This window comes from Malus domestica, chromosome 08 (genome assembly GCF_042453785.1).
Source record: "Malus domestica chromosome 08, GDT2T_hap1".
NCBI lineage: Eukaryota > Viridiplantae > Streptophyta > Magnoliopsida > Rosales > Rosaceae > Malus > Malus domestica.
The window spans coordinates 6,191,306-6,261,749 of record NC_091668.1 but is presented as its reverse complement, the minus strand read 5'-3'; the positions used below and the strand labels follow the sequence as shown (position 1 = coordinate 6,261,749).

Below are 70,444 nucleotides of genomic sequence, written 5' to 3'. Positions count from 1 at the left end.
TAATTCTGTAAAGAAAGCGTTGCGATAACTAATCCTTAGGCAAAAACCACCAAGAAGTTGACCATGGAAATCCCTGAAAACTCCTCAACAAGCAATAGGACTAAGACTACCATCTGTATTAAGTTTAATCCTAAGAAACCAAGGATGATACCAAAACACATGAAAAATAATTGGCACCTTGCGAGGGGTAGGTCGGATACCCAGAGAAGAAATGATAGAAGTGTCAAAACCCTGAGAGTAAAACTAGGAATAAAATTCCCACCATGAACAATCCCAGAATTGATAGGCATGCAAAGATGATGAAAATATATTAGGCAACCCTAAAAAATAAACTTATATCGAGTTTTGCAAACAGTCGAAGAAAGACTTGCAAAAATCCAAAGAATGTGCAATTGTTCGAAATGGGCTTATGCACGTAGGCATACCAAAAACCAGCCAGAGAATATGAAAAAGCAAAGAGGTACCAAATTGACATGCTAACAACCTCCAAAGTTGCCTAGATATTCGACAGCTGAAAAAAAGATGCGCAATAGATTCTTCAGAATTATGACATAAACAACAAATGGACACCAAAGAAATACCACGCTGTTGAAGTACACCCTTGGTAGAAAGTTTATCATGTAAAGGTCACCAAGCCAAAATAGATAGTCGAGGCGGAAGAAAACATCGCCAAATAACCTTAGCACAAGCACAATCGCCATATTTTTGTTGAATAAGGTGATAGCTTGAAGAAAAGAAAATTTCCCAATAGACGTAAGCTTTTAGATGCATTAAGTTCGTTGCCTCCAAGATTAGATAACGAAGTGCATTTAAGGAATGGAAAATACTTGATCTTTACATGTAAGTCGCTTCAGTATGTGTTTCAACCTAAAAATAAAGTGTAATTTGTAAATAAGGAGAAATGATTCGTTAATTATTAAAGCATTGACCAGTGTTTTTAAAAGGAACCGATGCATTAGAAAAGTGCATAAATTAAGAATAAGTGACCTGTGAAGTGTTTGCTTTGCAATAATCACATAGTTTTAGGTTAAACAAGGGGAAGAGATTCGGTTTGGATCTCTCCCATCAAAGGTCAAGGATCAAGTGATCCAGACAGTTGAAATTTGATCCAACAGATACAAACAGGAAGCCATCTAAAAATTATAATAATTGTAATTGTTATATCAAATTTTAACAACCCGAATCACTTAATCCTGGGCCTTTGATGGAAGAGATCAGGACCATATCTCTTCCCTTAAACAAGGGTGAAGGAAACAAAGCTAATCATAGAAAGAGTTGTGGTCCACTCAAGAGCAAAGTGATGCTGCATCCCATTTATAAACAGATGAGATTAGATGAGATGAGATTAGATGAGTTGACCATTCCAAGGCCAAAGGAGCAATAAATGATTCAACTTTATTATTCTTCTCCAGCTTGCCAGCCTAGCTCACTACAAATTTTAGGTGGGTTAATTTGGAGGGACAAGGATCCTCTTTGGATTTTTTGTGGGGTTCAATTAATCGTAATCATTTATTGTATATCGTGCAATTATAAATTATTTTAAATTTTAAATTGAATATAAATAGTATCAAACGAAAACTGGCAGCATGATGTACGATGAACAGATATGATTGATTAATTCTTCAAATCCTCCAAAGAAGATCCGGAAAGGATCCTATTTCAATTTGAGAGAATCTGGATGCATCCAGTGCGCAATTTTATTGGTCATTTTCGTTTAAGATTGGTAAAAGCTACAAGGAGAGAGAGAAAAACATAATAACAAGGGCCATGGTAATGCGGTTTCATTGATGCACGAGAGATTCTCTGGTAAATTTGGCAATGCAATTTCAAAGCCAACAATAATTTAATAACAAAAAAAACAGTTTCTTGATGAAATGGAACCTGAGGGTAAGCTCCATTTTCAACCAAATGAGGCAGCCCACCACATTTTGATAGCTACCCACTAAGCATGTGATTTTCATTAAATAATATTGGTGCAATGATTGAATTTGTTTTGGCAGATGAGATTTCCCTTGATTATGATTTTATTTGAAGGTCCATCCTCAAATTTAGCACTCCATATCTTGGAAAGGAACTTTGATCTTTTAAATTCCGAAGAAATGCTAACGAAATTCTTCCAAAATAAGATTTTTTATGAACTGTCTGTTGCATCACATTTTAACGTTAATTCATGTGCCAACATTATAAAATATTGTGTTAAAGATATAAGGTGATAAAAAATCCATAAAGAGTCTCACTTTTGAAAATCTCATTAACATTTCTTTTTAATTTTTATTGGAAAAAATAAAGGGAGTTTTAGAGAAAAGCCCGCAGTACTATTCATTTTAACGAAAAACCATATTTTTACACCAAAAAGTCAATCATGATACTGTTCACTTCACCCTTTATTTTGTCTTTATCGTTAAAACTCAAAATTTTCAAGCCATTTTCATTAGTTTTTCTAAAAATAAAACAAAACGATTCTTTTATTCTATTTTTTTATCCCAGCATGTTATATAATGATTTAAAGCTTTTATTTTCTAGGTCACTATTTAAAGATTAACTTTGTAAAAAATTCCACCATATCCAAAATCGTTTAATTATCTAACAACTAGATAATAAATATATGAACTAAAATAAAAATAAATAAATAGATGAACTATATTATTCAATCAAACATAAATTTTAACAACGTTAATCAAACGGTTTAACATTTTTTTATTTAATTATACTTTCACAGGATTGATTTCTAAAGGTAAACTACAAAGTAGACACTTTCATTCATCGAGCAACATTATAAAATAAAAATAAAAAGAGTCGAGAACTCGAAAAGATCCAAATAAGAAGGCCGATAACATTCCCTTGTTAACACCAATGTCAAGATATGAGACCGGCGGAAATGTTGGATTCCCTGTCCTAAATTTCTGATTGTACTCTCAAGGTGGCATAAAGCCTCATTAAATTCCAACTACAGAAATTCTTGGGTAGGGACGATTGGTGGCGTGGCTGTCCGACCAACACAAAGCACTCCACCCACCCGCCCCCCTCCTTCAAGTCCCACCCCCTTGTTTCGGGTTCCCGTAACAGGCTATTCGAACCGCACAACTTCACCGGAAACACCAACCGAACAACTTCGCCGGAAAAACCAAACTTTGCCGACGTGGTCTTACCAACCGCCACGGAAAAACAGCTTTTGTTATTTTTCTTTTTCTCATTGTCAAAGACAAAGAGGTTAGAAGATCTCCTTTGAGCTCGATGGAATTGGAGAGCAAACTTGAACTATTCCCTGTCCCATATACAACACAAAGAGAAAATATTGACATCTAATCTCAACATTTACATGAATGGACCTCGCCAGAACAGTAAAACTCAGAAATCCGAACTCGGCCGGAAAGCAGGAATCTAAAAGAATTGTAAGATACAAACTTCATTAAACTGGTTAACAAGAACAAAATTTTGACGAGTACAATTACACAACACGCTTTAGACCTCCGTAACCAAAGAGAAAAAAATCCACGATGGCAACGTGTAAAAGAGATCGATTGCCACATTCGATCTTTCTCACTCTCTCGAAGGCTAAACCCTCCATGACATTATGTCCCGTAAACATGTTTGTGTACGGGTGCAGAATCCAAAGATTTAACCACTTCCATCCACGGTTTGTCTATCATCAACAGAGAACTATTCGAAAGATGACCTAAAAATAAAGCTGGACTCGGGAACCAAATAAAATCAAAATTCTTCATAGCCGTAAGTTTACTCTCGGTTTCACTGTCTGTCAATTTACGTTTTAGAATCTTCTTAATGGAATTACTACTTTGCAAATTCAACGATGTCGGATTCTGACCGTTTGGCTTGCCACTACTTTCATCATCTGGATCAATGGGCTTCCCGAAATCAATCCAGCACATTGCCCTAAAGTATAAGAAAACCCGGAAATTAGTTATATAACATAAACACGGATATCCCCCAAAATCTACTTTAAGCTGCACTATTCCTACATGAAACTTCAGAATTGAATTGTGGGAATGAAAACTTCCGTTTGTTGTAATACCCTGGCAATGTAAAATCTAATGACAAGGGATTCTCATTTTTAACTTTTGTTTCACATTAGCGACTTCCAATGTTTTGAGTTCTATAACATATGCACAAATCACGCCTCATCCAGACACAAGGAAAAAGGAGCGCACCTGGCACTGTAAACGATAACAGAAGATGAACTTGTGGAGGGTGGGAAAGAGAGCCCGATAACTTCGCCTGGAAATTCCTGGAATTTCTTCGGCAGACAATATGTATGCTGCCTCGACCAGTTTCCCAGTTCTCTCTCCTCAACATCCAACGCATATACATGATTTGAAGAGGTTGTGATTACAAGCACATTGTTGTTTCGTGGGGAAAAACCACCAGCTGTCACAGAGGCACCATTTAGTCTTGAAATGAACCAGTGCTGCCTGTTTTAACAATATAAACAAAGAGTTAGGATAGAAAATTGGTCCGGGTTCTAGTAAAATATCAAAACAAAAATTATTATCAATCACAGGTACCGGCCAGAAAAAGATACATCTAGTATAGTTTCATACCTTTGTATCTCGAGATTAAATACATAAATATCTCCAAAGCAGTTGATGGCAGCCAGCCACTGCCCATCAGAACTGGTGAACAGTTTTGTTATGGGAGGCTCACTAGGTGGTAATTCTTCATCCTGCAAATCGCGACAAGGGGTGAACCTGTGCACTAGTTCTTCTCTGCTCACATCCACAACCTACAGCATAAGAGGTAAGTCAAGAAATGGAAGCCATATAACATTAACGAATACACAGGTTTTGCCACTATCTAATCAATGTTTTTTACAGGTTAAACTGTCCAATCATGTCTCAAAGAGTCAGAATGATCAAGCTCTTTAGCATTGCTTTTAGCCTCACCTAAGAGCTAAACGGCCTGATATATTTGCTTCAAAGGCACAAGCGTTAAGACTCCCTAAAAACAGAGTAACTTTTTTAGCATCGAAAGTAAGATTATCAAGAACTAATGTCAAAAAAGTAACCTATCCGTTTGAGTGAGAAAGTATGATTATCCACAAAGTTATTGCCAAATCAAGGGCTGAAGAAATGCATGTGGAACCTTCTAAAATAACATAAGTCAAACCCCAAAAAGTTTTTTTCTTTGTAACAAATTAACAATAGATAAAATAGAGCAACAAGAAGGAGACTGCTTACGTATATTCTTCTGTCATGCCCTGCTATCATTAAGCGAGAAGAATCAGAACTAAAAACCATGGAATGGGCAAATGGTAGTTTCTGTGGAAGTTGTCTTTTATTAACAGTCAGTGCACTTTTGCCAACTTTATTCTTCTTCAATTCATATAGGCTAGGTTTCACATGGTCAGAATAAGCAAAAAGCACCCCCGTATTAGAAATTGTGCTGCAAATGATCTTCCGAGATGCCTTACTCTTGACTCGAACCAAAAGATCTGTTGAGGCTTGGCCCCATTTGGAGACAGGAGCAATCTTAGAAAAGGTGCCACTTTGTGTACGTACAAGTAGGATATCCACCCAACTAGAAGCTTGTACAAGAAGCAATGATTCTTTGGATGTTCTATTAGGCACCAGTTGAATTGGTAGTCTTTGAGGCGCAGGGCAGATATCATGGGGTTTAAACTGTGTGAACTCCTTAACAGGATAAGCGATTAGCTTTGTGTCATCACCAGCAGAGATAAGCATGGGAACACCCAAATGTGCCCATTTACGATAACTGAACTCATTAATGTTATTAGGCGTTATCTTATGACGTTCTTTACGGTGTATTTTTATACCTTCATCTGGCAAGGGATCTGCAAATTAGAGAATGACTCAATTTAAGAATTGGAAAATAGTTAAGACGTAACAAGGGGCGTAAATAAACATATATCCATTTGAACACAAACAAGCATAAACTAATGAATCTTTTTATGTGTGAAAATGGAAATATTAAATAACAGCAAAAACATATCCATTTGAACACAAACAAGCATAAACTAATGAATCTTTTTATGTGTGAAAATGGAAATATTAAATAACAGCAAAAACAAGGAAAAACATTAAATCAATCATAATATATGGGCAAACCTTCTCTGCTGATCGGTACAGCCACAGTCAAAGCCCTAACATCATGTGTATGAGCTTTTACAAGACCAACATAGATCCATTTCTTCGTCGCCTCAGAAGAAGACTTGTCATCACTAGATCCCACTGTCGCACTAGAGAGCTTATAAAGAATAACCTGCCAAAAGAAGATATTGGACCATTTGAGATTATAGTAGCCGATCAGCAAGTTCGACAAGTGCATGCTCCTTGATAAAAATAGCAAATTCAAAACCATAGAAAAAAAAGTGAATTTCAACGATAAAGAATATTAGCAGGAATATATACCTATCATTTCATAAGTAAATTTGATGTCCCTAATTTCCCTCCATTTTTATTCAATTAGTTCAAGATGCTAGAGAAAATAATAAACTGTTCTTGTTACTACTCATTGGTTAATAACTACCGCCAAGAATTTCACTTCAATACAGTAAGTGATGAATGGACAATATCCAATTACGGCATAAAACATTCTAATGGAACTGTATGCAGCATAAGATACAGGGTCCACAATGCATAGCAAAAGAACGAGAAATGAATGCATTATAAAAATAATGCACTGGCTGGTTATGTCCTGGATTATCGTTTATTGTTATGCTAAACTATTAGTCTGTTGCTACAACTGAAGTGAGTTATAATTTCCTCATATTCTGGAGACAGATATCAAATTCTTATTTCCTACAACAATTAACAGAATAACAATCCAGAACTACCAACGCTTTTTCTCTCCGAGATGTATCATGTACCTGACCATCAGAACCAGCAGAAAACACCCTATTATGGCTGGGAGCTGCTGCCAGAGCATTTACATCACCTTTGTGGTACGAATGTGCCTGCAATAGAGTTCCATGCTGACTGTCCCAAAACTGAACACTGCCAGTACTGTCTGCACTTACAAGGTTCCCACACCTGGTGTAAAGAAAGAACTCAATTTTCAAAAAGGTAGTTCAGCAGCTAATAAACACCAATAGATGCGACAAACTGAAAAATCAACTTGGAGCTGCAGAAAATAATAAATGTGTGCCTCATTTTTACCTCAGAGAAAGTAATGACCAAACGCAAAGTTCAGGTCCACTACCCAAACCTCCAAGCCCAACCGTAATCCTATAAATTTCATGGCCCAATTTAGCATCCCAACATCTTATCATCCTGCCCAACGAAAAAAAAAATCATCAAATGCATAGAAATGACACTAGTATAACTCGTAATAATTCATAGAAGTTCACAACAAGTACAGTTGCTGTAAATGTTCAATCATACCCATCACTACTCCCCGAATATATAAATTTAGCATCAGGACTCCATGTCACACTCAAGACACGTCCTGAAATATAGAACATCACAAAAACATCAAAATTGATACTTATGAAAGAGAAAAATAAGGAAGCAAAACAAAACTCCAAGAGCTAGAATAACAAAGAGGGTAGATATCTCACCACTGACCCTAGGCAATGATTTAGTGTATACAAACTCATCTGTGTTGGTAATGGTGTATATCCGCACACAGCCATCATCACAAGCTAATGCCACACGCTGGTTCTCAACTACTGATTGCTCATTAATCTCAGCTGAATCGGAATCATCTTCGCTATCACTGGTTTCTGGATCATCCCCCTCGGTACTATTAGCTTTAAGAAACCCATTTCCAATAGGGTGGTCCCTAGGTTCTGTTTCATTAGTACACGGTGCAACAGCCATTTGCCAGATTGAGACCCCAATAGAATCCAACATGGTCTACGAATGAAAAACAAAATGTAATTAAAGCATCTGATAATTCATCACAATAAATGCTTGGAGAACTAAAAATTAAGAAGAATTACGAAAGTATGAGTAATTACACACGCTCATCGATCGTTTGCATAAAATTTGGCTTACAAGTTAAACAATGGAGATGCTCAATTTAGCTTCATTAGAAACAGAAAAGCATACCTTCTGCTTCAAATGGAAAAGATCCCACTGCGAAACCGAACCGTTAATGCTCGACGAGAACAACCGTCCACAAGGCAACCCTTTCGAGCCGGCACGACACCAAATAAGCGACGAGACTCTCGATTCAGGATCACCATGAATCGTCTTAAGCACAAAAACAAAACAAAACATTGATATTTCAACCTTTAAATTAAAGTAAGCTATCAATTACTGATGATTATCAATTCCAATAGCTATACATAAACATATATGTGTATATAGAAAGAGAGTTCGTGGTTGTGAGTATTGTGACCGTACCAGCTGACAGTGCCAGCCGACGGAGCCGGGGGAGACGAGCCAAATCTCGAGGGAGCCGTCCTGGCGAGCAGCGGCGACTTGGGAGTCGTCGACGCTGGTGGCTAGGGCAACCAAGGGAGAGGGCTTCCAATCGACGGAACTCGCCCTGTAAGCTTCAGACATGTTCGTCTGAGGCTCTGAGTCCCGGAAAGCGCCCCTGCAAACGATTACGGTTAGGGTTTGGTGTTTCCGCAAGTGACTCCGAGAGTGAAGGGAGAGTGATGGAGTTGCGAGAGCATCAGAGAGAGAGAAAGAAGACGAAGAAGCCGGAATGAAGTTAGGTTTTTGTTCGAGGGTTTAAGCGCGGCGCAGGTTGGATGATAGGTCTTGTTGTTGGGTCGTGTGAACCGGGTCGGGCCGGGTTTAATTGTGGAGTGTGTGTATTTATAGGTCAAATTGGAGGCATATCTAAAAGGCCCATTGAGGATCGGTCCACGGTGTTAAAAACGTGGATTTTGGAGATTTGAAAGCACCGGCCCGCCGCTTTACATATGCCAACTTATGGACCGCACATCTAAGCCTCATAATAGGCTAATAATAGTGAAATTCAAATTCGTCATTAACGAGAATCGAACCTAAGAACGTGTTGTTTTTCTAATGTCCTCATTTTGAGGACTTGTGGTCCTTTTTTCATATGAGCCTTAGGTCAATCTTACGGTAGATTAAGTTATCAACTAAAATAATTCTTTGTATATGAAAATAAAATGCTAATTGATAAAACAAAAAAACAAAAAAAATATAAGAAGAAGAGAGAAGAAAGTTTCAGTCATGTCAAATCCTTTCCATCTGCAAAATTTAGTCTCTTCATCGAATATTTAACCAAGCAAATCCAATTGCATAAAATCTTATTAACTTTGCATATCAAATTCCTTCCAATCGTTTATCAATAATATTCAAACCCAATTAGTTATAAAACACCAAAAAATTGAGATGATGTGGTTTTAAAAAATGGGATCCCTTTCTTTTTGAATGTGTGAACCCTTTCCTCTTATAAAATGGGTGAAAAAAATTGAATCATGTCCTTAACCCAAAAAAAAATGCAGCTAAAAAATCAACAAAAATAATTAGGTAAAATACACTTTACCACCTCAGGTTTGGGGTTGATTTCAATTTCTTACAACATCTTTAAAACATTTTACTTTCATATCTCAAGTACTATTTTATTTCAATATAATACGTCTGTTACATTTTTCATCTATTGATCCATTAAAAGCTAACATGGTTGCCATATTTATGCCATGTAGCTGCCAAATTTATGTCACATGACAAATTTTTTTTATTACCCTATTAAAAAAAAAAACAACCACCCATCTTCTTCCCCGAGCCCTTTCCTTTCCTTGCAACCCAAACACCCCATCCCACCCCACCCCCATCTCTCCTGCCAACCCCCCTCCCTCGCAACCCCCCTCCCTCGCAACCCCCTACCCCACCCAAAACCCACTCGTCTCCTACCTCATCACCCCACCCCATTTCTTCCTTTTCTCAGTCCGCAACCCCAACCCACAACACAAATGCAATTCAAAACCTTCAACAATCAAAACCCACAAGACAAATGCAATTCAAATTTTTTAACAATCAAAACCTGTTCGTCGCAGGAATCTCCTGGCGGACGAGCACACAGCTCCCCTGGGAGAATGGCGTCGGTTGAGGGTATCTGTCGTACTTCTGCTTTCTTCTCGGACTCGCTCAGGCAAGCCTTTGTCGGGCAGATCTTGGTCGGGCAAGACACACTTCGGGCAAGGCTCGTCGGGCAGTTCTGAAAGAGAAGGACAGAGTTAATTTGAAAGGGTGCCTTTGTGGGGCCTTAGGTATAGGCCTTGAGGCTCACAATCAAGATTAACTTTGTCGTGCTCAGGCGTGCCACTGCCATCTTTAGTATGGCAGATGTTGAATGGGTGTTAAGCTTTGATTGAATATGTATACGCCCGAGAAACCAAGTTAGATATAACAGGTGCCTTTGTGGGGCCTTAGGTATAGGCCTTGAGGCTTCCTGTCAACCTAAACCAGCGCTTGGATGTATTATATTTGGTCTTTTATGGTTGCCAGAGTCTTATCACTATTATACCTTTGATTATCTGAATCCAAGAGGTAGGACGAACCCAAATGAGTGCCTTTGTAGGGCCTTAGGTATAGGCCTTGAGGCTTCTCATCAGAGTTAATCCTTATACTCGGACCAACTAGACCGCAACATGAAATGAAGCTAAATAGATGCCTTCGTGGGGCCTTAGGTGTAGGCCTTGAGGCTTTCTATCAGAATTCACTCCGTGCTTAAGCCTTTTCTACGAATCAAGATATAATAGCAACAAAACGGAGAAATAGATTGATTACTTGCGCCCCAAGTAACTTCGGACTTCTCGCTTATCAAGGATTGTCGTGGATGGGTTGAGTCCACATAGAGTTCTTTTTTATGCCTTGAGGCCAAGGACTTTACTGATCTTTAAATTACATGCCTGCGGGCTTAAGACTTAGATCTGATTTGAACTCTGACGCGATTCAGATCGGATTCAAGTGCTGAAGACTCATTTTCATTATGACTTTGCTAGAAATAACTTGTATATAACTGGGAATATATAACATGTTATTGTGCTTTTAAAAGAAAGAAAAGACAAAGACAGAGCAAAGATAGTCGGGTAAGTTTGAACCTTATCGGCCAAGGCTGAACTTCTTACAAAATCTATCTTTGTGGCTCTGTCAGAGGTCTGAAAGCTTTTAGAGGGGTTGACGGGGGAGAAGAGGATACAAAATGAATCGATACCACCATGAACAAGGTAGCAGAGCTATTACAGGGGTTTGGGAAGGTTTATCCCGAATGGGATGAAAGCTTGTGCTGACTACAGCTTCGTTGAAGGCAAATCTGGCTTGAGCAGAGTTTTGGCTTTTGTTTGTTTGTTTGAGTGTCTGTTTGTTTGAGTGTCCTTAATTCTGTCTTCTCTTCCTCCTTTTATAGACGACTTCAGCTTGGGTTCTTGTAGCAATAGCGGTGCCCGAATGCGGTTTGGTGATGACTCACTAGCTTTTTTACATGAATGCCACCAATAAAGTACTTTATTGGGCTATGTAGTGACTGAATAGCCTACCCCCTGTGGTCTTTGAGCAGGTAAGCAGGTGGCCTTTGTAACTTGTGCCCAGCCGAAAGCCTCTTTCCTGCCTCCTAAGTTTTCCTCTGGGCCTTGGGTTTGGGCCGACTTTCTCTCTGGCCCAAAGTTCAGATTTTATCCCAAACAGTGCCCCCTTCAATTGATGTTAAGGTTGGGATCCCAAGCGCCAACATTAAATGAATAACAACATGCGTGCCTTTTGAGCTTCTTGCGACCTTTAAACTGCCTTCTGGTTCTCTATAAATTCTGGCTTTGGAAACCCTTTTCAAATCATCACCTCTTCTTCATTTTGGTCTTCACCCTTCATCCACCTTGAATCCTTCCGTCTCCCCACTGAGAAATGGGTTCCTCAGGTTTTGAGTGGAGTTTCCTGAAACTCCCCTTTCGTGAGAAAAAAGAAAGTTTTCACCTGATGATTGCTACCTCCAACACCTTTGGTCGATCACCCCTCTACCTCCAACACCCTTGGTCAGGCGGTCTCCTCTTGATGACTGATCTTCCCACAACTTGTGGTGATAAGTCGGGCTTCATCATCATACATGGTGAAGATCTTGTGGGAGGGTCCTCTACCAAGCTCATGTTGGCCGCCCAACCCGATCACCTTCTGAGTAGCCATCTCATCTTTGTTCCCGCTTGATGTGCTCCACATATTCCCTCATGTACTTCGGCCATTACTCTCATGGATTCCTCTAGGCCTAAGCATTTTAATAGCAACCCATCTGGGGTCTTTCTCAACAGATTTTTTGTCCACAAGACATACTTGGTTGCTTGCTGCCTGTTCTTCTTACTTGTGGGTGAAGAAGGATCTTTCAGATACTGAGTAATAGGTGTCCTCCAATCTTCCACCTCGGTCTCTAGAACCATTACATCCAGACTGAACCTCCGATCTAAGATAGAGGGAAGGTTTCTTGTTTGGATCTCAACATCAACACCATACTTCCTTTCTTGCATTGGCACTCCTGAAGCTAGTTGCGCCATTTCATTGGCTGCCAAGTTAGATCCCCTAGGAATGTGATTGACTGATATCTCAGACTCCCACAAACTCAGCAGTTGTGTTGCTGCCATATAGTACCCTGCCATAGTGATATGTCTGTATTTGAACTCGCCATTTAGTTGATTTATCACTAACTCTGAATCACCAAAGATCTCTACTTCAGTTGCCCCCAAGTCCATCAGGATTTCCAGGCCGATAATCAATGCCTCATACTCCGCCCGATTATTGGTATTTTCTTGATAATCAAGTAGGAATGAATAGTAATGATAAACCTCTTGAGGGTTTATAATCACAATTCCAGCTCCTGCTGCCTTCTGAGTGTAGGATCCATCGAAATATAGCTTCCAAGGTGTAATCCAAAGACCTGCTACTCTCCTTATCTCTTGTTGGATCCAATCTTCTTTGCCCGAAACATCACTTCTTGGTGGGATCCATACATTAGCAACTTCTAAACTTCCCGGGATATTGATTTCCTCGCTTTGAGACTCCTGATGTTCGGTCAGGAAGTCAGCAATTGCCTGGCCTTTGACTGCCCTCTGGGGTATGTACTGAAAACTGAATTCTGATAATGCTAGAATCCACTTCCCAATCCTCCCTGCTAGCATAGGTCTTGACAACATATACTTTATCACATCTGTTTTGGCGATAATGTGCACATGACAAGGTAGCATGTAATGCCTTAGCTTGCTGGCAGTAAAATATAGAGCCAAACACAGTTTTTCCACCGAAGAATATCTTGTTTCTACCTCGGTCAGAATTCTGCTGAGGTAATACACAGCCTGCTCTTTTCCTCCTTCATTATTCTGGGCTAGTAGACTCCCAATTGATCTTTCCGATGCAGAAATATATAGTTTCAATGGCTTTCCCCTTTGAGGTGGCACCAGCACTGGTGGGGAAGTTAAGTAAGCCTTGATGCTATCAAATGCCTGCTGGTGGGTTGGCCCCCACTCAAAATTCTCCCTATCCTTCAATCTCAGTAGCGGAGTTAGTGGCTGGATTTTGCCCGCCAAATTGGCAATGAATCTCCTTAAGAAGTTGATTTTACCTAGCAATCTCTGAAGCTGTACTTTGTTGGTAGGTGGAAGTGACTCTAATATTGCCCGAGACTTATTTTTGTCCACCTCCACACCTCTCTGATGCACCAAGAATCCCAAAAAATTGCCCGCTCTTACTCCAAAAGCGCATTTCTTTGGATTCATCTTCAACTTGTGGATTCGCATCCTCATCAATGCTTGCTTGAGGTCCACGAGATGCTGCTCTTCTGTCTTAGATTTCACCACAATGTCATCGATATACACCTCCATGCTTTGGCCAATTAAATCATGAAAAATGGCATTCATTGCCCTTTGATACGTGGCGCCTGCATTTTTGAGCCCGAATGGCATGACCAGATATTCATATGCCCCCACATGACCAGGACATCTAAAAGCTGTCTTATGAATATCCTCTGGCGCCATCTTTATTTGATTGTAACCGGCATTTCCATCCATAAACGATAAAACTTTATGCTTTGCTACAGCATCTATGGATAAGTCAGCCATGGGCATGGGATATTCATCTTTTGGTGTGGCGCTATTAATATTCCTATAATCAACACAACACCGTACTGCTTTTGTTATAGCTTTTAAAATGGGTACAATGTTGGCTAGCCATTCTACATATTTGGCTGGTCTAATAAAGCCAGCTTTCACCAGCCTTTCAATTTCTTCTTTGACTTTTTCTTCTATCTCCTTTGACATCCTTCGTGGTGCCTGCTTGACAGGTTTATATCCTTCCTTGATGGGCATTCTATGTTCCACCAAGGCTGGGTCTAATCCTGGCATCTCGGTGTAATGCCAAGCAAAACAATCTTTGAATTCTTACAAAAGAGAGATAATCTTGGCCCGATCCTCAATCCTTAATAAACCGCTGATTTGAATTGGTCTCGGATCCTCTTCTGTGCCTAGATCAATAACTTCCAATGGATCCTGGACTTCTGGAGGTGGCTTATCAGGCTCTGCACACAAAAATTCAACTAACTCCGGGTTCTCGGGCAGACCGTCTGGCTCGTCTATATCGTAGACGCATTCGGCCATTTGAATGGCCTTATCTAACTCCTCTGTGCAAGATTCTTCCTCATTTTCCTGCTGGCTGGTAGAAACTTTCCCCTGCCACTCCTGCTCTTATTTATCCAAGAGCTTTTCTTCCTGTCTTCTTCCCTTTCCATACACCAACAGTCTTTTAATCAGGGATCTGACTGCCATGACCTGATCTTTCTTCTTTTGTTCGATCATTGATGGTATAGAGAGTTTGGTATAAGACAGGGTCTCTCCCACTCCTCCTTGGTAAGGAGCATCCCTTGTTCTAGAAGCTTTCGGGCCGTTACCTTGGTAGGGCGGCCGTTCTCATCAGCTCCTAAACATTTCAAAATTCCCACGTTGGGATTGTAGAAATTTGCTTCTGCAACATTAGCTGAGGGGAGGAACGGCCGTGATTCGGCCTCTACCAACTCCCAAAAGCTTGATCCTTCAGTACTTACCTCGTGGTATACAGCCACTTGTTGATGAAGAGTAGAAGGTATGGCTAAACTTTAATGAATCCAATCTCTTCCAAGTAGGGCCCCGTAAGTGGAAGTGCAGTCTACTACAAAGAACGCCAACATTATTTTCTTGGACCCCAGATCTACCTCCAAAGGTAATATCTCATGAGTCCTGGTGATGGCACCTGAAAAGCTCGAGACTGTAAGGTTTGTGGGAATAAGATCTTCAGTGCTTCTCCCCATCCTCTTCATCTGCTTGGCTGGCAATATGTTAACAGCCGCTCCTCCATCAATCAAAATTCTTTTGAAAGGTACACCTTCCAGATGAGCTGAAACGTATATAGGCTTCAGGTGGTTGGCCAACGAAATACTTGGGCGGCTGAACACCATTTTATCTGTGTAAATCCGTAAGGGACCACCTTTAGGTACTTTTGAGGATTCAACCTTGCCTGAGTCTTCCTCTGTAACTACCTCCACATTGACGTGAGCCATCATCGGCTCAGTTGTTACATAATCACCTTCCATGGTAGCGGGCTGGTCAGGCCTGGCGCCAAACATGGCGGATAATACATACGTCATGTTGATGTGGAAGTTGCTGGGTTCGAGCAAGTCCTCCTTCTTGCTCCCAACGTGATCCATGAACTCGTCTAACCAGGCCATTGCATCGGCTGGTAGTAAGGGCTCTGGTATCCCTTCCTGTTGTGGTTGATTCATGTCTCCGTACATCGCTTGCTTTGGAACTTCACCAAACGGATCCAAAGGCAGAAAGGTTGGTCTCCTCTCAGATGCAACAGTTTCCTCATGGGTGGGCCCTGGCCTCCAACCAGGTGTTGGCATCATAGTCAGATCTTCCTGAGCCCTTCTTAAGATCCTATACTTGCCAGGATGTTGGCTTTGTGGCACATGATTCCCCATACCCTCCGTCTTGCCGTTGGCCCTTTCTACTTCCTTCTTACTTCGCCAACGAAACTGACTACTACTTCCAGATGTTGCCCTCTCTGGCTTTTGATTTTTTGAGGCTTCAGAGGTGATGGGGGTCATCAGGGAATTCATGTAGGCTTTGTGCTGCCTTTGAACCCTTCTGACCATGGATGCTCCCATTGGTCTGGTGGGCTGCCCATCTTTTCCAACTACATACCATTTCCGCCCACGATATGCAGGAGTTGCTTTCTTAACAGGATTAGCTATCCCATCAGTTCTTCTGACTTCCTTCCCCTTTTGGCCATTTTGAAGCTGCTCTGTACTTCTTTGGAGTTTGGCTTCCATGTCCTCTGCCTCGTCAGAAACTTCATAGTTTCGAAATACTTCTGACAACGCCTTGGGTTGGGAATCACCTTCTAAACGTTGAAAAACGCTTCGGGAAGTATTTTTTCTTGTTGCCTGCTTAAGCCTTTCGCGGGCTTCTCTTTTAATTAACTCGTGATCAATAAGGACTCCAGCTGGGGGAATCTCGAGTTCACATTCACACTGGCATTTACTACACATAACCAGCCCTTTGATTATGGCAGCCTTTGGGTACTCGGATGGTTTGCCTATCCCTTCCGTAGGTCGTTTGGCTAGTTTCCCTTCTTCTTCTTCCCTTATAATTTTCCCTTTTCCTTTCTCTGCCCAGGTCATGTTGAGCATGTTTACCGGGGCTTCAGAAAAGGGCAACACAGGGTTGACTATGACTACCTCATCTGGTTGGGTAGTCCTGTGTCTTTCTCCTTTGGGAGGAGCCAAACCTGTCTCATTTCTAGAGCTTAGGGAGGCTTCATTCAGTCTCTGTAGCATTTGAAACAATGTATTCTGTAAATCTTCTGGCATGTTTAGCTTTATCTTCAGATCAGAGGATCCCACCGGGCGTGCCAAAACTATGTTCGTCGCAGGAATCTCCTGGCGGACGAGCACACAGCTCCCCTGGGAGAATGGCGTCGGTTGAGGGTATCTGTCGTACTTCTGCTTTCTTCTCGGACTCGCTCGGGCAAGCCTTTGTCGGGCAGATCTTGGTCGGGCAAGACACACTTCGGGCAAGGCTCGTCGGGCAGTTCTGAAAGAGAAGGACATAGTTAATTTGAAAGGGTGCCTTTGTGGGGCCTTAGGTATAGGCCTTGAGGCTCACAATCAAGATTAACTTTGTCGTGCTCAGGCGTGCCACTGCCATCTTTAGTATGGCAGATGTTGAATGGGTGTTAAGCTTTGATTGAATATGTATACGCCCGAGAAACCAAGTTAGATATAACAGGTGCCTTTGTGGGGCCTTAGGTATAGGCCTTGAGGCTTCCTGTCAACCTAAACCAGCGCTTGGATGTATCATATTTGGTCTTTTATGGTTGCCAGAGTCTTATCACTATTATACCTTTGATTATCTGAATCCAAGAGGTAGGACGAACCCAAATGAGTGCCTTTGTAGGGCCTTAGGTATAGGCCTTGAGGCTTCTCATCAGAGTTAATCCTTATACTCGGACCAACTAGACCGCAACATGAAATGAAGCTAAATAGATGCCTTCGTGGGGCCTTAGGTGTAGGCCTTGAGGCTTTCTATCAGAATTCACTCCGTGCTTAAGCCTTTTCTACGAATCAAGATATAATAGCAACAAAACGGAGAAATAGATTGATTACTTGCGCCCCAAGTAACTTCGGACTTCTCGCTTATCAAGGATTGTCGTGGATGGGTTGAGTCCACATAGAGTTCTTTTTTATGCCTTGAGGCCAAGGACTTTACTGATCTTTAAATTACATGCCTGCGGGCTTAAGACTTAGATCTGATTTGAACTCTGACGCGATTCAGATCGGATTCAAGTGCTGAAGACTCATTTTCATTATGACTTTGCTAGAAATAACTTGTATATAACTGGGAATATATAACATGTTATTGTGCTTTTAAAAGAAAGAAAAGACAAAGACAGAGCAAAGATAGTCGGGTAAGTTTGAACCTTATCGGCCAAGGCTGAACTTCTTACAAAATCTATCTTTGTGGCTCTGTCAGAGGTCTGAAAGCTTTTAGAGGGGTTGACGGGGGAGAAGAGGATACAAAATGAATCGATACCACCATGAACAAGGTAGCAGAGCTATTACAGGGGTTTGGGAAGGTTTATCCCGAATGGGATGAAAGCTTGTGCTGACTACAGCTTCGTTGAAGGCAAATCTGGCTTGAGCAGAGTTTTGGCTTTTGTTTGTTTGTTTGAGTGTCTGTTTGTTTGAGTGTCCTTAATTCTGTCTTCTCTTCCTCCTTTTATAGACGACTTCAGCTTGGGTTCTTGTAGCAATAGCGGTGCCCGAATGCGGTTTGGTGATGACTCACTAGCTTTTTTACATGAATGCCACCAATAAAGTACTTTATTGGGCTATGTAGTGACTGAATAGCCTACCCCCTGTGGTCTTTGAGCAGGTAAGCAGGTGGCCTTTGTAACTTGTGCCCAGCCGAAAGCCTCTTTCCTGCCTCCTAAGTTTTCCTCTGGGCCTTGGGTTTGGGCCGACTTTCTCTCTGGCCCAAAGTTCAGATTTTATCCCAAACAAAACCCACAACGTAAATTCAATAAAAACATAACCTTTTGTAATGTAAATTTGGGAAAAGAAAAGGAGGAATAAGGTTACAGCAAATTTGAGCATGGGAAGGAAGGTGAGCCAGAAATCAATGGGAGCTCGGTGCCAAAGATCTTAGCGGTGCCGTTGAGCAGTCGGAGCTTGAAAGGGGCGGGGTTGAGTGGCGGTGGGGAGAAGAGGTTGAGGGAAGGGAATGAGTTGGAAGGGGGCCTACATTTCGATTTGGCATCGTCTTTGGCGGTGGATCTCGGCCAGAGGAGGGGGAGGAGAGTGGGGGAGATAGAGAAGGTGGGTCGGGGATGTTAAAAGGGAGGAGTGGTCTAGCTGCGACGGTGATAGGGAAGGGCTGCAGTGGTAGTGGGAACGGGGTGGAGGTGGTCGGGGGGGGGATGGGTTTCTGGTTTTCATGTGTTTTTTTTAATAGGGTAATATAAAATTATTTTTTTTGCCACGTGGCACAAATGTGGCAACCACGTCAACTTTTAACGGATTAATGGATGAAAAATGTAAGGGATGTATTATATTGAAATAAAATAGTACTTGAGGTATGAAAGTGAAATATTTTAAAGATGTTGTAATGAATTGAAATCGATCCCAAATTTAAGGTGGTAAAGTGTAATTTACCCCAAAATAATTTTACTCTCCACCTAAGGATCAATCCACTTGATAATCACCATTTATTTCATATGGTCCAGATCCAGATCCGAGTCGGCCCAATTCCTGCTACATCGCTTAATTCATACGATGCGTAAATACAATGGGCTAGGCTAAAACCGAAGGCGTGACTCTCGTGGGTCAAAAGCCTTTCTTTACGAATTACGAAACGTAAAGGCCACAACCCAAAACGACGACGTTGCTTAAACATAACGTCTCGCTCCAAAATTTCCCCTTTCTGTTCAGATCTCACCCATTACTTGCAGTGGACTGGTACGAAAACAGAGTTGAAGAAGAAGAGGTTCCAAAGGCTCCGATCCAATCTAAGCTCTTCGTCGTCCTTCGATGGAGGACGCTTACGCTCGATCCGTCACCGAGGTAATCCAGTGACTCGGTAATTCAGCAATCCAGTAATCCATCGGTTTTACCAGCTTCCAAATTCCTGTGTGCGCGTGTGTTTTTAGATGAAAAAATTTGAATCTTGAGTGAAACAATTGAATTCATTGGAAACTGGAAGCTTCTGTTGCAGCATTTCCATGGGGATGTGGCGTTTATGGGTTCTGGTGATTGATTAATTCACTACTACATTGTTTTGCCCTTGTGTTGTTGGTTAGGTGTTGGATTTCTTCGGCGTGGACCCGAAGAAGGGCCTCAATGAGTCACAGGTATTGTAAAGTTTGTTTCTTTCAGAGCGAAAGCTGTGAAATTTGTTCTGTTTTATTGGTTATTTAGTTATAATTCAGTTTTGGAGTCAGTTTCTGTACTCTTGAGGTTTGAATTGTTACGTTGTTTTCAGGTTGCGCAACATGCAAGACTGTACGGCAAAAATGGTATGTTTTCTCTGCTCCCAGCTCGTGTGCGTCTTCGTTCACCAATTCGGTTGTTTTGTCCTCCAGACTAGAGTGCTGGTTTTGGTATTATTTGTCAAGTTCTAATGTGGTTTCTTCTTTGGTGCATGCTTGGAATATGGTATGCAGTGCTTCCGGAAGAGAAAAGTAAGTAAACCACTTCCTTTCCCCCTACTCTATCCATCTCACATAAGCAAGTTAACGTGATGTTTCTTTCATTGGTTGCACGAGTACATTTTTGTTTATGTCTTCTCAAATTTCCCTACCCTTTCCTGAACTAAATGAAGTACAAGTTCCACCTGAAATTTAGTTTTTCTCGTTGTTGTAACCATTATTTGAATGTGGCTTTTAGTGGCCAATGGCTTGTGTACTGCCAATAATTTGTTAATACTCCCAATTTCACAAAGTGTAGAAAACCACAGTCATGATCCCTTTCGAAGAGGTGGCTGGTTTTGGTGAGGTTGGTGAGAATGAAGAATTTAAGGGAGTCTAAATACAAATTTGTTTATTTGAATTCATTTTTTAGGAGTATGCTACTGGTATGGATCTATCTATATCAAAGATCATGATTTTCATGCCTGTTATGAAAACTATCTATATTTCATATGCAGGGGCTTCATTCTGGAAATTGGTTTTGAAACAGTTTGATGATTTGCTTGTAAAGATCTTGATTGTTGCGGCGCTTGTTTCTTTTGTTCTGGCTTTGATTAATGGAGATACGGGATTAACAGCTTTTTTGGAGCCTTCTGTAAGATCTGATATTTTTCTGCTTTGCTAAACTGATTGCTTATTACTATTGTTATTTATTATTTTTCAAAGCATGGGTTGAATTCACCTTAATCTACTAGCCAAAAAAGAAAAAAAGATAGCATGCATGTTCTTCCTTAGTACAATTTATGTCTCCCTGAAAAATAAAAAAGGAAAGATGCTATGCATGTTAAACTGTTATTTTAAACTGGCTAAAAAAGATTGTTAGTTTAGTTATTGATGCCTAGATGCGTGTCTTTGTGCTTTCTTTGTCTTCGTGTTTTTACATTCAATGTCTGGATGTGATTCTTATTCCTTCGTGTTTGATTTGCACTCTGCTATTCTCTCTGATTTTTTTGCCACCTATTAAGTCTTTGAGCATGTCTTTTTATTGAAGTATTGAAATATATCTTGCTCAAAATTTGTTGCTCTTGAAACTTTACAAGTAAAGCTTTGAATGTTATGATTCACTATAACTCTTTTCTATGTCTGTTGTTGATTATGCATGCGAGATACAACTTGGTCTTAATAAAGATTCTATTGTCTTGAAATTATTGGGGCACAGGTTATTCTCTTGATATTGGCCGCAAATGCTGCAGTAGGAGTGATTACAGAAACAAACGCAGAAAAGGCTCTTGAGGTAACTTTTATATTTATAGCCTTTCAGAACTTACATAAATATCAGAAAACATCTTGAAAGACTACCAATTCAGTGGATCTTTTCTTTTTTGTGGGAACCGTGCTTCCTTTTTCTATAAATTCATTCTCTACTAAAACTTGAAGTTATGTTCAATTTGTTGATTGGCCATTAACACTTGAGTTAATCTACTTATCCTCATCCTTTCCCATGTACCCGTGTCTACCTCTTACAATGCTTGTCTTTATTTTCTGTTGCACGTTGTAGAAGATTAATACATGAATTCCTAGGTAACCTACTTTTCGTTCTGGAAATTCTTAAATTAGTCCTTGCAGCTTCGACTTTGTTCTGATTCCTTTTTTTTACCCTTGATATTGTAGGAGCTACGTGCATACCAAGCTGATATCGCAACTGTGCTGCGGAATGGTAAAAAATTATTTTAGGAAGTGACTTGACCAGGCTAAATGCTGTTTGCACTATGATGTTTTGATTTCATGTTTCTAAGTCCTCTTTCATATAAAGTTTTCTTTCTAGAGCTTAATTTGTAAAAATCAGACCATGAGAAGTGTAAGGTAGTACACCCTTTTATTATGACGGTGCTGGTTGAGATCTCATCAGTGTGATCTTATGCTTGTGATGTAGCTGGCTTTGTTTGAAAAAGAGACCTTCATAGCTAGTCACACTGCTGAGCTGTCTGTGAAGGACTGTGAGAATAGTGAAACATATTTATTATTGTTGATTCTTTTCGATGCTTTGCTTTTGTGATTAAATGTGACTCCTTGGATGGATCTTGGGGACAAAAAAGAGAAATTGAGGGAACATTGTTAATTTGCTTGAAAAAGGGATATAATTGCTAACTAAGGACAACCTAAGCTTTTGGGAGGAGTGGTTGACCAACAAAATCTTATGAGCATCATATCAAATTTCTTGATAAAATTGTGTCATCCCTTACCACTCAAAAGTTGACGTAAAAGTAACTCCTTGCAGGTTGCTTCTCCATACTCCCAGCAACAGAGCTTGTCCCAGGTGATATTGTAGAAGTGGCTGGTAAGTAGCTTTGAGATGCAAAATTGGTTTACTATTGTGGTTACTCTTGGATTCTGATTTTTCTCTTTTGGGTTGGGTCAAATGTATAGTGGGAGGCAAAATTCCAGCTGATATGAGAATGATTGAGATGCTAAGTAATCAATTACGTGTTGATCAGGCAATTCTTACAGGTACATCTGCTTTATGTACTGGATATAGTAAAGCAAATGGATACTTGTTTTGTTGATGGATACTTTTCATTATTATTGGTTTTTTTGGTACAAATTATTGTCTTTTTAAATTGTGTGTATTGTAATTGTGACTTCATAATGATTGAGGGTATGCTGGATCAATTTATTTGAGAACTTTTGTTTGATGATGGCAGGTGAGAGTTGCTCTGTTGGAAAAGAGCTTGAGTCCACTACTGCAACAAATGTTGTATATCAAGACAAGACAAATATTCTTTTTTCGGTAAAATTTTATGTTTCTTGAAGCTATATGCTGGATCCAGCTTCTATGTGCCAAGTTACCTATTTTATAAACTTGAGGAAATGGGTTGATCAAGTTTTCTATTTCTGTATGTTACAAAGCAATGATCAACGTCCTGCACATCTTGATCCTCAGGGTACAGTAGTCGTGGCTGGTAGGGCTAGAGCTGTTGTAGTAGGAGTTGGAACACACACTGCTATGGGCGGTATACACGATTCAATGTTGCAAACGGAAGATGTAAGAACTGTAAATTCAGATTTTTTTTTCAGTAGTTTATATCTGTGTGCTCTTACCATTTCAGTAACTTGTAATCTTGCTTTAAATTTTTAATTATTTTTCTAGCATTGATATAGTAAAGCTGTTTGTGTACTGCCATTTTACTGCCTTGTTCGAAGAAGTGTGGTTCTGCATATCTATATGGTTCTCTCTTCCTACTTGACAAATCAGCAGTGAAATAATGGAAGGAGTCACAACGTAGAACACAGTACTCGAAATATCTTTACTTCATGAATATGATTGACACGGCCCTTTATGAAATGATGTCCTTTCTTCACTTTTTCTTCTGAAACTTGACATGAAAGAAGCTTGAAAGAAAAGATCCTTTGTTGAACTTGTAGTTTATATATAGGTGACCTGAGCTTACTTCCGATTATTCATTTATACGGCTGTTTGCAGGAAGCAACGCCATTGAAAAAGAAGCTGGACGAATTTGGTACATTCTTGGCCAAGGTAATTCTCGAAGTTTTTATTTGGTCATTACTCTCCAGTATGCTTTATTATGCATTTCTTAACTTTCATTGCATTCTCAGGTTATTGCTGGCATATGTGTACTGGTATGGATTGTAAATATTGGTCACTTTCGTGACCCTGCTCATGGTGGGTTCTTGCGTGGTGCAATTCATTACTTTAAGGTACACAGAAAATTCTTTTAGGTTTTCATTTTCCTTGTAACTTTTTTCCATCACATTTCTGTTTCAGTGGCTGATTTACAATGGCTCTTACTAATCTTTCCTGATGTAATTTTTACAAACTACTTTCTTGTGCCCACTAAGATTGCAGTCGCACTTGCAGTTGCAGCAATCCCTGAAGGACTTCCAGCTGTCGTTACAACGTGAGTACTTGAACTTTTACTTGTGTATAGATCAAATGACAAAGACATTATAATATGATGTCTGATGCTTTTCTTTGATCATGGTCTTTCTTCATTTTGGTTCTAGTTGTTTGGCTCTTGGGACAAAACGAATGGCTCGGTTGAATGCCATTGTAAGGTCTTTGCCATCTGTTGAGACTTTAGGCTGCACTACAGTAATCTGCAGTGACAAAACCGGAACACTGACAACCAATATGATGTCTGCCTCAAAGGTGATTATCTAAAGACCTTGCCATGGTAAACAGTTGAATATGACTTTTCTAATCTTTTTGAGTTCCTATATTGCTGTAAATAGCAAGGAACATAAATTGTCACTTCCTAAATTTTTTGGCGTATATGTTTTTTATTTGATTGATTTGTGGCTTTGTATTGTCTTTATATATTACTTTGCGGTAGAAACTTGTAATAACCTACCTCCAAAGGATGCAACACATGCATTTATATGCACAACATATGTACATACATATGCAGTGGGGAAAGCAGAGGCACAGAAGTGCACGCTCATGTCCATATTTATAGGCATTTCTGATAATGACAAGGAATTTGTGAGTTATGTAACATGAAGGACGACATGAATTCTGGTGTATCAGATGTTTGAAGTCATGTACAATTGTATTTGTTCATTTTACAAAGACATCAGTGCAATCGAAAGATTACTTTGCCCACAAGGTTTCACAAAAACTATGTGAAACAGCGTTACAATAGCCTGGCTGCCTGATTTAAAATCTTGGAGTGTTAATTTCAAACTTTCTTCACTTACTATAATTGTTGGCTTGGCGCAATTCTGTTTCACTCAAATGATTTTCACCCATTGCTACTCTCATTCTGCAGGTTTGTGTGCTTCATACTGTACAACATGCTCCTGTGATTTCTGAATACAGTGTCAGTGGAACAACATACGCTCCGGAGGGCTTAATTTTTTACAGTACTGGGCTTCAGGTAATTTACTTTTGCATCTTTGGCATATTGATAAGCGACTGAATGTAAAAAAATAAAAAAATAAACCTCGAATGTGAAGTTGCAATACCTTCGACTGACCAAAATTTGAATGTGTCACATGAATTATTACGATGGGGTTATATAAATGAGACCTGGCATAAGTTTTTAAATGCTTTATTCAGGTCTCCTTTTTAGTTCCGCACCAATTTGAAGTGTTCTCTATTTTTCAGCTTGAACTTCCAGCTCAGTCTCCTTGTCTTCTTCACATAGCAATGTGTTCAGCACTATGCAATGAGTCTATCCTGCAATATAATCCTGACAAGAGTAACTATGAAAAAATTGGCGAGTCAACTGAAGTTGCCCTGCGTGTTCTTGCAGAGAAGGTTCATTTAAGTACTTATATAGTCTGAACATTTGCTAATAACTGAAGTTTTCAATTCTTACTATCTTCGCCTTCGTTTCTCTAGTTTTTTTTTTTTGTCATGCAGTTATTCAAGGTTTGTACTTGTAAGTTCTTTTTCTTTCCTTTACAGATTGGTCTTCCTGGCTTTGATTCTATGCCTTCTTCTCTGAATATGCTGAGCAAGCATGAACGTGCATCTTACTGTAATCACTACTGGGAGGACCATTTTAAAAAGGTTTGCCTTTTGATCCCTCCCCCACAGTGAGAGAAAGAGATTAATTTGTTAAACTAATAGATCAAGATTAAAATATAGCTTATAAATATGTATGCTGCATGGTTTACAAATATCCAGTATTGTAGTTTTTATATTCTGCTTTTAGGTATTATTTTTTCTACATTTACATTATATTTTTATGATATGAAATATATACCATTTTCTTATGTATCTTGACATAATAATATGTGCCGATGAATTATGATGTTTTAATGTTGTGTCACCTCCTTACCGAACAACTTGGACTAACTTATTATTGCTTCTACTTGTTGGTTTGTATTCTTGTGTACCTCTGTATAAATTTTTTATTGGCCCTCCATTGTCGTCTGCTAAAAATACTTGGCCCTTTCTTGTTGTCTGCTAAATATACTTGGCTGTATCTTGATTTCTAGCTACAAATCATTGGCTGGTGTTTGTGCTTATGCATCTATGTCTTCCCTTGAGTTTTACTTTTATGTCATAAGTAGTAACAGTGGAACTATTTACTAAATAAACACATAAAGAAACAGTGGAAAAAAGTTTCTAACTTGCCATATTTCTGTTGCAGTAAGATTTGTTTTGCTTATTAGTTTAATATATTGCTTGCAGATTTCTGTTGCAGATTTTACTCGTGATCGGAAGATGATGAGTGTTCTTTGCAGCCGAAACCAATTGCAAATTATGTTTTCAAAAGGTGCTCCAGAGAGTATTATTTCTAGATGCACCAGTATTCTGTGCAATGATGATGGTTCTGCCATACCACTAACCACTAGTATCCAGGCTGAACTGGAATCAAGGTTCCATAGGTTAGGAATATTTTCTTCATCTCTCTCTCTTAGTGGCCCTAAAATTCTTACTAGTCAAACCTGTCTAAATTCTTGTAATGGCAAGCATAGAATTCTTTGGAGATTGCAATACATATTTTTTGGACAGTTTTGCAGGAAAGGAAACACTAAGATGCTTGGCCCTGGCCTTCAAGCGGATGCCCATGGGTCTACAGAGTCTCTCCCATAAAGATGAGAAGGATCTAACATTCATTGGGTTGGTATGCTTTCTTTTCAAAGTATAAAGTCAAGTTTGGTTGCTGTGCCAAATACTTGCTATTGTACTTAATCGTGATTTTAATTTTTTATGTTGCAAGAAATGGACGTTGTCCTGATGTTCATTAGCTCTGTTATGATTTTTTAACATCGTATACATTTTTCTTACTTTGTTTCTTTTGAAGGTCGGAATGCTTGATCCACCAAGAGAAGAAGTGAGAAATGCTATGCTTTCATGCATGACTGCTGGCATACGAGTTATAGTTGTAACTGGGGACAACAAGGTAGGTCTATCCTTTTATGCATGGATGTATGCTTATGCACATGTATATCCACATACATGGTTACAACACTCCGGCTGAATTGGGCATGATTTCAGTCAACAGCTGAATCACTTTGCCGCAAGATAGGGGCTTTTGATCACTTAGAAGATCTTGCTGGACACTCTTACACTGCAACTGAGTTTGAAGAATTACCAGCAATGCAGAAAACACTGGCATTGCAACGCATGGCACTATTCACCAGGTATACTGGTTGCATCCATGCTGTATCTTGTCAATTTTCTATGCAAGATTAGGCATTTGCCATGTGTTCCATCTTTTTGAATCATCTTTTTGTCAAATTTTCGCTTTCAATATCTTGAGTAAGTGTGTTTTTTCTCTGGTTTGTTTAGAGTTGAACCTTCTCATAAAAGGATGCTGGTTGAGGCCTTGCGAAACCAGAACGAAGTGGTACACCCCTCTATAGCCTTATCACTGGATGCTGAATCATTATATAGATGCAATACCTTCATTTTAGCCTAGGAATTGATGTTTCCTCTATTAAAATTTGTAAAAGAAACTTATTCATTTGAGGATATGAGTTGAGGGTGCAAGTGATTGATGTGAGAACAACGCTAGTGGCACTAGTCATGAAACTCTAGATTAATCTTTTTCGTGCTCACTCTGCATGCTCTTCTGTGGACTTTCCTGAAACTTTAGTGTGCTTGTTGTTAGGTTGCAATGACTGGTGATGGTGTTAATGATGCACCTGCACTAAAAAAGGCAGATATTGGAATTGCCATGGGTTCAGGAACAGCCGTTGCCAAGGTACTCATTTTTTGCACGCTAATTAGTAAAGAGCTTTCCTTTTTAGTGAGAAGCTTAAACCACGTCCCTTGCACTGTTTGCACTGTCTGAGGCCACCTTAACAGCATGATAGTGCCCGATGCCTGTTGCAGTCTTCAAACTAAAGTTACTGAATACCTATATCACTTGGTGAAGAGGCCGTTAGTAAGTGGCCTCTTTTCAGTTATCATTTCATTCTTATTTTGAAGTTATATCTGCATCCAAACACATGTATGCAATTAAAATCTCCAGCCCATATATAATTAAAGGCAATAGCATGTAAATGCACGCTTTCACCAATGCAGTCCGGGATACATATTGTTTTCACCCTCGCCATTGCGAAATCAACTTCTATACTATTTGGTTCCTAGAGCCATTCTTGGTTTTATGACCACATTGTAGTTTTACTTTACTCTTCTCACCGCTGTTATTTTTGCCTTTATCAGAGTGCTTCAGATATGGTTTTGGCTGATGACAATTTCGCTACTATTGTTGCAGTAAGCCTTTCTTTCTCCATTTTCATTTTTATATTATTTTGGCACGTATTGTATTTCTACCGGTCAATGGGGACTTTTACCTATAAGCCTGTTCCATTTAGCTTTATTAGTGGTTAATTCTTGGCAGGCTGTTGCAGAGGGAAGGGCTATATACAATAACACAAAGCAATTTATTAGATATATGATCTCTTCAAATATTGGTGAAGTAGTTTGTATTTTTGTGGCAGCTGTACTTGGCATACCTGATACCCTAGCCCCTGTGAGTTGTTTTATGTGTGAATTGTAATATTTCATTTTCCAACTCATTCTGTTCGAGAACAGTAATGTCTTCTGCTTCTTTTACTTTCATGTCCTTAAAACTTTCATGAAAACTTTTTCCAGGTCCAGCTGCTCTGGGTCAACTTAGTTACTGATGGATTACCTGCCACTGCTATTGGTTTCAATAAGCAAGATTCTGATGTGATGAAAGCTAAACCTCGTAAGGTATTGCTTTAATCAATTCTTCTATCAATATTCTTTTTTTTTCCTCCTTTTAAAGTAGTTGCCTAAAAGTTGCTGGATGAGAAATGGCATTGAATATTTCTCCACTGGGGAGATCAATAAAGATAAATATCAAAGGAAAAATTCAGACTTTTATTTTTGTTTCATTAGGCCATATGTATGTTTCATCGATTAATGATATTATCTTAAGCTCATAATGCTAGTCTTTCTGTGGTTGAAAGAAGTTCTAGTTTTAGCATAACGTTACTCTAACTTCTATCTGTGCAGGTCAATGAAGCAGTTGTTTCTGGATGGCTGTTTTTTCGTTATTTGGTAATTGGAGGTATGCATAAAATCATATTAAATATGGTTCCCAGTGAAATTGATTCCACATGTACTTGTTTAGCTATAATTAAAAGCTGTAAAGCATTGTAGTGCATCGCTTTTACGTTTTTTTTTTTTTATATGAAGCAATTTAAGCCTTATAATAGTAAGTAGTTTAATCTCTCTTTCATAAGCTTATATTTAAACAAATGAATTGGTATTACTTGCTGAATGGCCTTTTGATCCCTACTTTGGTTGCACTCCTTTTCCATTATGTGTCGATAGAGAAAAGGACTGTCCAGAATTAGTGCTGCCAATGAGTAAAAAACTTAAGACATAACACGAAGCCATTTATTGAATATAACATGATTGATCCTATTTGTTTAGGATTTTTTGTGGCATGATTTAATTCTACGGTAAATGCATTTGTTTATTTTCCTCATGCAAATCAAATGGAGGTGTATGAATTGCAGCTTATGTTGGGCTTGCCACGGTTGCCGGATTTATATGGTGGTTTGTTTACTCTGATAACGGTCCTCAACTGCCATATTCTGAATTGGTAAGATCATACAGGCTCTGAAATTCTGTATTTTCTAAAACCATTGTCCGGTTGTTTACTGGTTTCTACAGTTTTTATGACATACGTTTAATTATTACCTACATAGAAATGTCTGTAGAGTAGACGCTTATAATATCCTCCGTTATGTATAATCTGCAGTTTTTCACCTTTTTAGTTATTTCTTCCAGATGAATTTTGACTCATGCACAACAAGGGATACAACTTATCCATGCAGTATATTTGATGACCGCCATCCATCAACTGTATCCATGACTGTGCTTGTGGTTGTTGAAATGTTTAACGCCTTGAATAATCTCAGTGAAAATCAGTCTCTTGTGTAAGCATATACGTAGATATTAATACTACAATTTACTTCTAAAATTTAAGTTATTACCTTGCCCCATCTCGAATTCCAGTTTATTTCTATGACTAAGTTATTTCAGTTCGACATTTTTGGTTGGAGACTAGACTGACTTTAGCACTGACTTTCTCTGGTTTCCAGTGTTATCCCTCCGTGGAGTAACTTGTGGCTTGTTGGTTCGATTATTCTAACGATGATCCTTCACGTACTAATATTATACATCCATCCGCTCTCTATTCTTTTCTCCGTAAGTAGTCTTATACCTGCTCTTGTGTTTGACAGTTTGTTTTATTGCTTTTATGTAAATGAACATTACTAATGGTCCCGTAAATGTAATATTTTGTGCTTTAGGTTACACCATTATCTTGGGCTGACTGGACTGTTGTGCTATACCTTTCATTTCCCGTATGTGGTTTATCTTTCCGATCTATGTTTTGATTTCGCTTTTTTCTTACTCTTTGTCAATGCTCATTCAAGCTTTCATTCGTGATCTGATTTTAGGTTATTATCATCGATGAAGTGCTAAAGTTCTTATCAAGGAGTTCTACAGGTAATCATCTTCGCTTTTCGAAGTCTTGTCATTTTTATTTCCGCACAAGCGTTTATCTCCTTGTCTATAACATGTATGACTGATGTTAACTCGAATTGGATTCGAGTAACAATACTGTTGTCTCATAGATTTTGATGGCTGTTGCTCCCCTTGTAGGCATGCGGTGGTTCAATCTCCGGTGGAGGCGGCCTGATTTTCTGCCAAAAAGGGAATCACGTGACAAATAGAAACGGAACTTTATGTGTTCCAAATTTTTTGAGACGCCTAAACTGGGGAGACAAATTTCGTCTGAAGACTCTGTATGTCATCCTTCAACACAAACGAGCAACTGCGCATTCCCGATGGCAACTCGCTTGCTTGTATACTTCCTCGAAATAGAGGAGCGAAAAACGTCGCAGAAGTATTGAGTATCCCATGCTGTAAAGAAAATATGTATGCCGGAAAACGTTATCAAATGAACTGAAAGGAAAAGTCCGGCAAGAGATAGCAAAGATGTCCCATTTGGTCATTTGGGTAACTTTGACAAACATGTATAAATTCTCGTGGTGACGTCGTTTTCTTCCTTATATATGGCCTATCTGTGTTCAATGTTAATGTCGTTTTCTCACACAAGTAATCATTTATTTTTGAAATAAATACCATTAAATAATTGAAACTACCCAGTGAATTCTTTGAACCTTCAGCATGTGAATGGCTCCGCGGAAAGAGGCAGATTGTCTGCCCTTCTGTTTGGGTGTCATTCTCATCCCTCCTATTTGTGCGGTTACGGTTAAGCCACGTCAACATTTTATATTCTTATTATTTTTTGTCTTATTATATCTATAAAAAAAATTAATATAAATTGTTGACGTGACTTAACCTGACCGCACAAAATAGGAGGGAATGGAAAGGGCATCCAAACAGGAGGGCAGACAATCTGCTTCTTGGGGAAGATGTAACACTTCAAAATTGACCCACCGTAGCTTTTGAGATGACAAAATTAACCTAGTATTTTTTTTTTTAACTGCATTTTACGCCAAAAGGTTCGTTACGTGTCTCATTTATAAAAAGAGCTAGGTTTTAATATGTGCATATTACTTTATGTGGTTTTTAAATTGCATAAATTTAATATCTGTTAATTTCATCGCTTAATTAGACATTAATGTTTGGGAACTTTAACGAAAAGCTTATAGTACTATTTATTTTAACAAAAAATCGTATTTTTACATTAAAAAATCAATCATGGTACTATTCATTTTACCCTTTATTTTGTCCTTATCGTTAAAACTCAAAATTTTCAAGTCATTTTCATTAGTTTTCCTTTAATGTTTATGTTGCATAAATTAGACCAACATTTTACGCTTGAAAGTATGGTCAACGTGGGCTTAAAATGTGGGTCAAGTCTATACCACGTCAATACTTAATATCTAATTCGACAGTGAAATTGACAGAAATGTTAAATTGGTGCAATGCTGAAACCACGTGGTGTAATATGCAAAAATTAAAATCTCATAACTCACTTTGCAAATAAACCCCCAAAACTTTGTGTAAAATACAAACAACCCTTTTTTTTTACTTTTTATTTGTCGGAATAATAAATGTTATATTAAAATACCTAAAAAGAACATAAGAAAGTAAAAAATCGATACATCTATCCTTGTATTTTGAATGCCGCACATCAATTTTCCATTAGCGTGATCATGTGGCTCATGAGTGGTCCTACCAATCCAATCATACAACGCTACGTAAATGATACACAAATAATCAATTCATGACTTTTAAAATACATTTCACAAGATTCATTAAGCTTGTATTCCACATGAGTTAATGATAGACGGAGAAGATGATAGGGTGGCCCAAATAGAAGAGGGGGAAAGAGAGTTTAGTTTTTTAAAAACGAAAAACGAAAAGTATTTACTAAGTGACTTTTCAATTCAAAAAATAATAAAATTAAAAATTAAAATGATTATCAAACAATTCTTACTTGTGTGAGTTTTCATAATTTGTCTTTCAGTTTTGAGTTTTCAAGTTTCATATTTTCCAAAACTCTATAAAATTAAAAACTAAAAATTGAAATAATTATCAAATTGACACTTAAATTTTCCATTAGCGTGATCATATGGCTCACGATTGGTCATACCAATCCAATCATACAACGCTACGTAAATGATACACAAATAATTAATTCATGAGTTTTAAAATATATTCCACAAGATTCATCAAGCTCGTATCCCACACGAGTTAATGATAGACGGAGAAGATGATAGGGTGGCCCAAAAAAAAGAGGGGGGAAAGAGACTTTATTTTTTTGAAAACGAAAAACAAAAAGTATTTACTAAGTGACGATGTAATTTCTGATCTTATTTTGTTGGTGCGGGACACCCTTTTTCCCTTCATTCGGGTTGATCCCCATGAAGGTTTTTGTCGAGGCTCATTGTTAGCATCATTTCCTCTGTTTGTACGTTGTTCCCTTATAAAATAAATATCGTACTTGAATTTCAAAACAACAAAAAAAGTTACTTTTCAGTTTAAAAAATAATAAAATTAAAAATTACAATGATTATCAAACAATTCCTACTTGTGTGAGTTTTCATGATTTGTCTTTCCGTTTTCAGTTTTCAAATTTCATATTTTTCAAAACTCTATAAAATTAAAAACTAAAAACTAAAATAATTATCAAATTGACACTTAATAGTCATGTAGATCATTGATCCTTGATAATCAATACAACATACGTATTCATAAATTTGAGAACATTAAAACGGTACAGAGATTACTCATTTAAATTCACGTTAAAACGACAAGTTTAACTCTCCTAAGTTTGACTCTTTTAGTTGATGTGAACATTTACTTTACTTTATTTGTGACCAGTAAACTAATTAGTAATATCGTATTAAACTAATTAACAACCATAAATTAACCATAGTCGTGTTTGTGTAGAATTCTTGTAGAGATAAACCCGACCGTCAAACACGAATTGCCACCTTAAAAGCTATGGGCCCACAAATGCTAATCAGCATAATTTCTGGTGGGCCAAAAGCCCACAGAATTTTTCTGAACCTACGTGGCGCTTAGTGATTTGTCCACCTCACAAGAATAAAGAAAGCTCCAGCACATTAGATTAAATTTTGGTTTATCAAAAGCTTTAAATGATATGATATGACTTTATAAAAATATATCAAATTATCAAATTGTCAATGGCTTGCATTTCTACATCATGGTTAGGCAGTATAATGTTTAAATATAAGTGATGAAATATTATCTTAGAATCATTCTTTTTTTATTAGGTTTGTCTTTGTGTGTTGGGATAAGTTGGAATTTGTACTATACTATTATGTTGTTGTTATAATAATATAAATCTGTCAAGTACGTGTATTATAATACATCGTGTATAATAATTAACTGAATACTTTAATCGAATTAACGATAAAGAAAATTACTTGCTTCATCTCTACGAATTTTAAAGTACCATTCATTCTATTTTGTACGTAATTGTAACACATAAAAAATACTAATAATTTGGTGTCATGATTTCAGATGACAAACAAGTGACTCGCTACATAATAAATTATTTATTATTTATAGTATTTTATTTCGTCAAGTTTTGGATAATGTATTTTCTGGCATTGTTACTTATCCACAATAAATAAGAATATGGTTTTTTTTATCATACGTGTGATATAAGTAATTGAATTTTAAGATAAACAAAATTACTTACTTCTTTAGCATGTCATGCCTTCTCCCTAGTCTTTTATAATAACAAATCAGAGATGATCCTCAAACTAACAACAAAAGCAACCAAGTATGAAGGGCGTAACGGCTAAACGACGAACAATTGTATTGGATAGGCGCCGGCTCCGGTAATCGCAACCGTTATTAATCTAGCATCCTCCTCAATCGCAAACCATCATTGATTTGGCAACACATTCAGGGCCGGTCCTGAGGGTAGTCGGAGTAGGCGCCGCCTAGGGGCCTTACTTAGAGGGCCCCAATTTTTATTTTGTTATATTTATAAATAGATTACAACTTTATTTTTTGTTCAACTAAGAAGTTTACAGACTTTGAGTCTTTGAGTCTTTGCTTATAGAATTCTGTTAACCATACCAATTACAATGCCTCTACATAACAAAGTTTTTCAAAATTAAAGTTGATAGAATCTTATCTTCGATCAACTATGTCACAAAAAAGATTGAATGAGTTAGTTATTTGATCAATTGAAAAAGAATTGTTGAAAAAATTAGATTATGTAAATTTAACGCGAGACACGTAATATTTGTATATATTTCATTTTTTTGGTATTAATCTTTAATAATATTTAATGTAGAAATAGACTTTTTCATGTATTTAACAAATTTTTAATTTTTAATAATATTTGATTTGTTCACTTCACAAGAATAATTTGGACATCACAAGAAAGCTCCAGCACATTAAATAAAATTTTGGTTTATCAAAAGCTTTAAATTATATGATATGACTTTGTGAAAATATATCAAATTACCAAATTGTCAATGGCTTTCATTTCTACAAAGTGAATCATTTATTAATTATTGTATTTTATGTTGTCAAGTTTTTAATATATTGAATTTTAAGATTAAAAAAAGATTACTTACATCTTTAGCATGTTACTCATTCTCATCCCTACAATTTTGTTTATCGGAAGTCAACACATTGAAAAAATTAGAATATGTTACTCGCCTACTATAGAAAACAATAGAGGGAGTATAGTGTTGTAATTCATAAAGTCAACTTCCAAATTGGTGTTTCTTTTTGCTTTGGGTTTTTATCATAGATGGTCATTGAAATTGACCTATAGAAAATAGAATTTTTGACAAAATTATGATAAAATGACCACATTTATTTCTAAGACTACTTAAGATCGATTTTCAATTTCAATGACTATCTTGATGGTGTAACATGCCACATTGTCCAAGGGAGTGGTTCCTCTAAGCCTTATAAGTATATTCTCATCTCTACCTAGCATGAGGCTTTTTGGGAACTCACTGGCTTTGGGTTCCATTGGAACTCCGAAGTTAAGCGAGTTTGCGTGAGAGCAATCCCAAAATGGGTGATCCACTAGGAAGTTCTCGTGTGAGTTCCCAGAAACAAAACCGTGAAAGCGTGGTCAGGGCCTAAAGTGGACAATATCGTGCTACGGCGGAGTTGAGCCCGAGATGTGATGGAGGCTCGGACCGGGATGTGACAATTTGGTATCAGAGCCAATCTCTGGCCGAAAGTGTACCGACGAGGACATTGGGCCCCTAAGGGGGTGGATTGTAACATCCCACATTGTCCAGGGGAGTGGATCCTCTAATCCATATATGTATTTTCTCATCTTTACCTAGTACTAGACCTTTTGGGAACTCACTGGCTTCCAGTTCCATCGGAACTTCGAAGTTAAGCGAGTTCACGCGAGAGCAATCCCAGGATGGGTGACCCATTGGGAAGTTTTCGTGTGAGTTCCCAGAAACAAAACATGACGTGAGGGTGTGGTCGGGGCTCAAAACCGACAATATCGTACTACGGCGAAGTCGAGCCCAGAATGTGGTGGGAGCCCGAGCCGGGATATGACAGATGGTGTGGGTCAATTTCAAGGACCATTTGTCATATAAAAATAAATAAATAAATACAGACATTTATGATCCATTTATGTGTCACGTCGGCTCATAATAGAATTTTTGACAAAATTGTGATGGAAATACTACATTAATTTGCCACACCTATTTTTAAGGACAAACATTGATTACTTTTCAATTTCAAAGACCATGTTGATAGTGTCGATCAATTTCAAATACCATAAAAAAATAAACCTTTTTTTTTCTCTTTTCCTTTACAACCAAAACAAACCTAATTAAGCAATAGCCCCAGAGTTTTCCTTTTCTCATAATTTTGCTTTATTTGCAGCAAAGTAGATTAATAATTAGGAAAACTAATGAAAATTGCTTCAAAACTTTGAGTTTTAACCAAAAGTCACCTTATAACTTTTATTTGATGATAAGGACAAGAGATAAAAAAAATACAAAAACTTGTTCAACCCAAAGCGCTTGTGCACGCAAGCAGTGCGAAAGCAAGCATCTACCAATTCAATAGAAAACCAACAGTGCAAAAGCAGTACACAAATTACTTTTTAAATATTTCATCGGGAAGGAAAAGGTTCAGAGAGAGAGATTGTGAGGGTAGAGAGAAGAGAATGCCAACCAAATATATTCAAACTGACATCAACAAACCCCAAAATTTTTTAGAGAGAGTGAAATTTGAGATAAAAAAAATATATTACTGACATCAATACATGACTACCACTTAGCCTTACACGTGGGGTAGCATCTCATCATCACCCTATGTTCAAATTATGGAATTCTTTATTAATTTTAACCCTAATCAGCTAAAACCTAAAAATGAAAAAATATTAGATTATGATCCTCAATGAAAGCACATTAGCTTTTCTGATCTTTCATTTATGTTTTGGTTGTTAATTTTATATTGAATAAATTAAAGGAAAGTCAAATAAATTGTTCGAAGAAATGTTAAAGAACAAATAGGAATGTGAAAATCATTATTCTAACTTTGTAAGAATATAAATATTATTGCCAGTGATTCATATGATAATGGGAAGAGAGCTTCAAATTTTGAACCTTTTAGTGTTCAGTTTATAAAATAGTTGGTGTTCAGTTTAAAAAACGGTGATGGGTGTTTGATTTTAAGAAATAGTTAGTATTTAATTTACGAAATAGTTAGTTTTTTGTTTAAGAAATAGTCAGTGTTTAGTTTACAAAATAGTGACATTACTAGTTTACAAAATAGTGATAATACTAGTGTTTGGTTTAAGAAATAACCAGTGCTTAGTGTCACAGCCCGTCCGAATATTTAATTTTCGACGATGTAAAATGACAGTTATACCCTTGGACGTGAGTATTGTGGTGTGTGTTATGCATGTTAAGGTGGTTCAAACTTGCATTATTCCTCTATTATTGGACCTAATTAGAACTAAGTGTTTCTCTTAGTTTTGATTGGTGACTTTTGGACCACACACATACACCCTTTTTTTCTCTCTCTCCTTCCCGTGCTCTCTCATCTCTCAGACTCTCTCTCTTTCCCTCACGTACGGACAAGCATCAAAGCTCACACTCAAGCACGAATCGACGTTCTAAAGGTAAGATTCTTGTTCCTTGCAAGCCCTTGAGTACATCTATACTATTCTTAAGACTTGAAACCGTGAAAAACCCGAGAAACCCTAACCCCGATTTTATGCACTGTTCATGCACACGTAAAACCTTGTGTTTCAGGGAATTTGAAGCTTATAGGAACTTAAGGAGGTCCTCACGAGTCTCGGGGTACTTCGTTGGAAGGAATTGGACGTCAGAGAGCTGAGATCGACGTATATCTATATAAGTCAAACTATCGAGCTTTCTCGGGGAAAACCTAGTAGATTTTAAGCCTTGAAACTTGTATAACGTGATTCTACATGTTATTAGCTTCATTTTGGTACCAATTTTGTGGAAAATGGTGAAGAAACGAAGGAGAATAGTGGTTTTAAAGTTTTACCCAGAAACTGGCGAAGTCGCCGGCGACCGGCGACTCACCGGAGAAGAAAGGAGTATATTCCGTCAAAGTTGACGGAATATGCTAACGTCGTCAGTCATCTTTAACAGTTACCGTTGAGTTTTAACGGAATATTCATTAGAATATTCCTAACGGCGTTGACTGACACTGTCAGTATGCTTGTCACGTGGCCGCGCGTGGGGGCGCGTGGGGGCGCGTAGCCTGCACATGGCGGTGCGTGAGGGGTCCAAAAATTATTCTAAAAATTTATGTATGATCCTGAGGTTGTGTAGGTCACTGTGGTATATTCATATACCCAATTTGAGCTATGTATGAGAAGTTATTAGCTAGTTTTGTGTATGTGCTCTAAAATAACGTTTTTATAGTTAATTCGCATATAGGTGAGACTTATCCCGAGGACAAGTGATAGGGATTTTACTACTCATGTGAACGGGCTAAAAACTCCTTTTGTACTTGCAAGAATCACAAGGTTGTTGTAGTATAAACGGATCTCACAAGGTCATTCTCCACATGGATTATTAAATAATTCAAAGCAAACCAAATTCCAATTAATTATTGTAAAGTAGAAATTGAGGTGATTGATTTTATAACCTACTTAAAATAAAAATGAAATTAATTAATTAAAATAAACAATCTGCAATATTAAAACTAGAGGGAAAAGAAAACAGTTTTGGGAGAAATCAAATTAAGAAAGCATTAAGGTTCCACCATCACCTAGCAATCCTATGAACTTTTACCAATTACTCATGATCTACACATGCCACTTTGAATGTTAGATTTTCCTAATTCATATTCTACTTGGAACCTCCAACGTAGAACGTATATCTAACATGCAACCCGTCCGGACGTTCAGATCAAATCTGAACATGAAAGACTCATTATGCTTTATGAAAACCCTTTGAAAAACCATGCAACCCTTAAGACGTGGTGTTCATCCTAAGTGAAATTACAATTATTAATCATAAGAAGTCAGCCTCAATTTCAGGAACCTTCCGACCAAAATTGCATCAAATTACTTTTCTAAAGATCCTAATTGTGATCAGGCATTAAGACAATTAGATAGTTTTTATCTCGGTGATTAACAATTCAAAGTATGCATGCAATCAATCATAATCAATTAAATAAAAATCACATATTCATGATAAGGCTCAAGGCTTCGCCCTAACAAAAGAAATTAGTTACGCATATTCATAATTGAAATCATAGAAAATATTATTAAGAAAATGATTGAAAACACCTTCAAGTAGAAAATCTCCAAAACCCTAGCAATTCTCTCTGTCTCCAAAATTGCATAAAATAAAGCGTTGTGAAAAACTGTAGACGGCCAAGCAATATATCTGCTAAGCCCCCCCCCACACAAACCCTAAAAACAGGTCCTTTATTCCCACTAGGAAACTAAAAATAATAATAAAATAAACTAGGAAACATAACTCTAAATTAAATGGTAAAATTCGCCTAAGTTATGTTTGGTTATGTGAATCATTGATGATGTGATATGTGATTGAATAATGTTGAGCTCATAAAACTGCACTTAGGGTGATTGTGATTTAGCCAGAGTTATGGCACATGCCTATTTATTATGTCACCTCCCGCACCATATGCTCATATTGGATCCAATTTAGGTGCATAGTTTTGTTGTACAGACCTTATTTATGGTTCCGACTCGTAGGTGACTAGCGATTTATCGCCCAACTATTATGTGAGAGTAGTAGTGAGCATGATTATATTACACTCATTATTGTCGTACAGACCTTTTCATTTGGTTCCAACTCATGTGCAGTATATTGCCGTATAGGTCATTGTAGTGACTGATTGACTTTTGAGCTATGAATTCAGCCGTACAGACTACCACAGGGGTTCTGGCTAACATGTTATATTTCTATGAAATTATTCTTACCTGAAATTGCTTACTCTGTTATATCTTGGCATGGCATACATATGATTATGATTATGTGAAGCATAATTTGAAGTGATAAGATTACATATATATTTATGTATATGCTTATATCTTGATTCTGGGAAAAATTATACATGTTTTAAAACGAGGGGTTAGATATGTTGATAAATGAAATGGTTTTGTAAAACATTTGTTTTTACCCACTCACGTTTTCTGTTTTGCGCCCCTCCATGTTTTAGGTAAGTTTGCAGTTGTTGTCGGTGGCCTTGAGGATTTCGGCGGTTCTGACCTATCTAAATAATTGTAGGACATCTTATGGTACTGTATAATTAGTACTTGTCCTACTGGACTGCACCTAGACTTTCTATGCTCTAATTATGAGTGTTTACTTATGTATCTTACTCCTAACACTTCTTGTTTAGTAGTGCACTCTAGTAGTTTGGTTTTTAATTATTCTTATATTTCTTATCATTATTGCTTCCGCACTGTGCACATGGCTACATCACTCTCACGTGACAGCCAGCCTGCCTTGATCTCGGTCGAGGTGTGTCACTTAGTTTACGAAATAGTGATAGTGATAGTACTATTACTTGGTTTAATAAATAGTCTATTTAGTTTACGAAATAGTGATAGTACTAGTGCTAAGTTTAAGAAATAATCAGTGTTTAGTATACAAGGTGTTCGGTTTAAGAAATAGTCAGTGTTTAGTTTACAAAATAGTAATAGTACTAGTGTTCAATTTAAGAAATAGTTAGTGTTCAGTTTACGAAATAGTCAATATTCAGTTTAAGAAGTAGTGATTGTATTAGTGTTACGTTTAAGAAATAGTTAGTGTTTAATTTAAGAAATACTATTCAGTTTAAGAAGTAGTAATGTTTAGTTTAAGAAATAGTGTTCGGTTTAAGAAGTAGTCAATGTTCAGTTTAAGAAATAGTGTTCAAATTTAAGAAGTAGTTAATATTCTGTATAAGAAACAGTGACAATATTAGTGTTCATAAAACTAAATAATAAATTTTTTATGTATTTTTGATCTTGTAATATTATTACTTAGTTTGTTCTAAAAAAATTGAAAGAATAGTCAAATAAACAAGTAATAAAATAAAAATAAAAATAAAAATAAATTATTTATGGAGTGAGGTGAAAGGAGAGAGAAGAGTGGGGAGAGGTGAACAAAAAAAGTTGATATGGATGCTATTTGTTGGTTTTTTTTTTTTGTAATTATGTAAAATTTTCGTCTACTTCATTAAAATTTGAATTCTTTTTATTAAAATTTAAACCCTTTTTATTAAATAAAATTAGTAGGTAGTTTTTGGTTAATTAAAATTTTTGAGAATCCCTTTTCATTAAAACTCTCTTAATAATTAGTTCTCAAAAAAGTCTTCTGCATATATCCTTACTTCATTGAAAGAGAGATTGGCGAGTTCAAATCTCATAACAACAATTGTTGAACAAAAAGGAAAACAAAATGCATATATACAAAACAAAACGGCTTCAAACTTGACAGCAATTCTAAATTCAAAACCTTAATTTTGTACACTTTCACAACTTTCAATCACAAAGAAATTGAATCAAAACCACAATAGAATTGTTCGTCCTCTTATAACTTGTTGACTTCACGGTACATATCAGCAGGCCTTGAATCCAACTGATACCTAATTGGATTCGTTTGATCAACAATCAAAACGCAAAAGCACTTCTCCTTCCAACAGCATAGCTTTTGCTTCTAGGGTACAAGTCACCCTTGACACCAGCAGCACCTTCATCAAAATCCGCAGGTGCATCTTCATCAATCTTCCCCATGGCCACGCTGCTACATTTTGGCAAAACAGTCGGATTATTCGACACCCTTTTCGGCCCCATACCCGATCGCATAGTTGTGGTTGTAGCCGATCGTTTCATCTGCTCTTGCATGATCATGTTCACATCGATCCTGCCCCCGTAGTTCCTTGCTGACGCAGCCCTAATAAGCTCTGAATAATCATCACCATTTTCACTTAACCTAGAAGAAGTTGAGCTAACGCTGAAGCTCTTGGGCAAGCCTTGAGTGACATTACCACCAAGCCCTCCAACTGCGCCACTGTAGGCCACTCTGCCGCCCATGTCCGTCATGCTTCTGACGTAAAAGTCTTTGGCCTTGCTCAGGACTCTGATGGGTACCATGATGATTTTCATGAACTTGTTCTGGCTATTCACCTTGGTCTTCCTCATGTTCTGCACAACTTTTACGTGATACGAAAACTACTGAAATATCTGTTGGAGGACCAAAAAAATTTCTCTGCGGAAATCGGATTTAGGAGGGAAGAGAAAAATTTTGATGGCGAATAATGTGAGAGAGAGGAGGAGGTAGGTGTGATGTGAGGAAGCTTGGATTTTATATAAATGGTGTTGTAGAAGGTGACCCTGAAAGAACGTGGTTGAATACCATATGAACATGAAGGTGATGAGTTTAGACTTTTCAAAACCCACGCTGGAAAGTTCAATAAAATACAAAATAAAGAAATTGGGAGATAAGAACGAAGGGGCGGTCTGCGTGTGTTTAATTAATCAAAATGATAAAGTGGGTGGGCCAAAATTGAAAACGAAGGTTTAAATTGACTAGGAAATTTTCAAATTTGACTTCTTATTCATTAATTATTTTTACTTTTATATTCAGCGTGTTTGTATTAAATAACCTTTCCATTATTTTTTTAATTTTTACTAACATTTGTCTACACACTATGTGTGTATGAACATATTTTTTTAGAAAATGAGAAGGAGAGAGAGAGAGAGAACGTGGGGGGGAGTGAGAGATTTTTGTTTTTGATTTTTTTTTTAAATATTGGAGGTATTTTAACATCACTTGTAGGTGATGTTTCAATAAAAAACAGTAAAATTTAGACCTATAAAATTACATTATTGGCCATTATTTTTTTTTTTGTGATAGAAGACTAAGTAGCCTTTTCACCATCTTTTGGTTGACAAAGAGAGTTTCATTAATTAATAGAGATTATTGAAAGAAGAGGTGAGTTCGAAACAAATATAATAATTATTTTTTTTAGTGCATATATATTTTTACATTAAGGAAGAGAGAATTCGGCTAAACTTATCGAAAGTGCTTTCGATTTTAATATTTTTATACCAAAATAGGATAAGAAGTGGAATTTTAAACTCAAAACACATGAAAATTGAAAAATCTATCTACTAAAATATTAAACCATATGCCCCCACTATTTTTCACTTTATGAATTTTTCTTTCCGTTTATAACGATTAGATCGAATAAATAGAAGAATTGAGAAACAAATATAAACGTACACGGAATGAGTTACTTTATTCTTCTCGTCAGACATGATTTCATTATTTCCCTTTCATGGCAATTCTGTGTCAAGATAATCAACTTAATAAAAAATTCAGTCAATTGCTGCTACTGTAATGACTGCTAAGTGCTTACTGGAATTATTGAATTATTGTATTAGTGAGTCAGTGTCCTCAGCAGCAATACCATCGGCAGACACTGACTCTGTCACAGTATATATGAACTGGTTCTCTCTGGTTTTGGGTAAGAGAGAAGATGTATGGTTGTTTTTATATTGTATTAAAGTTTATGACATCATATGATTACGTGACAAGCAGAATAAAACGTAAAACTCACTTTTTATTATTCTAGATAATATCTATTATATAATCCTTGAAAATAAAGGGAAATCCAAAGGCCGGCTCGCCCACATATTTATACAATTTATGGACGTTTATTGTTGTATTTTATTATTTACTCATATTATACACATGAATCAATACATCATGTGATTATATCGAGACTGACTATAATATTTATAAGTATTTTGAATTGCAGCCAAGTCTCATGCAGTCATGCTACAATACAGAATAAGGGTCTATATATCCAAAGAAGTGTTAGGCATAAAAGAGCCGTTTCCAACGGCAGCCGGCCAACATATTTATATAATTTATGGGCGCCCATTTGTAGGTAATGATTGCAATTAGGTACCAACCACATTTAACATGTTTTCATGTTCGTAATTAGCGGAGTAGGATTATTTTCCCTTCTATTCTCATTTTCTTCCCTCCCTTCCTATTACATATTACTTTTTGTTTAATTGTTTTTATAAAAAAATCAATATAAGAGTTGACATGTCTTAATCGTAACCATTCAAATGAGAAGAAAAGGGAGAGAATCATATTCAGTAGTTAGCATGGACACCAAAGTTTGACATTTAAAAGATCCAGGTGATGTGACAATTCTTGTTTGCATGTTATGACGTGGCAAGTTTCCAATATACTTCACAAAAAATGAGCGAAGATTGAGGATTTGGGCCCAAAATTCCATAATTTGTGTCATAGCACAGCAGTCCAACATAAAGCCCAATACTACTGGCTCAAAATAAGACTTAGGTAAGTCCAATCATGTCCAACTATAAGTCTATTAGTAAAAAAGTTAGTTCATTATATGTAATTATGAATTTTTAAATGTGATTAGCGCTACGGTCTAGTGATATTCATCTTCATTTGCAAGTGAGAGGTTTTAAGTTCAATTTTCGTCAAAGGTGAATTTGAACCATATTATTGTGAGGCTAAGCTCACATTTATTTCTTTAGTGGATATAATATTGTTTGTTCAGACGTAAAAAAAAAAAAAGTGTGATTAGTACGCCACTGCATGTTGTTAAATTTCATGTGTTATAATAAGAATCGAAGACGGGGCTCAAATTTTATGACATACGGTATAATAGTAATGAGTAAATTTCACGTCTTGGGGTGAAAATTCGTCAAGCATTTTGTTGCACTGTCTGCGCGGTGGGGTGGTACGGTGGATGAAATGCTCACGCTTGATTCAGGAAGCACACTAGGATCGCATTGGCGTGCTAAGAGAGGAGCTCAGAGAGCAACCTTTCGCTGAAGCCAAACCCTAAAATATTTGGTCGGAACCGGCTTGTCATCACCCGAACTGCTACATATTCGGCCTATCATATTCCGCAGTTTCTCGACAACATTGGACTTCGAGGTTAACAGAGGAGCTGGTAGCTCCTGAGGTGGTGTGAAGACAGCAGAGACTCTGTTCTATGGAAGCAACGGTTTCGATGAAGATGCATCTTCATCTAGTGCATCTTCAAACTCCGAAAACAATCAGAGTTCCCGGGGGGGGGGGGGGGGGGGGGGGTCTCATACAGCAATACTCAAAGATGAAGATGCACTAGATGAAATAGTTAGGGAAATTTCTGGTATTAATTCCTAGTCAAGTTTTGTTGAGAATAATGAATGGATAGTTATGTGGGGATGCTAGTTATCTTCTCTTCCGGACGTCACCACTCCATCGCCTTCAAACTGGCCAAGAACATGGAAGATTGAAATCGATGGAGTTGGACGACCCGGAGCAATTATTCACAAAGCAAGGGAATGCTACAATCATTCAAGCAATAACAAGTTTAATGTAAAAACGGAACTTGTAAATATTACTCAATTCCGTTGACACAGATAAAAGTACGAGTTATCTGTCTATTAAACTAAATTCAACAACTATTGACCAAAAAAACAACTAAATTCAAAGGCTTACAAGTTACAATTGAAGAGCAGTCTGCATTACTAATATCACAAATCTGCCAAAGAAAGTGCACTACTGTCCTTTAGAGTCTTACGTGCACGCCAAGATACGTCAGAAGCTGTCTTTGATGTTCCCATCTGTAAATTTGAGGAAAGAATTACGGCTATTAGTAGACTAAGCAAGTTCTGATATCGGATTACAAAGTAGAACAACAATAATTGTTCCGTTCACAATTCATTTGCTTAACCAATGTCCAATGCAACAATTTGGAAAAAGAAAAGTAGCTTTGTTGTTAAAAATGAAAGTTGTAGTTTTTTTAGATTCTAGAGTTACTTGCATAAAGCCAGAGGAAAGTTCACCTTGGTCTCCATAAGCCAGTAATCTCGCCACAAGCTCGAATCTTGGTCATAAGTCTGAAGTGCAGAAACATACAACTTCCGGGCATTTTCAAGACCAGTTTTATCACCATTTGATGCAAGGTTTGTTTCCAATTCTATGCAGGTCCTATATAGAACTAGCCCAGGCCGTGGTAAAGCTGTAAAGCTGCAATTCAATCGATGCAAACATAGACACTTCTTCGTAAGCAAACTGCATAATCTAAGATGAAATATAATAATGTAAGAGTTATTGAGGATGAAATGGCCTACCGCTTATACATCACTCTAGCATGCGCAATTCCATCTTTTTGAAGAACAAAATTCACAATAATAGAAGAGAGGGAAAATCCTTCGTCACTGCCACGATATTTAATTAAGGATGTAACAGCAACCTCAACCAACATGTCAAAATAATGTTTTTGACTGGCAAAGAATTTAAGGGCCTGCAATAGGAGATAATGTTAAAGCGTCTCATCAAGATAATTGGTAATTACAGTGTCATATCGGAGTTCATCAAATTGAAAGGTGTGGATAACATACCATTACCCACAAGCTCTCGGCTTCTGAAATTGACAGTCTTGTCAAACCATCTTTTACAAGTTCAAAGATCGATAGCAGCTTATCTTTGCTCGAAGAAATAAGATCCCTTGTCGAGTGCTTCATTTCTATAGAGGCCCATAATACCCGCACCTTTGCTGAATTTGGAAATTTTCCACAACAAAGATTGTGTGCCAGTTTCCAAGCTTCATCCACTCTTCCAAGTTGCAAATATAATGAAATATGCTCATAGGCAAGTTCCTCATCCGTGCACCCGATTGTATCAGCCTTTTGGTAAAGGCCCAAAAGACGTGAAACATAACTAGCAGATTGATTGTCCAGAGAAGTCTCGTTGTCTCCTACTAGAAGAGCTACAGCACCCATGAGAAACTTTGCATAGTGCTTGAACATTTTGGCCGAAGGCAAAACTTGTATGGCATCCTCATAGACCTACCCATAGAGCATGACATCCGTTTTATTCGTCAAACATTTGTAGATAGGGACATAAGATATATCGAGATGGAGTCTAATTCAGTTTCAAATATAGCATAGATGTTAACCAATTACTCAATGGAAGACTAAATAAACGGCTTTAAAAGTGCAGGATTTAATCAGTAATACATGCATTTAATACCTGAATAGCTTTTCCCATACAAGAAAATGTTATTTCTTCACCCATCTCTTCCTGTGTACTTGCAGGATTGTATTCAAATTTAGCAAGCCAATCCCAATACTCTGGTTCTGTTGAGAAGTCTCTCTTCATGTCACTTAGTACTTCCTCACGCATTTCCCCAGATTTAGCCAAGTTGATAGATTTCAAGATCTCTAAAAACCGCTTTCTCAGGGTAAAGCTAGAGGGAAGAGCTTTAACTGCTTCACTGTATATGGTTTTTATCACGCCAAAACCTACCTCTTGTAACTTATCAACTTTCTTCCTTGATTTGCTTTCTTCAATATCTGACCCTTCATTATTTTCATCATTTTCTCTTTCTTCATGGAGGGGCATGTATAAATCTTTGTTTTCACTTTTCCACTGTTGCTCATCAGCACTAATCTTATCACGAACCAGACTGCCCTCATCCTCTCCAAGAGCAACCTTTCGAGCCTTTAGTTTATTAAGGAATGTGAGTTCCATCCGGAGATACTCTAACCAAAGATCTTCTGAATTTTTGCAAAATCTCAACCCCTGTAGCATTGTATTACGGGCAGCTTCGACATTTGAGAAGTTGTCGAATTCCCAAGCTGCTTTATAAATCCAAACAGATGGCTGCTTGGAATGAAACCCAATTACCTTATTCAAGACCTACAAGACAATCCCAAATCCAAGAAAAATAAATCTACAGAACCAAGATTGAATGCAGTAATCAATACTCGAACTTTGAAGTTAAATTCACTCCACAAAACAAGAACCGTTAACAATTACCTCCTTGATCCTACCATTTCGTCGCTCTTTACAAAAGTCAAGGTAGCGAAACCAGAGTTCAAGATCGCCAGTGAACCTAGTGACGGCAAGCCTATAAACATCAAGAATCCTCCTGACGCCAGCAAAGTCTGAAACCGACTTCCTCTTCCTCTTCTTCTTCTTTGTCTCCTCGTTATCTTCCCACTCCGGCAACTTTGCCTTTTTCCTCAAGCGCCTTAGCTTGTCGACCTTAGTCTCGTAGTCAATGTAGGCAAGGTAGTCCTCCTTGAGTGGGCTCGGCCGCTTGAGCCGGAATTCAAAATTGCGACGCTGCTTGACAATCTCAGCAAGCTCACGTCTCGTGAACAGTTCCTCCTTCTCCAGGTCGTCCAACTCCGGGAGCATACGCTCCATCCGGTACTGGACCACATCCGCCATTTTTACTTACAGCTGAGCAAGCCGGCTGCCGGAATCCAACTGGGAATATAAAATCATGTCAATGACAAATTGCTGACAAATAACAATCTCTCAACCATCTGCTTTCTAACCATGAAAGTTGGTAACAAACAAATCGTCGAGCTACATGTCGGATTACTACAACAAGCATTCTACCCAGAACCCCAAATTCAAAACCCTAATTTTAAAAACAAAATTTCAATTCCCAGAAGTAAATTTACAATCTTTAGCTTAAACTGGAAAGAATCAGCCGCTCATCAATCACAAAAAAAATAAAATAAAATAAAAATTGAAAGAAAAAAAAAAGGAAATCAAATTTCTTGGTCAGACTGAAGAAAATGAATGCGATGAGCTGAGAAACTTAGATACGTACATGTTAGCTTCAGAGAGACTGCAATGGAGCTGAGCGCTGCTGACTGCTGAGGCAGAAAATCGAGAAAGAAGACACAGCTAGGGATTTAGGCGGTTTTTTATTTTATTTTTTATTTTATTTTTTTAGGGTTTTAGCCTTTTAGGGGTTTAAGAGACGTAGTAGAAGTGGGCTAAAATTTGGGCTTCGGTGGGCTTAACATCAAACGCAGTTCGTTACCACGTCTTTTCTTGCTAGTATAACAGATGTTGCCACGGCACAATATTTTATTACTTCTAAAATTTAAGTGTATTATTAATTCAAACTCTTTTTCGTTTCAGGTCATACCTTATTTTTTTTCTTTCATCTCTCTTATTGAAGTGCAGTCTTCACTTTCCCTCCTCATTCTGTCAACTTTTCTTTGGCTTTAACTAATATTTTTTTTAAATTCTTGCTTACTCTTTACCTCATATTGGAGTTTTTGGATTTGTGCAATGTTTCTAGTTCTCTTTTGAATTTAGAGTCTTTATGAAAATTACTCTAATTCTCCTATTCGGGGTTCAAATTGCCTATGTATGTGAGAGGCCCTCCCACATATGAAATTCTAGCTCTGCCACTGCTCACCACCCTCAAGTTTTGTTGATGTTCATCATCCACCACCCTACTTATCACTATTAAATCATTTTAAATTTTGAGATATAAGTAAATGATAGATGTTAATTGTAAAATTTAAACTCATCAATGATAATAAATATGGTGATTTGCTAAAATGCACCCATATCTAGTATAAAATTTTACTTCCCCAAAGTGGGTGTATCTACCATTATAATTGTATGTTATGAGTTCAACCAACAGTTAGATGAATGAAATGCACAAATATATTTGGTGCATGTGCCACAATTCTTTCAAGAAGTGGGATCATATCGATGGACTCAATAAACGAAGATAGGTGAAGTGTGGAATAAAATGCACAGATTACTTTGTACAAGTGCACGAGCCATCGCTTCGAAACTATGCTTCACCTTTTGTATTTTGTAATACATATCTTTTTTAACAAAATTGTGTTGATAATATATAAGAAAATTATCAGTCACATTTCAAAAATTTAATTGTACACTTTTGTATTAGATTTCAGATAAGTTATAGTTTTTTGTATTAGATTTCAGATAAGTTATAGTTTGCATCCTTAGGTTTTGGTGCAATTATAACTTCATATATTATTTTTAAAACGTTTCAATGTCATATACAAAGTTTAATTTTAATTGCAATGTCATACATTCGTTAGTCAATTCGTTAACTTAGATGTTAAGTGGAGATGCGGCAAGTGTAAGTTTTATACACTTGCTGACATGGAGTGCCATTAATAATTGACAAATAAAAATTATAATGTGAACATAATCTATTGTAATTGCCCACAGAAAATGTGTAGACAATATAGCTTTATATCATGAACCATAACGTATGATGAGTTGTTCATAATCCACTTGCATTTCTAAAGTTCATAGTTATAAGAGCTAGTTTTATACTAGTTAATATAACAATCCAAAGACATCTCCTTTTACGTATAAAGGAAAAAAATTTAGGTTCGAGTCTTGTAAATGAGTCATAACGAGTTCGATGCTAATTTATTCTCTCACTCTTAATGTAAATATCAGTGCATAAAAAGTGCTAATTCCATACATTCAAGTAGAAAAATCAACATAACATATAATAAATTTTAAAATTAAAGCAAACTTCCATGTTTTTAAAACAAAACAACTTCAAACAAAATTAAAAGACGACAAGTGGCTCTCTATCACAATGATAGAAATAAGTGTTACTCTTGCACCACGATGTGTGCTCGAACCTCATCGACTATCTAATCTAATATTAAATCGAACAAATCTATTGCAAAAAGGAAAAAACAAAAAAAGATGGTCACTTGGGCGAATTGAAAATCAATTTCGTGTTACCTTCTCTAATTAAATACAAAGGAGTACCTCTAACTAAAATTTAATGGATTAAACATATATACTTTTTGTAGGAAATATTTTAAATGTTTTGGATTCAAATAAATATTTTCTCTAAAAATATTTTCCAAATGTGTCTTTAATTTACTTTTATTTTTTTTAGTACAACATATATTTTACACTAAGTAGAAGAAAGAATTCAATTAAATTATATAATAAGTAATCTAATTTAATATCGAATTCGCTAATACAATTTCAACGTACTGAATAATTAATTTAGTGTTTTTAATTGGGAAAGAAAAAGTATTTTACGAAACAAAAGCATAGAAGTTCGGGGAGGACTGGAACCCCGTGGGGCGGGACCCACCAGAGCGTGGCTTTCATAAAGTGCCAGGCTGCCAGCTCAGTTTTTCGTTTGACCGACCCTGATTCCTTGTGCGGTCTAAAGATTTGTAATTTACAATTTCATCCAAACAAAACAAACAAATAAATAAATAAACAAAATAAAAAGGGAAAATTTAGCAATTTTTATATTTTGGAGTCCTGGATCGGCAATTTTTGGCTTTCCGGTGTCCGGTTTGACCACTTTCAAGTCTTTTGGATGGGGCTGCAGAGAGTGCGTATCCTCAAGCAGCTGCTTTTTCCCGACCAATCAGCTCCCCCCACGTGGCCACGGGAACTGTGCGTCCCAAGACCCAGACACTTTTTCTCTGCATTAAGCCACAATTAATTATTAATTAATTAGCGTGTGCAACTGTGTCTGTGCAGTATTATTGTTTAAAGGTGGATCAGAGCGACGACTGGGAACTGGGAAGTGGAGATTTGGCAATTAATATTCTTTTTCTTGTTTTATTTTTAATTTTAGCTTTTTTGGTGTTAATATTTGTTTTTATTTATTTTTAGGTATAATATTCTTTATTTCTTTACAGTACATAATGCACAGTGTTAATGTTGTGGTGGGTTTGCAAATTAGATCAATGGTCAATGGGCCCCCACCAAAAAATAGTTCCATATTCCAAATTTCCAACAGGAGCAGTTTTGCTCGCACCACCGTAATTAAAATGTATGTTCAACATACACTTCATCATCTGCTTATGTTATTTCATTTAACTTCCGTTAATTTTTTTTTAATTGGAAAAGAAATATTTAATAAAAATTTAACTAGAATTAAGTAAAAGGGCATGTGACATATATGAGGTGTATGGTAAATATATGTCAAAGTTTATGTTAGTGAGCAAAAATATTCTCATTTACAACTCCAACTATGGACCCTTTTGGGGAATAGGATCCTCTTCAGATCCTTTTTGTGGAGATTTAGATGATCAATCAATCGTGTCCGTTTATCGTATATCGTGTGGTTAGAAATTATTTTTAATTTTTAATTTAAAATTGAATATCAATAGTACCTAATGAACATACATAATTGATTAATCCTCAAATCCCCACAAAGAGAATCCAGAGAGGATCCTTGTCCCCCTTTTGGATTGAATCTTCTTACAAGAGAAAGTCTTGGAATAGTTTTGCTCCAAATCTTGAACCCCAAATTGTTGATTTGTTGTTTGAAATATTATTTGAGTGAAAATAAAGAAGGACTAGATAAATAAGTAATGAGATAAAATTTTGTGTGCGTTGTTATGGGCTTTTGTTGATAGGCTCTCTCGATATGTTGACATATGTCGATATGCTTGCTAAAAAACAATTAACATTAGTCGACATGCTCGCTCAGAAATTGTTAATATATGTCGATAGGTCTGCAATATAACTTGACAAATGACCTTAGACCTACCAAAACTCAATGAAATGCTAATTTGTATGCTCAACTGTTATTACACCATATGTTGCTAACAATCTATTGTAGCTAAAGAAAACAAGTTATTTGTAAGCTTGTAATGTGAGATGAAGATTGTTGATGCACAAAATCAGCGAAGACTTTGGTACAACAGAAAGTGTCAGGTTTTGTGACCTTCGCTTGGTTGCTTCGGTCACTAGTGAGGATAAGTACGTAAATGAATAGAGACAGAGAAGCAAACACAGGATGTACGTGGTTCACCCAGATTGGCTACGTCCACGGAGTAGAGGAGTTCTTATTAGTAGTGAAGGGCTTACACAAGTACAAAGGATCAAGCTCTCAATTTAGTGAGTTCTTGTGAATGATTTAACACAAATGGCATTAGCCAATATTGTGGGGGAATGACCCCTATTTATAGAAAAACTTGTAGCTTTGTCACATTGACATGTGTCATGTTATGATTGGTTCTTGATGTCGACACGTGCTGCGCTCTGATTGGCTTCTAATCTTGACACGTGTCGAGTAGTGATTGGCCTCCTGGTCGGAGGGGAACTCTTCTGGGTCCTTGACAGTATAGCGTTGGTCGGTGCTCGGTAGTTTCGGGATTGGTCAAGTATGGTACAAACAGTGCTCCCCTAAGTTCCCGAGTGAGGGAAACTCCTCGGTTGGGGACTTGCAAGATCCAATCCCTTGAGTAATCACGAAACTTCTAAGTACCGAAGTGTGGTCTGATCTTCATCTGCCCTTCTCTGGAAGTACCTTTCCTCCATCCGGGAATGGTGTATTTAGCTGATGTTGACGCACAAGGTAATGTATCAATTTCACTTGAAGCTTAGTTGTAGTTTCGGGCTTAGTCAAGTGTGATACAAACCCTATAGTAGGAGTCCCCCAAGTCGCCGAGCTAGGAGATCTGCCGAAAGAGGTGACAGACAAGGTAAGCAGTCAAACTTCCAAGTAAGCAACCCAGGATCAGAGGTTTGACTTCGGCTTCCGGTTGATTGTTCTCCTTCTCCTTGTCTCTCATTCAACTGCCAGGATAAGGAGAAGCAAATGGATAAGAGATGATATGAGATACTTTTGCTTTTGAAGAAGTAACTTTCCACAGGCTTATTCTTGAACTGTGCTGGAGGGTTTTCTGGTGCCCTTCAGAGTATAAGGCCGACTCAAAAATTTGAGGGTCAAAACAAGTTCATCAAATCTAGAGTACGTTCGACCTTGATGATATGGGATACTTTTGCTGTTGACGGAATAATGAATGTGGTATGGAAAGGTGTCGTGCTGTAGTGATCTGTTTCAGCTCACCGTTGAACCTTCTGCTTCAATCTTTTGCATGGCAGAAGTGGTGTGCAACCTTTGCATTTAAATGGTCCTTCAGAACATTCCTTCATAGTGACTCATCCATGCTTGGCAGCTTCAGTGTAAAGAGCCAATATCTGATCAACTGTCATGAGGTATTTGCCGGTTGAATTCGTGACCTTGACAGCAGTTGAGGATGAGTACTCGAGAGCAATGCTAAGTAAGCAACCAGGCAAAGGCTCCAGGCAGTCAGTTCCAAATTGGAGGTTTGATTTCAGGTTCCGACTGACTGCTCTCTTTCTCCTTGTCCTGCAGGTGTGGACAAGGACAAAGACAAAGATAGGGAGAAAGCATGATATGGGATACTCTTGCTTTCGACCCTGATGATATGAGATACTCTTGTTCTTGGTGTGGCTTATTTGCTGAGGTATTATCGGGGGGAAATAAAGCTGAGTATTTCGAGAGGTTATGTTGAGGGTGCCTTTTCGAATGCGAGAAAGGGTTGAGCATTTTTGCAGGTTTTCCTGTCCGTTGAGGAGGGAGGTCAATGTATATAGGGATTTCCCAATAACAAGTAGTAATGATATTCCTTTACCCTTCTTGGTCACAGCAATGTAGTGGGAGCTGCCAGCTTCACGTGTTTTAATTTTGTCAGAGCACTTTGAAAAAGTGGTATGTGGTATCTGGAAAGCTGATGTTACGTGTGAAGATTACAGACAAGCTTTATCTAAGGAAATCTGGCTCTCGAAGTTCTGAGAGTTGTGCCTCTTCGGTTTTCGAACAAGCAATCCCGTCGAGGATCTGACTCTCGAGATTCGGAAAGCGGTGCTACTCCGGTTTTTGAGAAAGTAATTATGTTAGGAGTCTTTTCTCGAATGTGAGTAAAGGTTGGACGTTCTTGCCAACCTGTCTTGCCGCAAAACACGGAGGTCGACACACATAGGGACTTTCCAGTTGTCAAGCAGTGGTGCTGTTCCTTTACCCTTATGGGTAATAGTAGGGTAGCTGGAACTTCGAAATTCTCGTGCCTAAACTTTGTCAGAGATCTTTGATAAAGTTATATGTGGTACCCGAGGAGTTGATGGTGCATATGGAGAGCGGTGATTGAACAGTAAGATTCACGTGCTTTCTACTTCACCAGAAATCTTCGACAGAGTGCCCGTAATTTCCGCAAAGCTGATTGCGCATGTGACAGGTGCTGACGAGGCTGAAAAAGCAGGTGCTTCTTCGATTTCTGAGATCGGCCCTCGTGGTCTCTGAGCAGCCCAGCTTTTGAGAAAGCAAACGCCTCTTCGATTTCTGAGATCGGCCCTCGTGGTCTCTGAGCAGCCCAGCTTTTGAGAAAGCAAACGCCTCTTCGATTTCTGAAGCTCCGTCGAGTGCAGATTTTTATAGAGGCTGGCATTAAGTTCCACAGCACACTTGAATCTCTACCAGTAGAAGCTCATTTCTTGCACTTCTAAGATCTTGATTTGTCTGACCTCTTCCCTCTTCAACACATTTGAAAATGTCTGGACCCTCCGACCGTCGTTTTGACTTGAACCTTGGAGAAAAGACAGCCACGCCTTCTCCAGACAACATATGGCGCCCATCCTTCATATCCCCTACTGGTCCTCTTACCGTTGGGGATTCTGTGATGAAGAATGATATGACCGCTGCAGTGGTGGCCAGGAACCTTCTCACTCCCAAAGATAACAGACTACTTTCCAAACGGTCTGATGAGTTGGCTGTTAAGGACTCTCTGGCTCTTAGTGTTCAGTGTGCAGGTTCTGTGTCTAATATGGCCCAACGCCTATTTGCTAGAACCCGCCAAGTTGAATCATTGGCTGCTGAAGTGATGAGTCTCAAACAGGAGATTAGAGGGCTCAAGCATGAGAATAAGCAGTTGCACCGGCTCGCCCATGACTATGCTACAAACATGAAGAGGAAGCTTGACCAGATGAAGGAATCTGATGGTAAGGTTTTACTTGATCATCAGCGGTTTGTGGGTTTGTTCCAAAGGCATTTATTGCCTTCGTCCTCTGGGGCTGTACCTGGTAATGAAGCTTCAAATGATGAACCTCAAATGCCTCCTCCTTCTGGGGTTTTGTCAAGTACTGAGGCTCCGGATAACCACCCTCCGGTGCTTTCTCTTTCTGGGGCTCTACCGACTGCTGAGACTTCCCCTAAGCAACCTTTGTGAAGGCTCCCTTTTGTTTGTTTATTTTGACTCATGTATATGTACATATTTGTGGCTTATCGAAAATATTAATAAATAAGCTTTGCTTCATTTCAATATATTGTGTTAAATACACCAAAGCCTTCTTCATAAAGTTCTTTGAATTTTTGCTTTTGTTGAAACCTGTATTGTTGAAGCTTTGTGAGTGAAGTATGTAGTTTGAGGTAGTGTTCCCTTAATTTCCCGAGTGAGGAAAACTTCTCGGTTGGAGACTTGAAAAATCCAAGTCACTGAGTGGTTGTGAGACTGCCGAGTATTAAGGTGCAGTAGCATATGGTGGGAGTCCCCTAAGTCTTCAGGCGAAGAGAGTTGCCGAATGAGGTGTCTCGCTTGTTACTAATTTGTCAAAGTAACGAATCCTTGTTTCGATGTCACACATTCGCATATGCCTTATCTAAAAATATTTCCAACTTTTGTGTGTTTGATGCTGCATGCTATTGACTAGACAAGATCAAGTGCAATTAGTAGCTTTTCTCTCTTTTTCATCTTTTGCTTTGGTGGAATTGCTTTTCGTTTCCACTAATCAGCCTGAGTGGATGCAAGATAACACCATTCTCTATAGCTCAGATCGCAAAGTCGTCTTCATGAAAGTTGTTCCTTATCTTGTGAACTACAACATCTCCAAATTTGAGATCCATCGGAGTAGTACAACTCCATAAATTCAAGTATGATGAGTAACTGTTCATCAATTTTCTGTTAACCCGTCAGACTTGTTGTGAGCTTCTAAACTCCATTTTTTCTTGTTCATCTCAACATACTTTCTTCATCAAAGTTGTTCCTCACCTTGTCAGCTACAACATATCCAAATTTGAGATCCATCGGAGCAGTACAAATCCAGAAATTCAGGTATGATGAGTGACTGTTCATCATTTTTCTGTCAACCTGTCAGACTTGTTGTGAGCTTCGAAACTCCATTTTCTCTTATTCAGATCAACATACTTTCTTCATCGAAGTTGTTCCTTAACTTGTGAACTACAACATATCCAAATTTGAGGTCCCTCGGAGCAGTATAACTCCAGAAATCCAGGTATGATGAGTGACTGTTTATCATTTGTCTGTCAACCCGTCAGATTTGTTGTGAGCTTTGAAACTCTATTTTCTCTTGCTCAGATCAGCATGCTTTCTTCATTGAAGTTGTTCCTCAGCTTGTGAACTACAACATATCCAAATTTGAGATCCCTCGGAGCTATATAACTCAAGAAATTCAGGTATGATGAATGACTGGTTATTATTTTTCTGTCAACCCGTCATATTTGTTGTGAGCTTCGAAACTCCATTTTCTATTGTTCAGATCAGCATGCTTTCTTCATTGAAGTTGTGCCTCATCGTCTCTTTCATAACATATCAAAAATTCAGAATGAACTAATAGTTAAATATTTCCAGATCTTCGAAACATCATAGCAGCTTTGAAATCTGCAAGAATCCGACTGTCATGTTTGGAGCTTCAACACTTTAATTTCCGTCGCTCAAACAGAAATGGTTCCTTCTTGAAAGTTGTTCATATGCTCAAAAACTATAGGGTGTCCAAAATTCAACTCCATTGGAGAAGAGCAGAGGTTGCAGAAATTTGATAGATGAAAGGAGGCGGAAGAGGGAGAGAGAGAAAAAGTCGCTTGGGTTGGATTTCTATTTTGGGGCAGATTCCAAGTTTTGTAGCACCTTCATTATTGATGAATTGCTTGTACTTTTGTCCATTATGAAACTTGGGACTTTGGCTTGTTGTTGGATCTATTATAATATGTTTGGAAACATATACATAATTGCTTGTTTGGTTATGACAGGGATGTTGTGGGTGTAGAACAAAACAAATGTTTGTGTTGACCTGTGTTTTTGTACAAGTTCAAGGGCATCTTGGGTTTTGTGAACAAAATTTGTTTATTTGGAGCAAGGTTTTGTGTTGAAGCTTTGTAGGTGAAGCTTTGGTGTTGAAGCTTTCTAGGTGAAGCTTTGATGGTGAAGCTTTCTGGGTGAAGCTATGTAGGTGAAGCTTTCTAGGTGAAGCTTTTTTAGGTGAAGCTTTGTAGGTGAAGCTTTTTTAAGTGAAGCTTTTCGGGTGAAGTTTTTTGGGTGAAGCTTTGTGGGTGAAGCTTTTTAGGTGAAGCTTTGTGGGTGAAGCTTTTTTAGGTGAAGCTGTTTGGGTGAAGCTTTTTGGAGGTGAAGTTTTTTTTTTTTGGGTGAAGCTTTTTTAGGTGAAGCTTTTTGGGTGAAGCTTTGTAGATGAAGCTTTGTAGATGAAGCTTTCGAGGTGAAGCTTTGATGGTGAAGCTTTGTAGGTGAAAGTATGTAGAGGGAGCTTTCTAGGTGAAGCTTTTTTAGGTGAAGTTGTGTAGGTGAAGCTTTTTTAAGTGAAGCTTTTCGGGTGAAGTTTTTTGGGTGAAGCTTTGTGGGTGAAGCTTTTTAGGTGAAGCTTTGTGGGTGAAGTTTTTTTAGGTGAAGCTGTTTGGGTGAAGCTTTTTGGAGGTGAAGTTTTTTTTTTTTTTTTTTTTTTTTTTTTTTTTTTTTTGGGTGAAGCTTTTTTAGGTGAAGCTTTTTTGGTGAAACTTTTTGGATGAAGCTTTTTGGGTGAAGTTTTGGAGGTGAAGCTTTTTGGGTGAAGCTTTGTGGGTGAAGCTTTTTAGGTGAAGCTTTGTGGGTGAAGCTTTTTTAGGTGAAGCTGTTTGGGTGAAGCTTTTTGGAGGTGAAGTTTTTTTTTGGGTGAAGCTTTTTTAGGTGAAGCTTTTTGGGTGAAACTTTTTGGATGAAGCTTTTTGGGTGAAGTTTTGGAGGTGAAGCTTTTCGGGTGAAGCTTTTTGGATGAAGCTGTTTTTTTTTTTTTTTTTTTTTTTTTTGGCGCTTGACACGGTCTTCATTTGCTTGTTTTGTAGTGACTGTGGAAGACGGATTGCTTTCTGATTGAGAAGGGTTCCGGCATCGCTTTGCACCATCTTCATGTGGGTAATATAGGAACTTCCTTATGTTTTGATCATGCATGTAGTGATAGAATTTGTTTCTTCTCATTGTAGATGTCAGAGCCTGGAAGTTCTAGTGATGAGGGCTCTTCTAGCTTTAGCTCTAAGTCTGAGTCTGCAATGTCGGAGTCTTCAGGGTCTTTGTTAGAGTCCTGTACTAGAGAAACATTGGATGATCTTCCCAACCGTCAAACTTTAGCTATTGCTAGTTCTTCCTCCATGGCGTTGGGTGAGGGGGTTTCTCCTGATATGTCTTTGCCTCGGCGGAGACATGGTTATAAGCCTGCGCCATCACCTCAGAGTAAGTCTTCCAAGTATTGTCATTGATCATGTATTTAAAGAAACAATCACGTAGGCCTGCCGTGAAGGCTTTGAGGGCAGTCTTGTCGTCTGCCTCGGCATACCGGGAGTATTCATGGCTGAAGCGGCCAGCATACATACGTAATGACTCGTCTGGCCTCTGGCGGATAGTGTACAGGTCATCTGCAGAGTGCAAGCGATCGGTTTGGAAAATGTGTTGGGAAACAAATAGTTTCCTCAATTCCTCAAATGAGTCTACCGTCTCAGGTGTAAGACGACAATACCAATTTAGAGCTCCGCCAGAGAGGGTGGAGGGGAATAGAAGACATCGCTCTTCGTCGGTGTGCATCCGGTATGCCATGGTGGACTCAAAGAGGTTAAGGTGCTTAATCGGGTCCTCTTTTCCAGTATAAAGTTGCAAGCCAAGCTTCTGCTTTGTCTTTGCTTGAAGGGGGGTGTTGAGGATCCTCCTTGTAAGAGGGCCAGGCCTGGGTTGGTTCCAGTCAGGTATTTCAGCCTGACGTTCAGCCTTCAACTTGTTTACTTCCTCAAGAAGTTGTAGGACAAGGGGGTCCTAAGCGGAGTTATGTGCCACTAGAGCTTTCTTTCGTAAATCTCCATCTCCTCTTGGAATTAGGAAGGTTTGATCAAGGGCATGTGATTTTTCCTTGGACTCGCTGTACTGGCTTCCAGGGTATGTCTGTCGGAACACCTCTGAGTCCCCTGTACCCTCATGTCTCTCTAGGACTTGTTGCACCTTCCCCAAGTTGGTGGCCGGCTCGGGCCGTGGCAGGGGACCGAGTCTCTCAGAAATCCTTGGGTCATTGATCTTTGAGCTTATATGGATGGAATTCTCTCGACGTTGCTTCAGGAAATCCCGACAATCGCGAAAGACGGCTTTCGATCCTTCTGCCCCTTCAGCAAAGAGGTGTCTCCCTCCGCTTCTCATGGTTCGGGTCGAAGCAACTGGGTTAAGAGAAGCCTCATGTTGATTATCAAATCGAGGGGTAATTTGTTCCCTATCAGGGATATCTATGTCGAATGCATGTGACCCTCCATGTTGGAGGGCACCCAGTTGATGGTTGACTTCCACGGGGGCAACAAGCTCGCGTGTCTGAGCTTGCCTAGCTTCGTGAAGTGTCTCGAAGAGCTTCTCATATTGCTCCTGGAGGACCTCATTCCTCATTGCTATCTTGTTGTTCTGAGCTTCCAACTCATCGACTTTAGCTTGAAGAAGAACTCGTTTTCCTTTCTTCTTTCGTTGTTTCGCACTATGTGCAAGGGGGGTGTCATTCTGTGTGCTGTGGCTTCCTTCGCTTCCCATGCTGGAGAGGGATGCCTGATCAAAAGAAAGTGTACGAATGATAGAAACCAGCTTGACACAGCTGAAGAGAGTAGGAATAAGTGTCGATTCCCACAGACGGCGCCAAATGTTGATGCACAAAATCAGCGAAGACTTTGGTACAACAGAAAGTGTCAGGTTTTGTGACCTTCGCTTGGTTGCTTCGGTCACTAGTGAGGATAAGTACGTAAATGAATAGAGACAGAGAAGCAAACACAGGATGTACGTGGTTCACCCAGATTGGCTACGTCCACGGAGTAGAGGAGTTCTTATTAGTAGTGAAGGGCTTACACAAGTACAAAGGATCAAGCTCTCAATTTAGTGAGTTCTTGTGAATGATTTAACACAAATGGCATTAGCCAATATTGTGGGGGAATGACCCCTATTTATAGAAAAACTTGTAGCTTTGTCACATTGACATGTGTCATGTTATGATTGGTTCTTGATGTCGACACGTGCTGCGCTCTGATTGGCTTCTAATCTTGACACGTGTCGAGTAGTGATTGGCCTCCTGGTCGGAGGGGAACTCTTCTGGGTCCTTGACAGTATAGCGTTGGTCGGTGCTCGGTAGTTTCGGGATTGGTCAAGTATGGTACAAACAAAGATGATCCTGCTTAATTGACAAAATTCGTTGCTGAATCAGGTGCTCTTAATACTTAACATGTGACGATAAGCGACCTTCTCGTAACATTGACAATATAAAGCATCTTAACTATCAAAAAACGAATAGTCTAAATATAAAGTTAGCCGCACTTTTTGAATCTCCTCCAACTTAAATCATGTGAAACTCGCGATATAAACTTATCACAAAATAAAATAATTGTGAAAGTAAATTCCATAACAACTTAATTTGTGATTGTAATGGAGAGATAACAGTATATTTAACATTACTTTTTTTTTTTAAAAAGGGGATCAGTTTATGGTTTCAACAAGGTAGATGTGGCAAATCAACTCATTAGGTTGGTAATGGTACCAGCTAACACTCGTTTGATTTGATATCACCATAATGTAGATGCGAGTTTGGTAGTGATGATGATAGTGTAAGGTAAAATCTGTCACATCCCGGCCCAGGTCCACCACATCCTGAGCTCGTTCCACACTGTAGCACGATATTGTTCGCTTTGAGCTTACGATTCCCTCACGGTTTTATTTTTTGGGGACTCACGAGCAAACTTCCCAGTGGGTCACCCATCCTGGGAGTGCTCTAGCCTCCATCTCACTTAACTTCGGAGTTCTTACGGAACCCGAAACCAGTGAGCTCCCAAAATGCCTCGTGCTAGGTAGGGATGAGAATATAAATTTAATGATCACTCCTCTGGGCGATGTGGGATGTTACAATTCACCCCCCTTAGGGGCCCGACGTCCTCGTCAGCACACCACAGCCAGGGTTAGGCTCTGATACCATTTGTCAAATCCCGGCCCAAGTCCACCACATCTTGGGCCCGTTCCACCACTGTAGCACGATATTGTCCGCTTTGAGCTTACCATTCCCTCACGGTTTTGTTTTTTGGGAACTCACGAGCAACTTCCCAGTGGGTCACCCATCCTGGGAATGCTCTGACCTTCATCTCCATTAGCTTCGGAGTTCCTACGGAACCCGAAGCCAGTGAGCTCCCAAAAGGCCTCGTGCTAGGTAGGGATAATAATATATATTTAAGGATCACTCCCTTGGGCGATGTGGGATGTTACAAAATCAAACTAAATAGGTCTTGATGAGTACTCATTAACAACCCAATGAGTTGATTTGCTACCTGTACGGCACGACGGTCCATATTTTTTAGGGTTGAGAAGACTCACCAAGGCATTCTAGCCTTTTCCCGGGCACCATCTGACTATCTTGTGATTCACTAACACCATGAATTGAATCTAATATGTGCCTTGTGAAATACGAGCTTAAAATTCGTTCATAACCAACCTTGGTGGTTGAAAATAACATTTGCTCACTACCAACTTATTTTCTTATTTGTTCTTTCAAAATTGCAAACCAACTAACGTGACAACAAGCAACTAATTTGATAAGGAAAAATATAATTTTCATATGAAAAACATGAACAAATGAGACATTCAATATTTCTATAATTTAATAAAACTACAGAAGTTAAAACATTGTCTATTATCTTAAAATATCAATCCAACCATTCTATCCATCCACCCACTATTTTCCTTTAACCATTGTATTATTTTATAAGAAAAATAATACATTAAAGAGAATACAACCAGTTTCAGTACAGTCAAAAGAAAGACATTTCTTGCCACAGGCAAAAGAGACTCATCCCAAACATGAAAATTATTAAATTTAAATCATGTACTAGTGATTGTGTCCGCCGAGAAATTCGCTTCTTTGTATACATAATTCCATGAAATAGTATACTATCAAACGTAGATACTAGCCATTTGATATCTTCAATGTTGCAATCGCCAAAGAAATTACACAAGACCCTTTAATTGTATCAATAACGAGTTTGGAGTGATCTTCAACCATTGTGTATGTGTGTGTGTGTGTGTGTATATATATATATATTTTTTTTTGTATTTTTTTAAAACAACTAATATTAATTTTAGGGTAAAAGACTGTTTACTACCCTAATGTTTCGTGGTTTTCAACATTTAGTACATCAAGTTTTTTTCGTCTCAGAGTCATACCTAAAGTGTAAATTTTGGGACAGTCTCATACATCCGTTAGTCAAACTGTTAAGTTTTTCGTTAACTGTGACGTGGCGCACTGAGTGGGCGCCACGTGTCATCCACGTTTTTTTTTTTTCTTTTTTCTTTTCTTCTTCTTCCTTCTTCTTCTTCTTCCTCCGACTGCAACTTTCTGCTTTTTTTTTTTTTTTTTTGCTTCTTCCTTCCTTCCTCCTTCCTTTCCCTTTCTTCCCCTTCTTCCTTCTTCTTCCTCCGAAATTTGGGGAATGTTTTTTTTTTTTTTTTTCTTTCTTCTTCTTCTTCATCTTCTTCCTCAAAAAAAAAAAAAAAAAAACACTTTCATCTTCCCCCAAATTCGGAGGAAGAAGAAGAAGAACGAAGAAGGGGAAGGAAGAAGGAGAAGAAGGGGAAGGAAGAAGGAGAAGAAGGAGGAAGAAAAGAAAAGAAAAAAATTGAATCTGGGCAGATTCGGAGGAAGAAGAAGAAGAAGAAGAAGAAGAAGGAAGGAGGAAAGAGAAAGAAGAAGAAGAAGAAGAGGAAGAAAAGATAAAAGTGTTTTTTTTTTTTTTTTTTTTGAGGAAGAAGAAGAAGAAGAAGGAGGAAGAAGAAGAAAGAAAAAAAAAAAAAAAACAAACTTCTCCAGATTTCGGAGGAAGAAGAAGAAGAAGAAGAAGAAGGAGAAAGAAGAAGAAGGAAGAAGGGGAAGGAAGAAGAAGGAAGAAGAAGAAAGAAAGAAAAAAAAAAAAAAAAACATTCCCCAGATTTCGGAGGAAGAAGAAGGAAGAAGAAGGAAGAAGGGGAAGAAAGGGAAAGGAATGAGGAAGGAAGGAAGAAGCAAAAGGAAGAAGCAAAAAAAAAAACAGAAAGTTGCAGTCGGAGGAAGAAGAAGAAAAGAAAAGAAAGAAAAAAGAAAAAAGAAAAAAAAAAAACGTGGATGACACGTGGCGACCACTCAGTGCGCCACGTCACAGTTAACGAAAAACTTAACAGTTTGACTAACGAATGTATGAGACTGTCCCAAAATTTACACTTTAGGTATGACTCTGAGACGAAAAAAACATGATGTACTAAATGTTGAAAACCACGAAACATGAGGGTAGTAAACAATCTTTTACCCTTAATTTTATGTTAGGCAAATGCTGGTCATAGGTGGTTGAATCTGACCATCGGAGCAAATCCTTGACTGGCTGCACATACCGAACATGACTTGATCGTAGAGAAGAATAACTTAGCTACACTTTAGAATGTTACGATGCGAAGCATTTTAACTTTTTGACATAATAATATGACGGGACGGATTCGCATTGTTAGTTTTTACATTTGGTTTTTTTTTTTTGTTATATTTTGTAATGTATTTCAACGATGCAAACTTTTTATCTTTTAGGTCTTCAACTAAATATCATGTTTATTAAAAGTCACTTATATTTAAAACCATATGACCGTCGAATTAAGAGTTTACGATTTTTTTTATAAACCATATTCGTCCATTTTTTCACTACAAAATAAATGTTTTAATGATTTTGAATTCGTCTGGTGTTTTGTTGGATTTGTCTAGTTTTGTGCAAAGATGACCTATGAATGATAGGGGTGGGAATTTAGAACGGAAAACCGAAACCGAAACACAAACCAAATCGAACCGTACCAAACGGTTTGGTTTTGCGGTTTTGAAACGGTTTCGGTTTTGAAACCAAACCGCAACATAGAAAACGGTTTGGTTTCGGTTTTGGCTTTTGAAAACCGCACCAAAACCAAACCGCACCGCAAATATTAATAAACATTTAATTAAATGTCCATATTATATTTCATGTTTTAATTGGTTGTTTGTTAGAATCCATACACTTAATATAGGACTTAAAACACTAGAATATCATCATTCATCACTTTCTTTTGTTCATTAACTTGAAGGACCCTTGTTATTTTATACCATCACACACACATATATGTACAAGGGGGGATTAATCTTGTTATCATGAGTCGAACAATGATCTAATAAAGTCCCCTCATTTGAAGCATGATATCACATATTCTAGTATCAAAGTTTCACTCATGTGTAATGAATTCAAATTTATTCAACTTGTTTTATGATAAACATTGTAAGGGACACCCTTTTGTTGCACAAACATGTTTTAACATCACAACTACATGCAACATGCTAATTGTTTACATAATAAATGTCTTTTTCCTATTGCTATTGGGAAATGCTTATTGATATGTTAAATTGCAAATTGTACATTTTTTTTTTAAATCAAACCGAAACCGTTTGAAACCGCATCGAACCGAACCAAACGGTTTGGTTTTATTTCGGTTTTGGCTTCAAAACCGCACCGAACCAAACCGCAAAAAATTTCGGTTTCGATTTTGGTTTCACTCAAAACCACACCGAACCAAACCGTGCCCACCACTAATGAATGATGCTCCAAAGATAGACAGTTCATATTGTTAAAATACATGATAGAATAGATCCCACCCAAACATATGTAAAAAATTGTGTAAATAAAAAATAGTGCTACAGATCTGGCCTCATATGATTTGTTTGAAAAAATAGTGCTACTGTTTCATATATATATATTATATAGGAAACTTCAAATGCTCTTTTGGATTTAGTAGATAAAAAGACTAGAAAAATTGTAACAAACTAATAATTTTCTCTTTATTTCCGTGGCATAAAAAATAAAGTTATAAAAAGGTGTATTATGAATTTGTAGTTTATCAGTCAAACACTTTATATTCCAGTCAAAAGGAGCCTTTATCCTAACTTGCATCGGTTGCATAATTACTTTGAATATCAATAATAACAAACAAAATAAAAAATTTAACAAAAATATATATATCATCAGATATTTCTGTGACCGAAGCTATGACTGCACGTGTGGTGCACAGTCGCCCACACCCGCCACCGGCTATAGCCAGTCAACCTCACACACAAACCCAAAATTTCCTTAAAAAAAATTAATAAAAAATAAACAAATTTATGGGGGTTTTCGTCGCTTGCCCCCACAAGAAGACCAGCAGGAGCAGTGGAGGAGACTGCGCAGAAGGAGATAGCTTTATTTTTTTTCTTCTGCTTTTTTTTCTGCCTCCATCTTTTTCCTCACTTGCTGTCGACGGTATGCTTCTGAGAGCTTTTTTTTTCGTGTAAATTTCAATTCTTTCTGGGAATTTAATTTGGGTCATTTGGGTTGAGTGGTATGAGTGAATTGTGTACCTTTTTATTGCTTCTTTCCCTGATCTGGGGGGTGTATTTATGATTTCAGACTTTTTGTTGAGCTTGAAGAGGAAGTGAGTGAGTGAGGAGAGAGAGAGCTTTGGTATTGGAGGAGGAGGATTACTACTGCTACTTGTTGATGATTTTGCTTGATTTGGTGATGAGAAAATGATGGGTTTTGTGGTAGTGGTGGTGGAGGAGAAGGAAGGTGGGCCTTCGAGTTTTGACCATTGAAAAAAGAGATCAGATAAAGTAGGAAAGTTTGGGAGAGAAGGAGGAAGAAAATAAAAGAGATGCTCGTTGGATTTTGATGGTCTTTGTTGGTTGTAATGTTAATGAGAAGGTTTAGCCAAAGAGAGTAAAGGAGAGAAAAAAAAACGCTTCCTTCCTCTCTCTACATTTTCTGCCTTTGGTTTGCCACACGCTTCTTAATCTCCTGATGGGAGGACAGATTGGTCTTCGAGTTGAATCCTTGTTTTCTGGTGTTTTTGGGTTCTGGGGGTGTTGAAGTTGAAATCTGAAATGCCCAGTTGTTGTTTTGGTTGATTTTGTTCTTGATTTGGGGGAAAAGGGGTTTTGTAATTGTTTGTGTACCATCCCTCTGGGTGGAAAAGAAGTTGTGGGGAGATGAAGTTTGATGCAGGCAGTGGTGGGCAAGTTCTAGATCTGGAGACTGCGGTGAAGGATGGAATTTTGGGCGGCGGAGGTGGGTTAATTTGCGGCGGCGGAGTTGGTGTTGTGGCGGATAAACTGGATCTGAAGAAGATGATTGAGGAGCTGGAGTCCATTGAGATTCCTTCAGTGTTCATCTGCCCGATTTCGTTGGAGCCAATGCAGGATCCGGTGACCCTTTGCACGGGTCAGACCTACGAGAGATCGAACATTCTCAAATGGTTCTCTTTGGGGCACTTCACTTGCCCCACAACAATGCAGGAGCTTTGGGATGATTCGGTCACGCCAAATATGACCCTCCACCAGCTGATTTGCAGCTGGTTTTCGCAGAAGTACGTGGCGATGAGGAAGCGGTCAGAGGACGTGCAGGGGAGGGCTCTCGAGATTTTGGACACATTAAAGAAGGTTAAGGGCCAAGCCAGAGTCCAAGCTCTCAAGGAGCTAAGAAGGGTAGTGGCAGCTCACGCTTCAGCTAAGAACACGGTGGTGGACAATGGGGGTGTTGCTTTGATCTCCTCTCTGTTGGGTCCTTTCACTTCGCATGCCGTTGGGTCGGAAGCAATTGGGATCCTTGTGAATTTGGAGCTCAGTTCAGAGTCCAGGACGAGTCTGAAGCAACCTGCGAAGGTTTCATTGATGGTTGATATGTTGAACGAGGGATCGATTGAGACGAAGATCAATTGCACGAAGTTGATTGAGGTTTTGATGGAGGGCAAGGATTTGGAGTCCGAAAACGTCTCAAGCTTGAGTCTTGTGGTTGGATTGTTGAGATTGGTCAAGGATAAAAGAAACCCTAATGGGGTTTTGCCCGGTCTCAGTTTGCTCAAGACAATTTGTTCCCACGAATCAGTCAGGAACTCCGTTGTGAGCGTTGGGGCAGTTCCTCAATTGATTGAGCTCTTGCCCGGTTTGAATCACGAGTGTTTGGAGATAGCCCTTCATGTTCTAGAAGTTTTGTCAACACTTCCTGAGGGAAGGCAGGCTTTGAAAGATTGTCCCAAGACAATTCCCAGTGTAGTTAGAATACTGATGAAGGTTTCAGAGAGCTGCACCCAGCTCGCATTGTCGGTCTTGGGGGCGGTTTGCAAGCTAGCACCGGACGAATGCGCTCCTCTTGCGGTAGAGGCAGGTTTGGCAGCCAAGCTGCTGCTTGTAATTCAAAGTGGTTGCAATCCTGTGTTGAAGCAAAGAGCTGCTGAGCTCTTGAAATTGTGTAGTCTAAATTATACCGCTACACATTTCATTTCGAAGTGTAAGCTTACTAGAACAATACAATGAAGAAAAAAATGGCACTTTGTTGATATACATTCTCTCAATTTTTCTCTGTCCCAACGGATAAATGGAGCCGAAGAGCTTGTTTGGGATCCAAGAAAATTCAAGACAAAAGGTCATTTGGTGTTTCTGAGGTACCCTTCTTCCTTGTGTATACTATAACATCTTTGATTTGGATCGATTGTTTCCGCCACCAGAAGAAGCATCATAATGTGCATCGATTTGGGCAATGTATTGCCATTTTCTGGTAAATATGATACGCTGAACCATTCGGGTGCCAGTCAAGCCCAAGATTTGATGACCTTAAGTTGTACCACAAAGCCGACAAGCTATAAACGGAGGGGCACGCCTTTGCAGTTTTCGAATTTGTAATTCCACTGTCTATATAAGCTGGCAATTTTGAGCTGAGTTTGCCAATAAGCCTCAGCAAGTTTCAATCCAAATGGAGTTCATCTTTTTGTCTCTCACAGACAAATTGCTTGTTCTTTTTTTTTTTTTTTTCAATTTCCAGATTAGGGCAGTTTTATTTTATTTTAAATCATGTATCTGTAAAGAAGTTGAGTGAAGGTGAAAGCTTGTGTCATGAGCTCTGAAGTGTAATTGTAGTTGATGTTGCTTGGCTGCAATGCCTAATTGATTCACATACTTTTCACATCATGTTTTTATTTTAATTTCCTTTCACTTATTTATGTTTGACACTGTATTGGTCTATAAGTTGATGAGTAGCTTATTTGTAAATCCTGCAACGAAAGAAATAAACACAAGGAGATATACAATCGAGAATATCTAATAATCTCCTCCTTCACTAACTTGTGATCTCACTAGTTGAGCAAGATGAGAGTTAGATCCGCGTGCTAGATGGGATAGGTTGTAACCAATTAAAATAGATTTGAGTTCAGTTCGTTGTTTACTGTGTCAAAATGTAAAATAGACAAGATTGGACATGATGGGTTATATATGAACAATAGAGTGAATTATCTAACTTATCTTTATATATGTGTTATAAGTCCTATCTTACAAGTTTTTGCCAATTCAATCATAAATCTCGTTCAACTTACAAACGGGCCTATACAAGTAGAAATTTTTTAGTAGAGCAGCTTGAATTTGATCAGGCCACTCTTACTAGCTTGAGACTGCGTGCTTTGGGAAGTAGTACCCATACAAGGCCGGATCATACCGAAATACATAGGCAACATTCGAAAATTTCAAAGTAGTACCTGCACGAGGGCGGATGGTACCCAAATACAGAGAGAAATTTTTTCTTATAAAAGCGTTTAACCAATCAAATGATCACCCTATCAAAGTTTTAGCCACAAGAGGGACAGCTAAGAATATTCTTTCACCTTGGATAACTTGAGAGCTGACTGGGTGAGAGAGATGGGTAAGAGGGGAGGGCGGGATTTTGGGTTTTGCTTGTTTTACTTTGTGTGAAAAGCTGCTACAACAGAAACGCAGGGGTTTCTTGATTCATACGTGAATGAAAAAGTTCTAAACGACAAGGGGTAAAAATTGACTGATCTTTTAATTGCTTATCGTTGTTTTACTCTGCAGTTTCTGCTCATGTTCGTGACATATCATTTTGTTATTATTACTGTTTTCATTTTTGTAGGTTTTGGCCTAGTCTTCTCCCTTATCTTTTTAGTTTACTTTCATTTATTATCAATAAAAATGGTGGAGAAAGGACGGGGAGGTTTCTGAGTGTAATGGTCCTTATCCTTTTGAAAGGGGAATAAATGTTCTGTGCGCGATTATTGTTGAAAAACTAATCTCCCCAAATCATTCTCTTTTAAGAAAAAAAAAATTTACTCATCATTCATCATCAATCAACATAGTAATAAAAAAAAAACGCAAATGGAATGCAGTGAATAATAGAAATATCAGAGATAAGGCAAATATTAATACCAAGTCCTATAAATAATCATTGATCATCCTCTTAAGATGATATTTGCAGGGCAGCCTGCAGGGTCCCAATGGCTAAGATCATCCATTTTATGGTCCACAATCTTCAGATAGGGTTATGATTTTTTTGGATTTCCAAAGTTTCAGTAATTTTTTTTATAGCTGAAGTTTTTTGCACTGCTGTAAAAAATATTTATAGTGTAGGTTCGTGGAAATTTCTCACACCTTAAAAATCAATAACCCCCAAAAAGGCTCGAGCAAGG

The 70,444-nt window shown here is 38.1% G+C and overlaps 5 protein-coding genes and 1 long non-coding RNA gene across 7 annotated transcripts; 3 read left to right on the top strand and 3 right to left on the bottom strand.

The window, feature by feature from the left end:
- Nucleotides 1-3,382: 3,382 nt before the first annotated feature.
- On the bottom strand, nucleotides 3,383-8,722 carry LOC103421110 (WD repeat-containing protein PCN-like). The gene is made up of 11 exons (XM_029106826.2): nucleotides 8,325-8,722; nucleotides 8,028-8,171; nucleotides 7,535-7,832; nucleotides 7,359-7,422; nucleotides 7,134-7,247; nucleotides 6,845-7,007; nucleotides 6,084-6,237; nucleotides 5,196-5,809; nucleotides 4,560-4,741; nucleotides 4,170-4,430; nucleotides 3,383-3,894 (listed from the first exon to the last, which is right to left on the bottom strand). Exons 1-11 carry the CDS (start codon nucleotides 8,484-8,486, stop codon nucleotides 3,573-3,575), a joined length of 2,478 nt encoding a protein of 825 aa, XP_028962659.2. The 5' UTR covers nucleotides 8,487-8,722; the 3' UTR covers nucleotides 3,383-3,572.
- A 10,649-nt stretch (nucleotides 8,723-19,371) lies between these two features.
- On the top strand, nucleotides 19,372-31,155 carry LOC103408706 (calcium-transporting ATPase 3, endoplasmic reticulum-type). Of its 2 annotated transcripts, XM_029106824.2 has the most exons (34): nucleotides 19,372-19,530; nucleotides 19,767-19,817; nucleotides 19,949-19,982; nucleotides 20,130-20,147; nucleotides 20,612-20,748; nucleotides 21,313-21,387; nucleotides 21,765-21,810; nucleotides 22,372-22,431; nucleotides 22,521-22,601; nucleotides 22,796-22,881; nucleotides 23,035-23,136; nucleotides 23,575-23,628; nucleotides 23,709-23,810; nucleotides 23,952-24,010; nucleotides 24,117-24,261; nucleotides 24,881-24,988; nucleotides 25,219-25,371; nucleotides 25,522-25,626; nucleotides 26,254-26,450; nucleotides 26,578-26,689; nucleotides 26,870-26,968; nucleotides 27,064-27,209; nucleotides 27,358-27,415; nucleotides 27,680-27,772; nucleotides 28,237-28,287; nucleotides 28,415-28,546; nucleotides 28,669-28,770; nucleotides 29,056-29,110; nucleotides 29,565-29,650; nucleotides 29,839-29,987; nucleotides 30,153-30,258; nucleotides 30,363-30,416; nucleotides 30,513-30,561; nucleotides 30,718-31,155. In XM_029106824.2, exons 1-34 carry the CDS (start codon nucleotides 19,498-19,500, stop codon nucleotides 30,786-30,788), a joined length of 3,009 nt encoding a protein of 1,002 aa, XP_028962657.2. In that variant the 5' UTR covers nucleotides 19,372-19,497; the 3' UTR covers nucleotides 30,789-31,155. The 2 variants fall into 2 exon arrangements, 1 of the variants encoding a protein (XP_028962657.2); XR_011583582.1 differs by lacking the exons at nucleotides 30,153-30,258; nucleotides 30,363-30,416; nucleotides 30,513-30,561; nucleotides 30,718-31,155 and having other exon boundaries at nucleotides 29,550-29,650; nucleotides 29,839-29,944.
- A 10,516-nt stretch (nucleotides 31,156-41,671) lies between these two features.
- LOC103421740 (uncharacterized) lies at nucleotides 41,672-42,202 on the bottom strand. Its single transcript, XM_008359782.3, has one exon. It carries the CDS (start codon nucleotides 42,200-42,202, stop codon nucleotides 41,672-41,674), a length of 531 nt encoding a protein of 176 aa, XP_008358004.3.
- A 3,208-nt stretch (nucleotides 42,203-45,410) lies between these two features.
- LOC103421735 (uncharacterized) lies at nucleotides 45,411-48,793 on the bottom strand. The gene is made up of 7 exons (XM_029106823.2): nucleotides 48,673-48,793; nucleotides 47,865-48,320; nucleotides 47,076-47,744; nucleotides 46,445-46,891; nucleotides 46,175-46,347; nucleotides 45,887-46,070; nucleotides 45,411-45,664 (listed from the first exon to the last, which is right to left on the bottom strand). The coding sequence occupies exons 2-7, from the start codon at nucleotides 48,279-48,281 to the stop codon at nucleotides 45,575-45,577; spliced, it is 1,980 nt and encodes a 659-aa protein (XP_028962656.2). The 5' UTR covers nucleotides 48,282-48,320; nucleotides 48,673-48,793; the 3' UTR covers nucleotides 45,411-45,574.
- A 7,988-nt stretch (nucleotides 48,794-56,781) lies between these two features.
- Nucleotides 56,782-57,816, top strand: LOC139198239 (uncharacterized). Its single transcript, XR_011583588.1, has 3 exons — nucleotides 56,782-56,927; nucleotides 57,011-57,108; nucleotides 57,284-57,816. It is a non-coding gene; the product is annotated as an uncharacterized lncRNA (long non-coding RNA).
- An 8,253-nt stretch (nucleotides 57,817-66,069) lies between these two features.
- LOC103408646 (U-box domain-containing protein 30-like) lies at nucleotides 66,070-68,934 on the top strand. The gene is made up of 2 exons (XM_008347480.4): nucleotides 66,070-66,240; nucleotides 66,388-68,934. The coding sequence occupies exon 2, from the start codon at nucleotides 66,966-66,968 to the stop codon at nucleotides 68,286-68,288; it is 1,323 nt and encodes a 440-aa protein (XP_008345702.3). The 5' UTR covers nucleotides 66,070-66,240; nucleotides 66,388-66,965; the 3' UTR covers nucleotides 68,289-68,934.
- Nucleotides 68,935-70,444: the final 1,510 nt, after the last annotated feature.

Coding starts and splice junctions, on each gene's coding strand:
- LOC103421110 (XM_029106826.2), bottom strand. CDS start 8,486: ATGTCTGAAGCTTACAGGGCGAGTTCCGTCGATTGGAAGCCCTCTCCC. Junction 7,423..7,534: donor ATCATTGCCTAGGGTCAGTG/GTGAGATATCTA, acceptor TCTATATTTCAG/GACGTGTCTTGAGTGTGACA. Junction 7,248..7,358: donor TATTCGGGGAGTAGTGATGG/GTATGATTGAAC, acceptor TTCGTTGGGCAG/GATGATAAGATGTTGGGATG.
- LOC103408706 (XM_029106824.2), top strand. CDS start 19,498: ATGGAGGACGCTTACGCTCGATCCGTCACCGAG. Junction 23,137..23,574: donor CAATGTTGCAAACGGAAGAT/GTAAGAACTGTA, acceptor GGCTGTTTGCAG/GAAGCAACGCCATTGAAAAA. Junction 24,989..25,218: donor TTTACAGTACTGGGCTTCAG/GTAATTTACTTT, acceptor TCTATTTTTCAG/CTTGAACTTCCAGCTCAGTC.
- LOC103421740 (XM_008359782.3), bottom strand. CDS start 42,202: ATGAGGAAGACCAAGGTGAATAGCCAGAACAAGTTCATGAAAATCATC.
- LOC103421735 (XM_029106823.2), bottom strand. CDS start 48,281: ATGGCGGATGTGGTCCAGTACCGGATGGAGCGTATGCTCCCGGAGTTG. Junction 46,892..47,075: donor GTATGGGAAAAGCTATTCAG/GTATTAAATGCA, acceptor CTCTATGGGTAG/GTCTATGAGGATGCCATACA. Junction 46,071..46,174: donor GCTAGAGTGATGTATAAGCG/GTAGGCCATTTC, acceptor ATTGAATTGCAG/CTTTACAGCTTTACCACGGC.
- LOC103408646 (XM_008347480.4), top strand. CDS start 66,966: ATGAAGTTTGATGCAGGCAGTGGTGGGCAAGTTCTAGATCTGGAGACT.